Genomic DNA, 72,089 nt, shown 5'->3' with positions numbered 1-72,089 from the left:
GTGGGACTCCCCCATCTGACTCACTTCAGGCCAGTGCACGTTGTTTGTGTCTGTAACTAAAACATGATCATGTCTAAAATGTTTTCGGTGTATCATCAGTACTCTTTCATATAACTATATTACTATACAGTATACTAAAAATACAGAAGATTTGTTGGTTTGTGCGCTTACCTACTAGTGTTACAGGTGCATTCATAGAAGATATAGATCTAAACAGCCAAATGACTGCTGCATTAAAAGGACTTCGAAATGATTTTGTTGATTTCTGTTTCCATATATATTAGTAGATTCATGACTGACAGTATGAAAACATTTTGCCTTGATGTCTTACAACAAAAACCTTTGTTTCTTTTATAAATTTGTTGCAACAAAATGGCAGAACACCACCAGATTATCAGATAGATTTGAGCACATTCAGGATTATTTTGGTTGAATAATTATTTCCTAATTGTTTTTGGCAGTTAAAAAAAAAAAAGAAATTTGCAAACTAACAACATGATTTAAATATAGGACATTTTGAACTGATGTTGAAAGTATAGTTCTCAATAAGTAGATTCTAAACTAATCTGGGAAAATCCCTGCTTTTGCATTTTCAATTTGGCTTGGAATTGCATTTGTCACTTTGCACGCAGACGTGCGCGCGCGCGCACACTCTCTCTCTCTCTCTCTCTCTCTCTCTCTCTCTTTTGTATTAGGGACAATTTGAAGTAGCCAGTACAATAACTGGCAGAAGTTCACAGCTCGATCCTGAGCTCAGTCTATTGTCTGTTTGGAGTTTTACATATTCTCCTCGTGTTTGTGTGGGTTACCTTCAGGTTCTTTGATTTAATCCCACTATCCACAACATGCAACTAGGCAGATTGGCTACGGTAAATTGCCTGTGTTTGTGAATGAATGTGTACATGGTGTGATGCACTGGTGTCCCATCTGAGGTAGGATAGGCTCCATATCCACCTTGACCATGACCAAGATAAAGCGGTTAGTGAAAGTGAAATGTTTTTGAGAGATGGGAGGTAACTGGAGAACCTGGAGGAAGCCTACGTGGACATGGGGAGAACATGCAAATCTCCACATAGTCAGTAACCCAAGCGAAACACGAGCTGTGAGACAATGATCCCACTTGACTTGCTGCACCACCCAGGCTGGATAAAAATTATATACAAATCATATCACCTCCTTTAAACCATTTATTTTAGCCCCAGTGTTATGTCCACAAATTAGCTGACACCATGTTATGAATATAAAATATACTAAAAATATACTGAAATGACCAAAAAAACAAACAAACAACAGTAACATGCAGCTAATGGTGCTATGTTTGAAACAGGTCTGAATATGGCTAATATCATCTCATTTGTACAGTATGTACAATAATATAGCCAAAATAGATCAATCCAAACTGGTCATATAATAATGATATGGCCATCTAATAAGAATATACTGTATACATGGTTTGCATACCAGTTGCAGTGTCTTGCTAATATACTTGTGTTTAGCAGGTGTTGTGATGGAAGATCAAGGATCTGCTGATCATCTAGAACCCAACTTAATGGACTGAACCAAATTTATAATATCAATTATGATTTTTTTTCAAGACAGGATTGAATAATGCACACTGCAAAAATATATATCTTAGCAATGAAGTTATTTTGAATAAAAGACAAGTTATCTAGTATTTCGGATTATGAGATTATTATAGAACAAATATAAGACCATTAAGCCTATTTCTAGACATATTTACAAAATTTTCAGCTTTCTTTTTTATTTCAAGCTTAAATTGAGTAAAAACATTTAGAAATTACGACGAATAATCTTATATTTGTTAACAAACAAGATAATAAAGAGAAATATTACTTGAAGGTACCAATATTCAAGATGTTTCTCCCTGTTAAGATATCAATCTGTTCATTCCAAGTAGTGACATTTTACAAATATACTACGAGTTCACATTTCTGCTAATCCCAGCACTAAGCACACCTGAGCCAAGTTTTGAGTGCTGAATAATTCTGATTATCTGACTTAATTATGTTTCGTGCTGGAAAATCACAAAAAAAAAGTGTACTGACTCGACATTTGTTAGGATAAAACTGGAAATGCAGGGTGGCCATGACCAGCATAAAGTAAATACTGAAGATGAATGAATGAGTAAGGTCAGTGGGTTTCAGTGTACTGTTTCTGTCATTTGGGTCTGTCCCAGTCTATATATCTATAAAACAACACATATATTAAAACAACACATATCTGACATCATATTACAAGGTAGAATAGTTCGTGCTCGTGGGTCTAGCGGATTTCATTAGCATGACTGCCACCATGAGGATAGCAGTAAACAAGTAGCTCACCACAGCTCATCTCATCATCTCATAACTCTGCTGGTGAGAGTAGGACTTTTCAAAGAAGTTAGTAGCAGAAAATATCATTCAACATTCAAATGAATAGTTTTAAAAACAAACCCAGCACATCTCAATTGATATTAAAACCTACATGGCACTGCCATTTTCTCTCTCGCATACCTAAACACAAGAGGAACAATTCTGTAATGTTTAGTGAAAATAGAAGAGAAGCAAATATTCACTTAATAAAGGACACACCAAAGGACTTCTTCACAGTCAAGCATATGAGGTGCAAAACTTACCAGACATAAGCATGTGCATTTACTGGAGCTGAATCGTTGCTTTATTTCATATTATATTAACCCAATTTTTGTATAGTTCACAAACAGTGTTGGGTAAATTACTCAAAAAAGTAATCCACTACAGATTAATTTCAATAATTTCTCCATCTGGGGATTAATAAAGTATTATCTTATCTTATCTTATTACTAATTACTACTTTAAAATTGTAACCCGATTACATTACTGATCACTGCATGTAAAAAGTAATCAGATTGCTAATTAATTTACCTTCACATTACTTTCAAAACCTATCAAACCTACAAAAATGCACTACAAAGTGAAACTAATAGTTCTTTCAGTAATTTTAGTGTGTCAATGTCTTTAGAACCTGGTGTTTGGTTTATTTTATAATGTTAGAAACATGATAGCGCTAGTTACACGTGTAAATGTGGTTTCATCCCTCCTAACCACTAGGGGCAGGGCAAGTCACCTGGATAACCTATGTCACAATGTCCTGAGGAACTGACCCACCTTAGGACTCACTGGAAAGGTCTTCAGAGATGACTGCCACACTCATGACACTGAGAGGGGGTGATGTTAACCATGTAGAACCTTGGGAAGGCACATGTTGATGCCCAGATGACAGCAGTACAGAATACCTGGAGCAACATAAGTCAGGGGTGGGCAATCTTATCTGGAAAGGGCCGGTGTTGGTTTTTATTCCAACCAAGCAGAAGCCCCACCTAAATCTATTGAAAGCCAAGATCAACTGATTAAACAGGTGGAATCAGGTGTGGGTCATGCTTGGTTGGAATGAAAACCTGCACCCACACCGGCCCTTTCCGGATAAGATTGCCCACCCCTGCTTTAAGTAATACCTATGAAAAGGAGACACTCCTTATAGAATGGCATATCACAGTAAGCGCTCAGTGTTGTGACAAGCTTCTGAGTCCCCAGTGAGATACCATCCATGATACTGTGATGTGTTGCAAAGGCTGCCACATATAAACATTCTGCTAACACTCCTGATAAGAAGGCCAGTACTTTAGGAAACTAGACGTACACTGAATTACTATGACTCACAGAGTCCACACCATTCACAGAATAGTTTCCACCTGATAGTGTACAAAGCTCCTATAACCAGGGGCTATTGCATTCAAGAGCGTCAATTGAACTCCGAGGTTGCAATTCTATGTTGGCTTTTCACTCCTAGGGGCCAAATCCACAGGTGCAGGTAACATGACTAAGGTTAACAAATCATTCCTTCTATTTGTGGCCACTTTGGGGCCACAGACATGACTCTGTAGTCTGATCACTTAATTCTGTGCAAAGTGATAGAAGTGGGTATGCATACAGCAGAGAGTGAGGCCAGTCATGAACTAGTGTGTCACTAATCTCACATTAAGTCTCCACATTAAGGCTCCATTATGTATCTTAATCTCACATTAAGGCTCCACATGCCACTGTGATACCACACTGCCCAACAGACAGTGAGTCAGGTTCTCTCTTTAATGGGGTACAGCTATCAAGCTGACCCATTTTATGACTGAAGTTATGGTTTGCGCCCCCTCTACTGAGATGAGAATGTGTCTTGTATGTGGTATTTGGGGTTTACTCATAGGCTGATGAACCACTTCTGAAATTTCCTTAATTGAGACAGACCCAAGGAGACTACTTTTGCAATTGTGTTCAACAATTCTCAACAGGTGCTCGTACAACACATAATGACCTGCCTGAAATGGATTGATGAGTGTGGTAGTCTGCCATGCATTGGGGTGATAGGGTGCCTAGCATGCTAAATGAATCTGCATTCACTTCGATGGTTTGTACTAGGATGTTATTTATCGACTTCACCATGAGACCAAGTACCATAATGGACATTTCCCAAATGACCTTCTCCTTGGTGGTGGCACATAGGTTTCAGTCATCCAAACACATCAATATTCCTGTGCTTCTGGATGTTAGAGGTGAAATGGCTGCCTGCATGCACTGAAGCCTAAGGGCAGGACTATGAAGTGGAATGCCTGTCCTTGGATGTCAAACCTCAAGAAGCATTGGTGCTGAGGGAAAATGAGTATATGGAATCCCATCTTGTTTTGAGTCTGTGAGGACATTTTACCACTTGTTCTAGGAGCTTTCACAGTTATTCAAGTTTGTTTAAAGATTATGTAAATCACATCTGTGAGATCATAAGATTATCATGACAACAGTGTGTGAATTAGAATAAAGGCAAAGACAAACATGTCAGGACATATTAAAAACCCACCCCCACTACTCAGAGATGATTATTAAATTCATGTAGACAGCTTATTTTTCTCTTTTCAAATTGGTTGTCCTCTTTGTTCCTTTGTTCAATAGGTGTACATTGTTGTCCATAAAATAGTGTCCTTTGTCCTTCAAGTGGTATATAGTGGAGTCCTGACCTGGGGAGTTTATCATCCCATATTGGGACAGACACTGTATGTTTTGTTTTACTTGTGTGCAAATCTGTACATTTTTACACTTGACTGTCTGGATTAAGCCACTCCACTTTTGTTTAGATGTCTGAATAAGGTTGTGTCTTTAATTTGGATTTACAAATGATTACCTCTGAATAAAAATTGGAAAGATCTTTATTTTTATTTGATAAGGAGAGGACTGAACTTTTCTTAGGACCGTGTTTGAAAATTGTACAAAGAATTTGAAAGGAATATAATGCCTCAAGGACACAGGCCCAGCGATGCAGTATAAAGCTGAACGCTGTTGTATCTGTGCTTTCCTGAGCAGAAAATAAAGAACAAAATAGGCAATTGGAAATAGGCAATTAAGTGGAAATCATCACTACAGAGAAGTAATTGAAGTGCATTTCCACAGTTTCAAAGTGGCTTTTAATTATTTTCAATCAGCACCTCCTTCTGGCTATAAAAATAATATTTATCTGACTGTATAGTTACATTTTTTTAAATGACATTTTATGGTAAAATATATTGTGTGGGAACAACTTCATATTTGAACAATTAAATAAAAATAATAATTTACATTGTTTAATATTTTTTCCATTAAAATAAATAAATAAATAAATAAATAAATAAATAAAATTTTACAGTTTGCATTCCTAAGAGTAAAACGCTTTGTAAATCATTTTAAATCATAATTTGGCCTTAATGGGCTAGAACTTAATCTAGCAAAAAAATTTGCTTGGTTTGCTTACACAAACATTTACACACAACTTTATTAAATATTGATAAACAAGGTGATTGTTTCAAAATCTTACTCATTCAAAAGTGGAAAGATCCAGGCAAAAATGAGTACTAAAGTATTAAAAGTCAAAAGTAAATGTTTATAACTAGTGAGTTGTAACATATGTTACATGACATGTTTAAAAGGTCAAAAGTAACTTATTACTTATCTAAAACTGTTTGTTTTAAACTTTTATATTTTAAAGCAATGATGCTGTTTTGAGAAAAAAAAAACCCAAACATCATTCAATTTCTCTAAGTTTGCAGGTGCCAAGCACAGTTTGCATCATGTCACCGCAAACCAGCAACTCCATTTCCCAGAATGCCCCACGAACTACAAACATACAAACATAAGGGAAGTGGTAGCTCAGTGGCTAAGAAGTTGGACTTCTGATTGGAAGGTTGTGAGTTCAAATCCCAGCACTGCCAAGCTGCCACTGTTGGCCACCCTTGAGCAAGACCTTTAACCATCAACTGCTCAGTTGTATAAATGAGATAATGGTAAGTTGCTCAGGATAAGGTAATGCAACATGGCTGACAGCTACAACTCCCAATGGAACACAAGTCACCTTCTCCTGAGGACTAATCACACACACGTTTACCAAGCATTTACCTCATGTCGTTGCTCTGTTTTTTTTAATTTTGTTATTCCCTCAACTTTGATCCTCTGCCTTTCCTAGTTTGGATTGTTTTGCATAATCATTTGATCCTTGCCTGTCTATAGTTATTGATTTCTGCCTAACCCTGCGGATTTATCTGCCTATCTCTCATCTAATAAAGCTCCTATCTGCATTTACATCTGTCCTAACCTCCATTACGTGCATTATGTGACAGTTTGCTTTTTCTCCTATGAGGTTGTCATGCACAATATATATAACTTATGCTGTGTAGTTTGCTGATTACTTACCTCACTTTTTCTTCTAATTAGATGGAGTTTATGCCTTCTTTGTAGGTAAAGCAGATGCCTAATTTAATGAGTCTTTAATTACTCCAGCAAATGGAAACATTTTACAGAGGTAAGGTCATGGACGCTCATCCTCAAATTCCACACTGCAAATATGGCTTATCCATATTCAGATGTACACTGATAACTATAGCATTAATTGCATTGTGTATCATGAGAAGGTCACTGCAGATGACAAACTGGTATGATTCTTGATAGTTCTCCTCTATGTTGATGTACGAAGTATAGTTACTCAACTGTTTCCAGCCACGGCATTTACATTTAACAATTACATTCATATTTAATATTAAATATATCATTTTAATTAATATTTAACATTTACTTTTAACGTTTATAATAGAGGTAGATTATTTCATTACATATCACAATGACTATGTATGTCATTAGCTTTACTACCTCTACTGCCTATATATTGTCCAGCCAGGTAAAGTACTATGCTGAGATGTGCCTGCCCATGCATCATCTGCACGAAGGAATATATTGTTGAGGTCTTACGACAGTGCCTCATGCATGGCACATACTGCAGGTACTGGAGCAGTCACTCCAGTCTTCACCTATTGAACATTGTGATTAAACTGATTAAAAAAAAAGCACTTATGGCAGTAAGAGTCTTAGGCCAAGACACCAAGACACAGGCGCCTTAGAGAAAACTTGTGTCAGAAACTACAACAAAACCAAGCGGAGCAACCCAGGGGATATCCATAAATTGTCATGGCCTGGCTCATCCATTAGTCATCCGCACAGGCACTGTCAGCCATGGGCAAAACCAAGACAGTCAGGGCCACTCACTCAGAACTCCAGAATGCATCCCCATGCGTGAGTGACAAAGGCTGCTGGAGAAGCATCAAAAACTTGTCTCACTGGGCAGAAACTACATTGGACCAGTGGGTCAGAAGTCACAGGGGTAAAACGTTAAATTTTGCTGGTGACCCCAAGTCTTTTCAGAGCTCAGGGCCTCATCAATTTCTAACCCCACCAAGTTGGCTCCTCTGTATCAAGATGTTTGTTTGTTTGTTGCTCATGAACAGGGATGTGATTAAAAGTGTAGAACTGACCATCTAGAACAGGGGTGTCAGACGTACGGTCCGCTAGGGGGTTCAATCCGGCCCGCAGGATGAATTTTTAAATGAAAAATGCATAAAAGACACGAACTAGAAATTTTTAATAAAATGCTATTCCTAAATTTTCCGCTAGGGGCGCACTGTTTTAGTCAGAGTAGAAGACGCGACACAGCTCTGGGACTGAGACCAAACAGCAGATGGTAGCAATGCGCCTCTAGTCTGACCTATTTTCTACTAGCCCCCATACCCTCATTAGCCAAAATGTCTTTGTCAAAAAGGAGAAAAGTGGATACAGAGTGTAGAGTTTTCACAGAAAAATGGACCGCTTCCTATTTATTCACAGAGATGAATGGAAAACCTGTGTGCTTGGTATGTATGGTGTGTAAATTAACAGCCCTGGCCACAAAAATTTTGTGCATGTTTGGGACAACCTACCTTTGTGAACAAGTTTTCTCAGTAATGAACATCAAGAAAACAAAATTGTGCTCAAGGCTCACACACAAGCACTTAAATGAATTTCTGAGATTGGCTTCTACTCAGGACATGATGCCTGATATTGATGCACTTGTGTAGACCAAAAGATGCCAAGTTTCAGGAGCAAAAACAAAGTAGTTTAGACTTGACTAACACCTTTAAAATGTTGTTTCAGAAACTGATTGCACTTAAAGAATACAGTTCTGTGAAAATGAATCCTTGCTGTAGTAATAAAAAAAAATATGCAATTTAATGTTAGTCAACAGCTTCACTACAAAAGAGTTCGGTTTGGTGGAATCCTATTGTTCATGCAGTGCCATACATTTTAAAGTGCAATACTATATTTTTCAGTTCCAAATAAAAAATTTTCAGTTCCAAAAAAACCTGTGACTTAAAGTGTTTTGCATTTGTACAAGCACTGTGACCAGTTGTAATGCACACATGTAAATGATAATCAGAAGCAAATTGCACATGTTTGTCTTAAGAAATTTGAGGTTGTTCATGATATGTTCTGTAAAAGGACATTTCATTAAATATGAAGATTTTCCTAATATACTTCTACTTATTTGCATGAAAACAAAGGGAAAAACATGGACTTATTGTTATTCATAAGTAATTATGTTATGATTTTACTGGCCCGGCCCACTTGACACCTAATTAGGCTGTATGTGGCCCCTGAACTAAAATGACTTTGACACCACTGATCTAGAACAAATGGTTCTAGAACAAAGGACAGGATAAACTGGTCCTTAAAATCGCTTCCTTTTCATATGTTAAAGCTTTCAGATGTTCCTTCCGGCTTGCAGCCACAAGACTAGTTCATGTCTGCGGATCTGCACAATGCATATTTCGTGTCCCCATTGCTCCAGAACACAGATTTTTTGTTTGCCCTCCAAGGACAGGTGTTCCGATTAAATTTTCCACCCTTTGACCTCTTGCTAGTGTCGAGGGTGTTGCATCCAAGCAGCTCTGTCACCTCTGATGGCCAGAGGCATAAGGATGCTTACTATGCTTCTGCATACAGGATAATTGTCTGTCTAATAGCCTTTTTGCTATTGATTATCTCACCACAAAATGTGGGGGATCAGTATGTCTTGGTGGTAAATCCACCCTGCCACTCCAGGAAGTCTGTGCTGCATTTACCTGGGCATCACAATGCACTTTCTTCAAATTCTACAAAATCACACCACCACCCCTCAGTCAGGCTCCAGTCAATCCTAGGGTAACTCTGTTCCTTGTGACATTGTTTATCCAGGTGCTAAATACTACCCCTGGAGGTTAGAAGGGGTGAAATAGAATGCTAGTTATATACGTAACTGTGGTTTCTTGTCACTCTGAACCAGAACTGACCCGGAAGGAGTTTACTTTATATTTGATACAAACGAGAGAAAGACGACATCCTATACATTAATCAAGCTAGAGGAGTTTAGGGTCTAGCACACATTGAATGATGGTGCTGATAACTGAAACTTCTTGAAACTTCTTCACAAATGTTATAAAACCACAAATATAAATAACTTGAAAATGCTAGGCGGTGCTGAACTGAAACCACAGAGCAATACTACGAAAACAGCTTTTGCTGCAAATGAATTGTATCCAATGGTTTTTGCTTCAAAACAATGGATAGTTCCATTGATCTTGGGAGACCTTGTACATTTGTTTGTTTATTTTGCTATATTTTAGATGTGATGAGAATAAAGATGTTCAAAGGACATAGTAGTGAGTGCTAAAGATATAGAAATGCTTCCAATTATCAGCTGATAAGCAAGGATTAATGGATGTCATGGGAAGGGGGCACAGTGGCTTAGTGGTTAGCATGCTTTTTTTTTTTTGAATGCTCAGGGAGCCCTCAGGTACTCCAGTTTCCTCCCCAGTCCAAAAACATGACATTTCCAAATTGTTCGTAGTGTGTGAATGGGTGTGGGAATGTGTCCTGCGTTAGGTTGGCAGCCCATCCAGCATTGTGATCCAAGCCCCCTGGGGTAGGCTCCAGGCTTCACGTGACCCTGTGTAGGATAAGCAGTACAGAAAATGGATGGATGGAAGGAATGTCACTTGATGACATGTTAGCAATTGTCAAACATTTCAAATAGGGAGATTTTTTTTTATCAGCCTTATGACTGTTAGAATGTTACCACCAGGTGGCAGTGTTATAACACTTGGATACCTTCCTATACTTTCACATGTTGAGATATTTACCACAAAGTCATGTGATGACCATATGACCTATAGAATATCATAATGAATGGCCATCATTTCCTGAAACGTTTTCACCAACTTCCTACTGCTTCTGCATTGGTTCTGAGTGATGGGGAACCCTGATGATCACAGAACCATTGTTACATATGCTATATAGCCAAATGTTTATGGACAAACTTGTCCATCACACCCATATGTGCTTTTTGAACATTTCACCCCCCCTTTGTTATTACAATAACCTCCATTCTTCTGGGAAGGCTTTCCACTAGTTTTTGGAACATGGTTGTGGGGATTTGTGCTCATTCAGTTCATTCGAGTGAGGAGGCCTGGAGTGCAGTCAGTGTTCCAGTTCATCCCAAAGGTGTTCACCGTTCTGTTTTGTCACCTGGATAAACCACATAAGTATGTCAAGAGCAACCAGCTCACCTAAGACAGACTTCCATTTTAAAAAGTGGTACTTCCTTAAAAATTTTGATCAATGTATAGGCTGAATAATATAGGATTGTGGAGTCAAGGCATCAGTTAGACTTTTGGGATTCACCCCAAAGATATACAGGTGCTTCATATATGGAAGTCTTTAGGTGTTTTCTACTACATGTAGGCTTGGGGAGCTCAGTATTCACCTGTCTTAGTACAATTAATGCTAGTCAGATTTTTTTGTTCTGCTTGCATCAACACCACCAGCGCACCATAATAATTTAATGTGAGCAAATGGCTGCAGTTTTTAGAGCCAGGGGCTGCAGTTGGTCTCCAGCATACGGATAATACAGCTTTATACAGATAAAACCTTGGATAAAAGTCAATTGAAATGTATAAAACATTTTATGAGAAGTCAGGAGATTTTTGTATAGACTAAAACATCAATGTGTGAACTACATTTTTGTAAATTCTATAAGATACTTCCATTGCTGGGGTGCACAGTGGCTTAGTGGTCAGCACGTTTGCCTCACACCTCCAGGTTTGATTCCTGCTGCGGCCCTATGTGTGCAGAGCTTGCATGCTCTCCCCATGCTGCGGGCGTTTCCTCCGGGTACTCTGGTTTCCTCCCCCAGTCCAGAGACATGCATGGTAGGCTGATTGGCATGTCCAAAGAGTCCGTAGTGTATGAATGGGTGTGTGAATGTGTATGTGTTTGTGCCCTGCGATGGCTTGGCACCCCATCCTGGTGGTAACATTCTAACAGTCATAAGGCTGATAAAAAAAAATCTCCCTATTTGAAATGTTTGACAATTGCTAACATGTCATCAAGTGACATTCCTTCCATCCATCCATTTTCTGTACTGCTTATCCTACACAGGGTCACGTGAAGCCTGGAGCCTACCCCAGGGGGCTTGGATCACAATGCTGGATGGGCTGCCAACCTAACGCAGGACACATTCCCACACCCATTCACACACTACGAACAATTTGGAAATGTCATGTTTTTGGACTGGGGAGGAAACTGGAGTACCTGAGGGCTCCCTGAGCATTCAAAAAGAAAAAAGCATGCTAACCACTAAGCCACTGTGCCCCCTTCCCATGACATCCATTAATCCTTGCTTATCAGCTGATAATTGGAAGCATTTCTATATCTTTAGCACTCACTACTATGTCCTTTGAACATCTTTATTCTCATCACATCTAAAATATTGCAAAATAAACAAACAAATGTACAAGGTCTCCCAAGATCAATGGAACTATCCATTGTTTTGAAGCAAAAACCATTGGATACAATTCATTTGCAGCAAAAGCTGTTTTCGTAGTATTGCTCTGTGGTTTCAGTTCAGCACCGCCTAGCATTTTCAAGTTATTTATATTTGTGGTTTTATAACATTTGTGAAGAAGTTTCAAGAAGTTTCAGTTATCAGCACCATCATTCAATGTGTGCTAGACCCTAAACTCCTCTAGCTTGATTAATGTATAGGATGTCGTCTTTCTCTCGTTTGTATCAAATATAAAGTAAACTCCTTCCGGGTCAGTTCTGGTTCAGAGTGACAGGAAACCACAGTTACGTATATAACTAGCATTCTATTTCACCCCTTCTAACCTCCAGGGGTAGTATTTAGCACCTGGATAAACAATGTCACAAGGAACAGAGTTACCCTAGGATTGACTGGAGTGTTTGGACTATGTAGTGGACTATGTGTTTGTGCCCTGCGATGGATTGGCACCCCGTCCAGGGTGTACCCCGGAGGGGGTACCCCAGTGCTCCCTGGGATAGGCTCCAGGTTCCTTGCGACCCTGTAGGATAAGCGGTATAGAAAATCCATCTTCTATACCGCTTATCCTTCCTTCAGGGTCACGGGGAAACCTGGAGCCTATCCCAGGGAGCATCGGGCACAAGGCAGGGTACACCCTGGATGGGGTGCCAAGCCATCGCAGGGCACAAACACATACACATTCACACACCCATTCATACACTACGGACACTTTGGACATGCCAATCAGCCTACCATGCATGTCTCTGGACTGGGGGAGGAAACCAGAGTTCCCGGAGGAAACCCCCGCAGCACGGGGAGAACATGCAAACTCCGCACACACAGGGCACGGTGGGAATCGAAACCCCGACCCAGAAGGTGTGAGGTTAACATGCTAACCACTAAGCCACCGTGCGCCCAGATGGACTTCCATCGTGTTGTTATCCTAAGTTTTAATAAAATATTATATTGTATCAGGGGAAAGTAGCCTAGCTATCATAATAATGTAGCTATTAATTTTTTAGCTGGCCTGTATATATACATGCTGTATACAGTTGCAATCAAAATTATTCAAAGCCCCCTGCAAACCAAATTTTACAAAAATTTACAGACATTCAGCTGTTTGCAATGAACAATTCAAACAAAAGCAATTAAAATAGCTCAACCCAATGAATGCTTCAAGTGGTTTCCCCAAATTCAATTGAAAATACAACTTATAATGACTTCTCCAGTCTCAAAATTGTTCAACCCCCTGAAAAGAATCCCTCACAACACCACAAATATGTAAAACAGGTGTTGGCTCAAGCACACCTGATGTAACTAATCAAGGGCTTCATTAGTTGCACCAGGTGTGCTTGAGCTGGAATACATGAAATACCTGAACTGGCTAGGGGTAGATGGGGCAGATAGATGGGGCAGAAAAAGGAAGCTGTCAATGGCTATAACCAGATTTCTGAGAAGGCAGGTTATGAAAAACCTTGAGTGACCACAAAAGAGCTGCAGCAAGGCTTGGTGGCAACAGGCACTCAGGTTTCAGTGAGCACAGTAAGGCGCTTACTAAACACTGAAGGTTTTCATGCCAGAACTCCAAGCCATACACCACTACTGACCAAAAGCACAAGAAATGTTGGCTCAGAATCATATATATAAGCCAAAGAAGTTTTGGGATTCTGTTCTGTGGAGCAATGAAACAAAACTGGAACTTTTTGGCACGATGGATCAGCGGTATGTCTGGAGGAAGAAGAATGAAGAAGGAACACTCTGTCCACAGTCAAGCATGGTGGTGGCTCGGTGATGCTCTGAGTCTGCTTTGCATCCTCTGGCACTGGAAACCTGCAGTGTGTGGAAGGCAAGATGGATTCATTGATGTATCAGGAAATCCTAGGAGAAAACTTCATGCCGTCTGTAAGGAAGCTGAAGTTTGGGCATCACTGGACCTTCCAACAGGACAACTATTCCAAGCATACCTCAAATTCCACCAAGGCTTGGTGGAAGAAGAAGTCCTGGAAGATTCTAGAGGGCCATCACAGTCACCTGACTTGAACCCCATTGAAAATCTCTGGTGGGATTTGAAGAAGGCGGTTGCAGCACACAAACCCAAGAATATTACTGAACTGGAGGCCATTGTTCATGAGGAATGGGCTAAGTTTCCTCAGGAATCTGGTGAAGCTGCTGTTTGGCTACGCATCTCCTTTGCAGCAGGTCATTACAGCAAAAGGGTGCTCTACTAAGAACTAAAGATGCTTGCCGTGAAGGGGTTGAATAATTTTGAAACTGGAGAAGTCATTATAAGTTGCATTTTTAGTTGAATTTGGGGAAACCACTTGAAGAATTCATTGTGTTGAACTATTTCAATTGCTTTTGTTTGATTTATTAATTGCAAACAGCTGAAAGTCTGTAAATTTTGACAATAAACCTGATTTCCAGTGGGGGTTGAATAATTTTGATGTAACTGTATGTACGCTTGCATATACCGTTTATAGATAGAAATCCTGTCAATCCTGTTGGACTACTAGCAGGCAAATGCATACACACTATACTTACCTAGGTACCACTAAAAAAATTAAGACTGAGATTCAAACCATTCCCATTATAAATTGACCCTAAAAGGGGAACTGTGAGCAATCTTGAGCATTACATTTGGACTTAAGTTCTAAGTATAAGGAACAAGAATGTACAAAATGTATATATTATATTATATTATTATTATATATGTCCATGTATCTTGCAATGTGTTCTAGAGATCAGTTTTTATTCCAAGGAGCTAAGCTCATCGTGAGCTGAGATATTGAAGTTTCCATAAACAGCTGTGTAACCAAAATTTGTTGTGTGCCTTGAAACAAAGATGGCTGTTGTAGTTAAACCAAGTAAAAATAATAATAATAATAATAATAATAATAATAAAACTGGTGGTTTTGCAATGTCAATACATAGAGATACAATCTTTTTTTTAAGTAAGAAAATTAAAAACAGTCAAGCAACCAACTTTGCAATTATTGGACCACTTGAGATGTCCAGGCTGATTTTCATTGTATACACATGCGTGTTGCAAATGAATGCCAAGACTTGGTAACTTAAAGGGAGTAGTGTGATTACAAACAGGTGAGATTCATTATTAATCAAGTGACTGTGAGCAGGACAGGTGCATGACTGGAGTTGTGGGCTGAGGCTCATGAAACCTGTAGATTTGGGAGTTGCAAACACTGGTGTAACACAACCGATGTAACAGTAGCGAATCCGAAACCTTCTAACTAACATGGGGGTGTTTCAGCAATGCGAGACATAAAGCCATGAATCTAAATGTGCTAATGCTAAAGTGTGATATAAATGCACGTTTCAGCCTATAAATATATAGATTAGATCCAGTTGTTTTGCTTATAGTATGTTTTTAAACTGTACACCATATTACAGTATTTCTATTTCTACTATTTCTATGTATATTTATGAATTTGTATTTTCCATCATAAATAATTTTCAGGACTGGCTATACCTTTGCATAATAGTACAGTAAAACATTCCACATACACTGTATAACAGAAAAATTATAAATGCCAAACTACCAGGCAGTTTGAATGTTCATTAAGGATCAAAAATAGGGTTTACATACAAGGTTATGTAGCCTGTTGTATTGTTTTATTTGTTAAGGGATCAGTAATGCAGACAGCAAACTAAACAACATATCGACTACCCATGTAGGTAATCTCTAGAAATGAATTTGTTTTTTGGAGGTAAAACGTAAAAACCAGCAAGAATTTTGACCAACGTAAAAAATACACCACAAAACACAGCATAGTTAGGTTTAGTGTTTGTACATTTAAGGCGTTATCAGGGCACATGGTGGTTAGGGGTTTTTTGTGGCATATGTTCTGCATAACCATCTGTTCTGCGTGCCGTTCAACTCAAGCAGCTTTCTTTTTCTCTACGGACATATGTAAATTAAAAGACAGGCTCATTTATAAACAAGTTGCTGGTTATTGCATGATCAACCAAAAACACGACTGAATAGGGCAGATTTAAAGATAACCAAATTAGCACAAAAAAAACCCAAACATTTAAAGCACTAGAAATAGCATCTTAAATTTACTTTCTTGACCAGGCAAGAATGGGAAAGAGGATCAATGTGATGTAGCAGGGATTTTATAGGCTGCCCATGTGGGGTCATTGTCATAAGGTAACTACTTGACAATGGTACTTGGCAAGGAAATAAGCAAATGGTAATACACCAAGAGTTCCAAAGGGGAATGCTCTGGACGCCTGGAACAAAAGGAAGTAGAAACAGGACTTAAGTTAATATTATTTTACACTGACTTGCCAAACTGACCATGATATTTGAACCGTAAATGACCAAAGCATGTGTTCTATTTTCTATTTTGCCTAAGTGGCTATTGGAAAAGTCATTTGAATGCAAGTAAAAAATACTCTAACTGCTATTGATAGGACATTTTGATTCTATTTTTATTTTTACTGTGGGTAGGGGGTAAATTAATTCATGGAAGAGTGTAGGAGTAATTTTTTTACTCCTAAGGTTCCATTTGCTCTTGGTGTGTCAACCATATGTAGGCGATGTGTGGATGAACGAGCTAGAGCCATATATCTGCATATGGCCCAACATTTCTAATGACATACTTCTGGAAGAGATGTGGGTGTGTTGTGGTGTGGCTCTGGCTTTGCAGATATGAGCCATATAAAATTTTCTTTTTTTGCTGCCTCTTTGTAGAGATTTGTATCTTATGGTATTGCACTGACTGTACAGACATAGACCAAAAGGTAGGCATCTTATACACATGTACAAACTCAGTCCCATACTCTGCATTTTGCATTGTGTCTTACTTGTTCATTTAATAAATCACTAGTATAAATAAGGACTAAGGCATGTTTATGTTGGTGAATTCCTCATTTTGTAGCACATTTTTATTAATGTTTTTAACAGGTATGTCATGGTGGCGTTGTGAATAGCTACCTCACAGCTCCAGAGGCACAGGTTCGATACTGAGCTTGGATTACTGCCTTCTTTTGACATTCTTCCTATGTTTTTCCTAAGTTTCCTCTGGGTTCTCTGGTTTCCTCTCACTAGAATTGTTCAAGTTCAAGTTCAAGTGGCTTTATTGTCATTTCAACAATATATACAGCTGGTACAGTAGACAGTGAAACTAACCAACGTTCCTCCACGATCATGGTGCTACATAAAACAACACACTAACCACATGAGATGACACAGAACTTAATAAGATCTACACATTTCTACCTAAAGTGCACGTGCAAACATGTGCTAACAACATAGGATGGTACAATACTACTAAAACAGGACAATAGGCACAGTAAGTGACAGTGTAGCGCCAAACAGTGTCTGATATAACAGGCAGTGTAAAAGATAGGTGCCACAAGGTGTAACAATATAATTTAAAAAGGGTGTAAATGTAAACATAACATGCTATGACTTAGTCTTCAGAAGATTAGCTTATATCATATATGGACATAGCAGTTATTGCAGTAGCAGCCAGGTAAAGTGTATAATAGTAAAAATAAATTAAATATTATATTTTTTTTAATACAGTAGCAGCAAAAATGCAACAGAGTCAATGCAGGAATGTGCAAATATTGCAATGGGAGTGGGATGGTGTTCAGTTCAGTGTGCTCGTGTGTGTCAGTCCAGTCTTTGAGTATTGAGGAGTCTGATGGCTTGGGGGAAGAAGCTGTTACACAGTCTGGCCGTGAGGGCCCGAATGTTTCGGTACCTTTTTCCAGACGGCAGGAGGGTGAAGAGTGTTTGTGAGGGGTGTGTGGGGTCCTCCACAATGCTGCCGGCTTTGCGGATGCAGCGTGTGCTGTAAATGTCTATGATGGAGGGGAGAGAGTCCCCGATGATCTTCTCAGCTGTCTTCAATATCCGGTGCAAGGTCTTGTGATCCAATGAGGTGCAATTTCCGAACCAGACAGTCATGCAGCTGCTCAGGATGCACTCAATAATTCCTCTGTTGAACGTGGTGAGGATGAGTGGTGGGAGATGGGCTTTCTTCAGCCTTCCCAGAAAGTAGAGAGGCTGCTGGGCTTTCTTGGTTATGGAGCTGGTGTTGAGGGACCAGGTGATGTTCTCCATTAGGTGAACACCAAGGAATTTGGTGCTGTTGACGATCTCCATGGAGGAGCCGTCGATGTTCAGCGGAAAGTGGTCGCTCTGTGCTCTCCTGAAGTCAACAACCATTTCTTTCGTTTTGTCAACATTCAGAGACAGGTTGTTGGCTCTGCACCAGTCCGTTAATCACTGCACCTCATCTCTGTATGCTGATTTGTCGTTCTTGCTGATTACCACCAGGGTCATGTCATCAGTGAACTTGATGTGATTGGAGCTGTGCATCGCTGCACAGTCGTGAATGAGCAGAGTGAACATCAGTGGACTGAGCACACAGCCCTGAGGGCCCCCCATGCTCAGTGGTGCTGGAGATGCTGGTACCGATCCTGACTGATTGAGGTCTCCCATTCAGGAGGTCCAGGATCCAGTTGCAGATGGAGGTGTTCAGGCCCAGTAGGTTCAGCTTTCCAATCAGGTGCTGAGGAATGATTATGTTGAATGCTGAACTGAAGTCTACGAACAGCATTTGAATGTAGGTTTCCTTCTTGTCCAGGTGGGTGAGGGCCAGATGTAGGGTGGTGGCGATGGCATCATGTGTTGAGTGGTTAGTGCAATACACGAACTTCAGGAGGGTTTTGATGTGCCTCACGACGAGCCTCTCAAAGCACTTCATGAAGTTGGATGTGAGTGCAACAGGAAGGTAGTTAACAGTCAAAGTCATCGAGGAAGGAAATTGAAGACTTCTTCGGCACGGGTACAATGGTGGTAGCGTGGAAGCACATTGGGATGATGGCGCTGCTCAGGGAAATGCTGAAGATGTCAGTGAAAACATCTGCTAGCTGGTCTGCACATCTTCTGAGCACTCTGCCAGGAATGTTATCTGGTCCAGCAGCCTTCCGTGGGTTGACTCTGTGTAGAGTTTTCCTCACATCAGCCGTGATTAGACACAGCACCTGGTCGTTGGGAGGAGGGGTGGTCTTCCTCACGTTCACGTCATTCTGTGCCTCAAACCGAGCATAGAAGTTGTTCAGCGCATCTGGAAGGGAGGCATCACCTTCACAGGCGGGTGATGTTGTCCTGTAGTTGCTGATGGCCTGAATTCCCTGCCACATCCACAGAGTGTTGCTGCTATCGGTGAAGTGACTGTGTGTTTTCTGAGCGTGCGAATGGTTTGCCTCGCTGATGGCCCGGGACAGTTTGGTCTTCGCTGTTCTTAGGGCTGCCTTGTCACCTGCCCTGAAGATGGAGTCTCGGGTCCTCAGCAGTGGACGCACCTCTGCAATCATCCATGGCTTCTGGTTGGAGCATGTAGTGATGGTCTTGGAAACGGTGACATCATCAATGCACTTACTGATGTAGCTGGTCACTGATGTTTTGCTTCAAGTTGGTGGAGTTGCTGTCAGTTGCAGCCTCCCTGAAGATGTGCCAGTCAGTATGCTCAAAACAGTCATGAAGAGCAGAGATGGCTCCTGCCAGGTTTTCACCTGCTTCAAGACAGGTTTGCAGCATCTCACTAGCAGTCTCTATGGATCCCAGGATTAGCACAACAAAGATGTGGTCTGAGTAGCCAAGGTGGGGGAGAGGCTGTGGTCTGAGTAGCCGATGTGTGGGTGGGGCTGTGGTCTGAGTAGCCAAGGTGTGGGCGGGGCTTTGGTCTGAGTAGCCAAGGTGTGGGTGGGGCTGTGCCCAGTACGTGCCGAGGATGTTTGTGTAAAAGAGTTCCAGTGTGTTTGCCCCTCTCATTGCAAAGTCCACATTTTGGTGAAATTTAGGGAGCACTGACTTGATTCGCATGATTGAAGTCTCTGTGAAGCACTGTGTTTTTACCAGGTTCCAGAAATTGCATTTGAGCCAGCCAAACTTGTCTTCTCATTTACTTTAACAAACCTAGTAATTTACAGTAGTCCACTGGTCAAAGTTCAGTCTATAAGATGTGTAACATGCACATATGGACACAATGGCAATGTGACCGCCAATGTTGAAATACTTGCCTGCATACCTTAGAACCCGATCCAATTTGAAGTTCCACTAGTGTCTGTTAAACTGAAGACTCTAGAGTTTGTTTTTGGTTCAGAGTAGAGGCTTTTTCTTGAAACCCTTCCAAACAACTTGTGGTGATGTAGGTGACTTCAGATTGTAGTTTTGGAGACTTTCTGACCTCAAGATGGAACTAAATTCTGCAATTCTCCAGCTGTGATCCTTGGAGATGTTTTGGCCACTCGAACCATCCTCTTCACAGTGCCTTGAGACGATATAGACACACGTCCACTTCCAGGTTGATTCATAACATTTCCAGTTGACTGGAACTTCTGAATTATTTGTGAAGCTCAACAACCGTTTGCCGTACATCACAGTAATATTCCTTTAATGGCAAAGGGAATTTGACCTATGTGTTAAAAATGTTAAAAATCAATGGGAATATACTTCAAATATATTTTTCTTACATGAATTCATAGGGATGCAAATAATTGTTGCACACCTATTTTTAGCAAATATATTTTTAAAATAAACCTGTGTTGTGTTTGCAATTGTTTGATATCCATGAGAACAGAGAATTTTTATGAATTTTTGGAAAAAAGATCAAAAAGTTACACAATAAAGACAATTTTTCACAGCCTTCTTTTCTCATATTTACCAATGGTGCCAATATTAGTGGAGGGCACTGTAGTTCCAAAGAATACTTCCATGGCAGTACAGAGCATATGCTTTGAATATGTTACCAGAATGAGCTGTACATTTTATATCCAGTAGCTGTCTCTATACTTCTTGGGTACTAGGGCACCTGACCATGGCACCCATGCCATGAAAATCATCCTGTTACAATGCGTTTAATATCTGCATTATCTGATGTAGACACGTATGACAAATTGTGTTTTGCAGGAGAGACCTGTGCTTTTTCCAGAAACCGAGCATGTTCAAATTCTACTTGTAGGCATCATAATTTAACAGTGTTACTATCTGTTACTGCGATTGCTACTTTTGTCATGCATTAAAAAATAATAATAATAATAATTGGACTTTTTTTTATGTAATCAGCAGATCTGCATCTGATCAATGGGCAGAAATTTGCCATAAGCCTTTATTTTGGATGTAGTGATGCCAAATGCTTTGGGCATATTGCGTAAAACAATGTTTTGACTGAGTTTTTTTTCTCTTGATGGATAATAAACAGCTTTATGAACCCCAAAATGAGTCAAGAGAATATTTAATTAAAGTAATTAAAGGATGATCCATCCATTATTTGCAACCTGCTCATTTGGAACAAGTCATTTAACAGTAACTGATGATGACTCACATTTAGGGTTTGACATGGAAAAAGTTTGTAGTGGTCTTAACAGAATCTGCAATATGGGGGGAGTTGTGAAGATCGAGAGATTATAATGACTTTTCAAACGTCTTATGTTTCCTTTCTCTGGAGCTCTTCTAAACCACTTTGGCCTTTGAAGTAACAAAGTGATGCATGTGCAGTGCAACTTTAGCGAAAACCTCCAAGGGCACTGGCAGACTTTCGATGACTTTGCTTTTTTTTTTTTATACTGGAGCATGGTGTTCGTCCCACCAGAGATAAATTATAACATATATAGTATTTCATAGATTTGGGCATTTGTCTGAATAAAATAAAATAAGTACAATTATTTCTTCGATATATTTACTACTACCAATTTCACTTCCCATAACAATTTATTCATTGTGTTTTTCATAATCCATATTTCAATAAGATAGTGTTTTATTATTTTATATTTTATTTATTTATTTTTTAAGATCATTATTTTTTAACTGTATCAACCTACACGATCCCAAAACACAGAAATGAGTGCAGACTATCACTCCAGTGAACATTTCTAAATTTTTACATTTCACAGCTGCTGTAGCATTCTCTGTATACACAGCTGGAAAACAATTAAAACATTATACAGAAAAGTACTTAAATTACATACAACACAAAGCACATGATATAATAAAAATGGAAGATCCATCCATCCATCCATCCATCTTCTACCGCTTACTCCTTCTTCAGGGTCGCAGGGGAACCTGGAGCCAATCCCAGGGAGATTGTAAATGTTTTTACCTGCTTAATCTATTTATAGGAAATTCATTTAATTTGTTAATAATTACATTAATTACATCCAACACATGATATACTGTATCAAACCCTGTCCAACCAACCCATCTGCAGAATTTTGCCACAACACCAGCCACTGCAGGGTTGCATGAGCCAGTGCACTCTCAGTTCTGGTCTCAAGCCTGATAAAAGGGAAGTGTTGTGTTAGGAAGGGCATCTGACCTAAAACTTGCTAGAATTAAAATCTGCTGTGGCAACCCTGAACAGGAGCAGATGAAAGAGGTAAAAAAAAAAGTGCATGTAATAATAGATAAAATAATATGCCCCTTATTGTTGAAGTTGGTATAACAAGCTTTTGTTCAATACCTTACCTTTCTGGCACACCTCAATAATTTTAAATTATTTTTATGTAAAACAGTGTGACTCAGGAACATGCTTTAATGAGATTGCAGCCTCAATTCTGCATCTCTGACCCATAGCCTGTACCTGCCTGTGTTTTATGCCTGTTGACTTTGTGATTTTGGATATCCATCCATCTATCCATATATCCATCAATAACTCCATCCATCAATCCATCCATTCATCCATCCATAAATCCATTCATCCATCCATAAATCCATCCATCCATCCATAAATCCATCCATCCATCTATTCATAAATCCATAAATCCATTCATCCATCCATAAATCCATCCATCCATTCATCCATAAATCCATCCATCCATTCATCCATAAATCCATTCATCCATCCATAAATCCATCCATCCATCCATCCACAAATCCATCCATCCATCCATCCATAAATCCATTCATCCATCCATAAATCCATCCATCCATCCCTAAATTCATCCATTCATCCATCCATAAATCCATCCATTCATCCATCCATTTTCAGTACCTGCACTTCTGATGCTGATTATTATTTCTGTTTTGTTGTAGAGCTTTAGGATCCCTGATTTGATCCTGTGCTCAGTATACATTGTAACCATCATGGCTGCCATATTTTGCTGACTGGCAAATAGCATACTAATAAAGGTTTGGCATGTACTCTTTCCATTTTCAGTGCTGCTGCAAAGTTGGATACAAAGTTGGCTTCAGATGATATTTTAATGATAATTTGAAGTTTCAGTTTTTGCTTTCAATTTACAATTCTTACACCTTGAATTGTTTGAATGATCAGATTCTTCCCGTTCGACCAACCACAGGTGATAGCGGTGTCATGACAATATTTAAACAGGGAAGACACAAAAAGTATGTAATGTAGCTCTTCACCAGCTTGAGGTTTGAAAATACAGGCATAAATAAACACATCCTAAATAAAAGTGTCTCTCCGCACCAATCCTGGAGCCCCACTCTACACCTGAGCATTTTTATGTTTTGAGCCTGATTATACACAGATTCATATAGTATGAGATGGGAGGACATACCTGTTTAACACAGGACTATGTGTTTTTGCCTGATGGCATTATTATTCTGGATATTCATTCATTCATTCATCCTCAGTAACCACTTTATCATGGTCAGGGAGCAGACCCCAGAAACACTGGGTTTGAGGTGTGAATATACAATGGATGGGATTCAGTACAGATATTGCATACTTTATTATAAAATTTTGTATGCAGTTCTACATTGTGACTGAGCATTATGCATATTAACAAAAACTAGTCTCATGCGGCTAGACTAAAATAGACAAACTTTAATGTATGAGGTTTGGCATAATGGTAGCGCTTTAAGTAATGGCTTGATGTATGTATTCTACATGATGTATGTACTCTCATTTAATTTCTCTAATTATCCTGATTTTAAATGCATATCTCATGTTATGCATGTTATTAATTTAGATAGAATGGTATAAGAATGGTGTTTAAAAAGACATATTGATGACCTTATATGAGATTACAAAAACGTAAAACCCCTCATCCATTACCATGGGGGAAAAAACCAAAGAACGGTTTTAGAATTGCAAAGTTTAGTTAATTCTTGTGGGTGTCAAGTTTCAAAATCAACAGTTAAAGCTGTCAAACTGTCAGGATTTTTGACGCGTTGCAAGAATGGATCCTTTCCTGAAAGCATCTCACAAATCGCAGCTCCTGCACTGCACTAAACATCATTTGAAGTAAATTTTTTTGTGGTTAGAGGAGACCAAAATCAAATGCATATCATTATAATGTTTGCCAACATAATTTGACTGTATACAAGGAAAAGCACCTGATACTATACTGTATGCTCACATTATGCTCACATATTGAAATGGTTCTAGAAACACAAAGTAAGTATTTTGAAATGTCCATCTAAGTATCCAGATTTGATTTGATTACAAAATATTAATTGTAAAATTGTAAGATAATTTTGAAACAGGAAAAAGAAATGCTCTACTTAAAAAAAAGAGAACATTTTGTGTTTAAAAAAAATATGGTAAGAACACGTCTATGTAAAGCTATTCAACATCCCTGTCCAATGATCAGCTCTCATATGTCAAAAGATCACTTGTGTTGATCATTTTGAATTAATTATTCTAATCATATTTACTTCTCCCATCGGTCTGTTAAACTGCCTGAGGTCCAGTCAAAATATGTTTTCTGTTTTGTCTGCAACAGACATCTTAGAAATGTGGAATAAATTTATCTCCTTTTTTTTTTTTGGAATATTGCCTATGTTCCAAAACATACAGCCTACTCAATGACAACTATGCTAATTTTGGTGATTAACCATCTTTACACAGTTTACACATTTTTTCCCCACATTATATTGACACCAGTTGAATAATTTTTTTTTTTTTTTTAAATCTAGTCACTTTTCCAGTATGATTGTTGACTTTCTTATGGAACTTGTTCATTTTGAAATCTGATTTATCAACACCTCACAGTAAAATTGAAATTCAATCAAGAATTTTCGGAGTAATTCATAGCCTTTTTATCCTTGCAAGTGGTCTATGGTAAGATTTTGATATTGCATTTCTGAGAAAATTGTTATATCAGAGTGGTTGCTTTTGACATTTATATCCTGCATCACATATGTAATATTTAGATTTAATCCAGAATGCACAAAGACGTCTGACTACAAACTAGTAGTGATCTTTAAGTTCATACTTGGCCCATAATGGTCATTTCCTCTGGGGGTGTTTGCATCTGTGTGTGTGTGTGTGTGTGTGTTAGTGTGTGTTAGTGTGTGTGTGTGTGTGTGTGTGTGTGTGTGTGTGTGTGTGTGTGTGGTTTCCACTAGTGGAACACGAGAGGTATCTTGAGTCCCACCTATTGGAAAAAGAAAAATGTAGATTATGTTTGCTGCTATCTTCAGCCAGGCATAATGAAAGACATGCTGAATCTGTTTTGCACAGTCAATTATATATATATATATATATATATATATATATATATATATATATGTGTGTGTGTGTGTGTGTGTGTGTGTGTGTGTGTGTATAATTAAAAGTATTTTAGGGGAAAAAAGGAAAAAGAAAAAACTTACAATACCTGTTAAATAGCCGTTAACTAATACTTTGTTAAATTACCTTTTGGTTGTAATACAGAAGTTTGAATTAGAGTCTACCAACTTAGCACGATTGCCCAAGATATATAAAACTATTATCAAACAATCTATCAAATTGAGTTAATATCCTGTGCATAGCCATTTGGAAGTCATTCCACATTTTTTTATGATAGGATTTAGATCTGGGTTTTGACTGGACCATTCCAAAATTTTGAACTTCTTCTGAAGCCATTCCTTTATTGACTTGGATTTGTGCTTTGGGTGGTTATAGTGCTAGAAGATGATTTTTACTTCAATCTTCAGTGGTGTAACAGAGGCCTGCAGATTTTGGGCCAATATAAATCAGTATTTGGAGCTATCCATGATTCACTCTATCTTTACCAGATCCCCAGTTCCAGTTGTAAGACAAGCAGCCATAGAACATGATGCTGCCACCCTCATGCTTCACCATAGGTCTCATCAGACCATAACACAATTTGGCTAATGGTTAGGGGTGATTAAGGTGGGCTTGGATGTTTTTTTTTTTATGTGACAGGGCATCTGTCTAGCCACCCTACCCCCCAGCCCTACAAAATACAAGAGATTGTTGTCACATGCAGAGAGTAGTCAGTACTTGCCAGATATCCATGCAGTTCCTTTAATGTTGCTGTAGGTCTCTTGGCAGCCTCCCTGATAGGGTTTCATCTTGTCCTTTGTCCTGTTCTTGATGACGTCACTGTGGAGCCGCATTTTCTCTATTTGTTGATGATGGCCTTCACAGTGTTCCATGGTACCATCTAATGTTTTGGAATTTTTTTTTATACCACTCTGCTGATCAATAACTTTCAACAATGTGATCCCGTGCATGCTTTGTTAACTCTTTGTGGACCATCAGGAGTCAGATGAAATGAAGAAGATGTCAAGAAAATCCAACAGAAACAGCTGTTCTTTATTTATTGATGACAGCTGTATGATAATTGCGTTTAAAAATTATTTTGAGTGTGATTGGTTAATGCCGAGCACAGTCACATGACCCATTATAAAAAGGTGTGCACACTTATGCAACCAAGAAAGTTTTTTCTTTTTTTTTTTCTGAACTGTTTCTATTTATTTTTCACTTGAATGTTGCTGGTTGCTATATCACATTAAAGGTGGAAAACGATCTGACATGATTTATCTTTTTACATCACAAAAAACTGCAGTTTTATCAGGTATACTTTTTATATCCACTGTATATCTAATTTTATCCAGGTAGTTTCTCTTCCTTTGAAAGTTATTAATTGATTCTCCTCTAAATGAATATAAGTACATTTAAAGTCCACCCCTAGTTACTTAATACACTACATAATGCACTACAGTACTTTGCCTCGCACATTTCTGTGTTTGCCGCCACCGTATTGCCCAAGACTAATGCTCCTGAAGCACTAAAGGGTATTTGATAAAAGACATGAGTGCCAAATCAAATCTATTTTATGTGGTATAACAGATATTCACAGTACTTTACTTGCACTCCACTTTGCTACAGTAGTCTTAACAACATAAAATGTGTCACACAAAACTTATTGTCTTATTGGAAACCAAAAGGTGATTAATGCATATTGTGCTTTACAAATTTATGAAATTTCACAGACTCACAATTTACCTCCAGCCACTGAACCAGAATTATAGCACAGGAAGGAAACTGAAAAAAGACACAGTGTTCTGCATCAGAAGCAGAAATCAGTGTGTGTGTGTGTGTGTGTGTGTGTGTGTGTGTGTGTGTGTGTGTTATAGAAAACAAGATTACACATGTATCTGTGGCTTTGCTATGAAGCCAGCACGAGGGTCTTTGCAGAAATGATGAGGAATGAAACTGCAACACTGCAGAGGGCATTTAAAACCTCAGTATGCAACATTGAAGATGTTGCATCTCTTTGCTGAAAGTAGTAATGTTTCAAACATTTGATAATTAATTGAATTGGTTAAAAAAAACACAAAAACCAAGTTATGACTCATGCAACAAAATGTTAATTATATGGTCAGTATAGAAACAGACCTGGAAACTATGTTAATTGTAATGCTTAGCATATTTTCCTCTATTTCTCCCATTACCAGCCCACTGTTTCCCCTGCCATCATCATCAACAACTGTGTGACATAATCGTAACTGCATGCACTCTTTTTGGTTGGAGATTAAAATAGTAATTTCTTAATATTTTTCCAATGTATACACATTTATTTTTTTACATTTATTTATTTATTAAACAAATTCTGAAGAACAACAATAATTTATTTAATTAATACTAATTGATGAAAGCAAAATGTATATTATTAGACTCTTATGGTCAATATGACCATCATTTATATTCATATACAATTCAGACCATGCCCAGACATACATAATAAAAATTTCTGTAAATAAATAACACTACTGCGACTTCACTCCATGCAGGAGCATGTTAGTGTTCGGTAAACAATAAAAATGGCTGATATTTTATATATAGAGAGGACAGTCAAACATTCTTAGATGATTCTCTAAACTTCTTCCTACACAAAGGCCAATTTGGCCATTCACATCCACTTTTCCCATTTCCTCTGAATACTGGTATGCCAAACATATGAGGAACAGTTTATGGGAGTTTAAAAAGGCCAAAGTAGTTACTTTGGTGGTCAGAGCTGAGCCGGGTTGGCTGGGATACATTGACAAACACCCAATCATATTGCATGAGCTGATGCATGGAGCCAAGGTTACTGCCAACTGTCGACCATTCCTTGCTTCCGACTTGGCAGAAACCTTCTCGATGATCGATCATGAGTGTTAGCAGCCGTTCGCCTCTCTTTATGTACACTGTGTGGATCAGAGAGTCCCTTGGTTTGCAGTCTTTTAATTGGAACTCCACACGTGAGTAGACAAAGTAATGGCCCGTCTCATTCACTTGTAAGCCGCCGTCACGGTACAGAATGCCATCTGTGAAAGCACGGCCATGCCTTGATTCCCACTTCAGGGTCTTCAATCTATTGTCCTGCTTTTGTCCTGAATAGATAAAAGGAAAAGATAACATTATTGGTGGCTGTTAGACATGAAATCAAGTATGCTCTTGGATATCTACTGCCCTACAAGGTTTAGGTCCAGACCCGTGTAATATGGAATCTAATTGATATCTGTGTAAGTCAGTGAGATAGAATAGATTGGTTTGCTATTAATGTGAGGTTTTAACATTACATATTTAGTTTGGTGCAGATTTGGTTACTTGGATATGGTGCAATTGTTCAGGTTTGTACTGTACTGTATACTAGGATTCTCAAGATGAGGGAAAATCTGCTAAATGCCTCCTGGTAATTCAGCTCTTTTTTACCTATCAAATATGCAGATTGTGTTTTCTTGGTCTTTTTGATTACACTTTGGTATTTGGATAAGGTCTAATTATATAGAAGGCTCTACTGAATACATTAGGAGTCTCTCTTTACCTATCAGATGTGCAGCTGGTGTATGCTTGGGCTCCATAATGTCTTCTGCTTGGTGCCCTGCAAAAGTTATGAAATCCTGCATGTTAGCATATTTATCTTTGTAAGCATGGTGGTTTTTGTATATCATATAGATGAAGCGTGACAAGGTGGGAGACTAAAAGAAGACTGAACTTACCAACTAGCCTCTGTGGTGTACTGCCTTCAGATTGTGGGTGTATTTCCTGTCATAAAAATAAGAGAAATGTAATATACATCAGGGTCACATCATATATATATGCATGATATTTTTGACTGACATGTGCATGCATGCACAAACATACACTTGCACATAATTCTAATACATCAATATGGATAAATGTGAAGCTATCTTGCATGCTTGATGCTCACTCAGTTTGAGTTCATAGGAAAGCAAGACTGTCTGCTCGCTGGTTTGAGTAAAGGAAATCCTGTACTGCTGGACTGGTGACCACAATCTTAAGCAAATGCTCCAGTAAATGTCAAATTCTATATATGGAACTATGCAGCAGAAAAAAAGAAACTTTAAAGTTTAAACAAAGCAAATGTTAATATATATACATTTCAACCTTTGCTTTGTTTAAACTTAAAAGTTTCTTTCTTTCTGGTGCACAATTCTTTATATAGAATAGAAGAAGAAACTAATAATAAAATAACTTTTACATGTTCTATGTAATACATATATATATATATATATATATATATATATATATATATATATATATATATATATATATATATATATATATATATATATATATACACACACACATACATGTATATATATATATATATATATATATATATATATATATATATATATATATATTAATGACACACACATGTATATGTATATCTCTATCATCTACAGTTTTAAATATATACTAGTGGTTCAGCCACAGATGGCTTGACTTTTGTTGACCATTTTCTTACTTAATTATGTAATTATGTATCTGTTATAAGGACATATAGTTGGGTTTCTTACAAAAACTATTTTGCATAGAGTGATTGCATAGATTTTAGCTTATTGCTATTTATAGGCGAACAGTCTCTGGGAAAAAAACAGACAGGAAGACAAAGAGACAGACACGCTGAAGATAGGTCTCACCTGTTTCAGATGTAGCAGCTCTGTCTGCAGTTTCATGATCTGATAGGCTCCAAGTCCCAGCACAGCAAACACTATCAGAAGGACCATAATCAGGAGGCATACTGCAGAACTCATTCCTCCACAGCCCCTTGTCTTGGCCCGAACTCGGGCAGGAGGTAATGTCCAGCAGGGGACCAGGGGAGGCTCGATGCCTGCAGCCTGATGCTGAGGAGGAAAGCCTCCTGCAGCATCAACTGTGAACACTGGAGGGTACGTGTACCTGAGTTTACTGTGCATGCTTGCTTCTCTGTGTGTGTCTGAATGGTTAAAGAGCGAGTATGTGTCTGACACAATATAGCACCTCCTTTAAAAAAAAAAATTGCATGGTAGACACCTTTGAACACTTTCCTCCCACGTTCTTCTTCTTTTTCTTCTTCTTCTTCTCTCTTATTTGTCTTTGCAGAACTCATGCCCTGCCCTTAAGATTTTGCATGCTGAAGGTGGTGACATCATGGGAAGAAAAGCCCTCTTGTATTATCTCAAATTAGTCACCTCTCAGATCTGTCACATGAGAAGGTAGACATTTCATTAACAAGTTATGAATGAACTGTCACACATTTGATTTTCTTGTTTAATCAATGTAAAGTTTGGAATCTACAATGATGACAAAACAGTTCATTAGCCCAGCTGATACATCCTACAAAACACGTATATTATTGTCATCAGGAACTATTACTGTACATACAGAGCCAGTGACATGACATTATTGTTGATGATTTTTATTTAATGAGGTATTGCCATTAATTACTTTATTGAGGCCGCAAGACATCTAAAGATGTATTTGGTGGCCACAAAATACTTAAATTGTGGCAATTGTATTGTAAAATTATTGAGACACTGTAAGAAAATCTTATGAGATGTTTGTGAGCACAGAAACTTAACCATGGTGATTGACAATATTACATATTACTTCAATCTTGTAATGACACATAAAGACATAGTGAAGTTACTGGCATTGTCACATGGAAATACCATTAAATCACATCACATTAAGCAAATTCTCAAAGTGAATTTTTTGCCTGTTCCTGTCACAAATAATTCCCCCAAGGGCAAGAATTTATTACACAAAAAATTTATTTATTTATTTATTTTTCATAAGTAATAATGACTAATAGAAATTTGTGGCCATGAGTTACCTGATATATGGGCTTTGAAATATTATCTTATAGACTCAGTTTAGTAATTTGTTGCCACACCCTATTAAAAAATAAAAAGGGGGTTGGGGGGTTACATCATGGTTAGCAAAAAGTAGGTGACATCATGTTCTAGTGACCCCAATGTAAGTTTCAGTCATCTGCACCTCTGAAATGCTGCTATCAGTTGGCTGGTAAACTAATATGTTGGTGACAAACAAGATGGCTGACATATTTATACTGATGAAGAAAGGTAATGACTAGATGATGTTTCATTCAGTACTTTTACATGGACAACACTAATCCAATATTAACCTGATTAAGACAATACTCTGATTAAGAAACAAGCAAGTAAACATCGATTATTGATGACCTTAATCCAACTAAAGTCATACTCGAAGTAAACATAAATGGAATTAAGACATGTGGAGTATTCCTGTTTTAGTCGCATTATTGGAGTGCATTACAGACATGTACACACCTTAATCACACTATTAATGTCGTGTGGGAGTTTTCACCGCATTTTGCCACAGGACATGTACACACACGGCAGTGCTCAACTGTTTGACGGCAAATGAGAGCACGGCTGCGTCCGAAACTGCGTACTTGCCTACTACAGTATATAGTAGGTGAAATACACGTATCTCAGCTGCTATATAGTAGGCAAGTACGCGATTTCAGACGCAGCCCACGGCTTCAAGCAGTCATCTATTAGCACATATAGCATGACAAATAATCAACTGCACTTGAAGATTTCGTAATATAAAAAATAAAAACACCCAAAACTGTATACAGTTCCATAACGAAGACCAACTGTATGTTGATACGTGAAATTCTGGAGGGACGTCGGATGGCGTGGCGTGGGGACATAATGACGTGTGCCGTTAATCCATATATGTTCTATAACATGTAAAACAGGAACATGAAAGTAATATTCTAAAAGCAACTCATGTAAACACCTTAATCACAATATTGTCTTATTCAGAATAAGGTCAATAATTATTAGATTATTGCTGTCCATGAAAACATACTGAGTGTTGCAGTGACTCTCCCCTTAATAATAGGCACGATCATTTTATCATTGGAGAACTTATTCGTATCAATATATATACGTTAATGTTTTTTTTTTGTTACTACAATAGGTTAGCAAGTTCAGAAGAGAATAAGTTGGCTGTTGTGATTATGATTGGTTCGTTGATCTTTCACAATTAAAAAAACATGCACTTTCACATGATTACTGCATTTGTGATATTTTTCAACAAAACCTCACACTTTTCCCTCCTTTTCAGTATTTCTCCCTTCCATCCATATTATTGTTGATTAATACAGTATATACAGTTAGAAAATGCCCAAGTCAGTATTTTATTAGCTGTTGTTTCAGAACAGCCAGAACGGTTTCATTGGTCACTCAAATGTCATACTATTTTCGAATGACCTAGAAAGCAGTTTTCAGAAAATCCACATTGTGTGTACACCAAAGACCACCAGCATCCTGTCAGTCAGCATGTGCTGTATGAAAAGGGTAACAAGCTAACATACAACACGAAGTCTAGGTGAGCACTTGGTGAGGAGTTATTTTTATGAACCGAATACACATATTCTACAAACTTAAACGAACACTATGTGTTCTCATACAAACACAAATTTCGTGTCATTGATTATGTAAACAATGATGTAGCAGAATAAATATAGTTTCACAAACCCTACATACAACCACGAAGGAACAGAAGCTTCCACATGAAACACTCTGCGTGTATGTGTGTCTGCATGAGTTTGCAGTCTTGCATCCTTCATTCTCAGGGGTCTGCATGAGAACAGAGTGGGTGTTGGGGTGGAGATTCGTGGTGTGGTTTAAACCAGAAAGAAAGCGGCATCTCTTTAACCTGCGCCCTTTATGCTGCATATCCTCCAGACACAGATACATACACACACGTTCACAGTTTACTGGAACAGGCAGCTCGATTTCGTCACAGCAGATGAGGTCTGTCTGGCGGTTGAGTTTTCTTCATTTGTCTTTGCTAATTTTCAACACAAAATTATCGGAAGTTGAACAGTACCAAAGAGTTTTATATTTTTCCTGTCCTTCACTGCAACCCTCAACCCTGAATAAAGCAGTCATTACCACTCATTTTTTTGTCCTATCTTTTTCAGCCACTTCAAAAGCGTATTCTAAGAAATTGTTTCATACAAGCAAATTTTCTTCTCCTGTCAGCGTTTGAATGGTTGGAAACCTAAAGCTAAGACCACTTTTCACCAGTGTAATGGCAAAACCTTTGTGTCACCCTCAAAATTTAAATTTTAAACTAGCTAAACCACAATAGAAAAAAATGACAAAGAAGGTATGAATGCTCCTTTGTGAGATACTTGACACAGTTTGCATGATACTATATGAAGCAGCAGAAACAAACATTTGGTGTGATGAGCTACCCATCATATGTCACCCGAATGGAAGATTTTTTAACACAGCTGTTGATGCAGGCTGCGTAAATGACAGCCATTCCAGCAAGTTGGGGAATTACATCCAATTAGTTAGTTACAGTTCCATTTATATAGCACTTTTTTAGACACTCAAAGCGCTTTACATAGTATGGGGGGGGGGGGGGGGGGGATCTCCTCAACCACCACTAGTGTGTAGCATTCACCTGGATCATGTGACGGCAGCTGTAGTGCACCACAACGCCCACCACATTTCAGCTATTAGTGTAGAGTAGAGGAGAGTGATGTAGCCAATTCATTAGGGGACATGATAGAGAAGGGCCAATGGGGGAATTGCGCCAGGACACCGGCGATAACTCATACTCATTTACGATAAGTGTCCTGGGATTTTTAATGACCACAGAGAGCCAGGACCTCGGTGTAACATCTCATCTCAAAGACGGTGCTGTTTTTAGAGTATAGTGCCCCCATCACTATACTGGGGCATTAGGCATAGAGTACATGTATGTAATAACATGAGATCAGATGAGTAAACGCATGATGTAATATGAAGGAAACTTCACCAATAGATGCTGTATTATGCAGGTAGAGCTTCGCAAGTTTCATTTCTCCCCTTACAGGTAAGGGAAACCCTGTCCATGAGTGTACATGTCACTGAAGCCACATATGTCCTATTAAAGCCTCACTACTGAAAACGGCTTCATTTCCCCGAAGTGTTGCACACTAAGCAGTTCCCATTGCTGAAGAAAAAAGGAAGAATGGTTTTGGGGTTGGCGTGGGATGCCTTACAAGCGAACAGATTAGTGGAGCAAGTGTGTTCTTCATACAAACGCATCACCCGTCTCTCTCTCTCTGAGTCAGCATATCTCTGCTTACTGATAATCCAGTAAGATGCAAATGTGGTTGAACAGCTTTTGTGGTGGGGTCATTATGTAATGAGCTTCAATGTCTCAGTGTGAAACTGCTGAAATGAAGTTAAAAAAACACCCACTCAGGTAAAGCCAAATCACACAATTACATTAGTGATGTGTTCCAGAAGAGACATTGTACCAGTTATACCAGTTATACCAAAAAAACTCAGTAGATTCCGGGTCTGAGAAGAACAACGTGACTGAAATTGGCAAAATGAGAAAAACACAAAGACTCATTTTGGATTTTTCAAACTCTTAGTGATTGAAATGCTCAAAATGCTAAACGTTCATTACCAGTGAAATACATGTCAAGTCATTTATTAAAAATCTATTTATTTCAGCTACATACAATATCATATTTTTTTTAGAAAGCACAAAATGGAATAAGGAAACAACAAAATTTACAAACGTGCATATGAACAAAGCAGTGAGATCACCGAAATGTTTAAAACTTTAATTCTCTTCATCTGAGGAAGACGAGTAGCAGCCCAGTCCCAACATGTGCTCTGTCTTAGCCTCATTTTTTTCAGTGCAGAGGGAAGGTTTTGCCCCCTTTCTCTCTGGCAGTCCTGAAACTCGTGTTAAAGCTGAGCTGTGCAGGTTGGGGAGGCTGTTATGCAGGACATGTGCCAGGATGTTTGTTTCATTCTGCTGCCCTGAGGAAGCCCCCCGAGACCCAGCGACTGCTATTGACAGCCTTGAGTGGTCAAAGGAGAGTGGAAGATCCTGGTCTGGAAGATCAGAAGGGTGTGTAGGACCTGGCTGTGTTGAGTTATATAGATCCTGCTTATTTGAGGTAGCTGTTGCAGAACTTTCTTGATAACTGGCTTGATCACCAGGACCAGTGGCACAGAGTCTCTTAGCTGTAACAAAGTATAAGAACATTGTTATGTTTAGGAAGTCTAAAAGAACAGTTCACGCTGATCATGGCACACTGAGAAATTGCATTTAATGTAAACTAGAATTTGTGGGAAACTGTAGTTTATATATGTCATATGCATCAGTACAAATAGATCACATTGACGAACCAATGCACTGATCGCCTTTAGAGTCTGGCCTCCTCTTGGTGTACGCTCTGGGGCTCCATGGACGGTGTTTACAGCTGGGGTCTAAAAAGTGCAGTTTCTTAAGATAAGCCTTGTACTCTTTTTCCAGTTGCTCAATTTGGTGCTGGAACTCTGCTATCTTCCTCTCTGGATAGTGGGACAACTGGGACTGCTACAGGTACAACAGACAACGAGGTGAAGGAACAGAGAGGGCATGTGATCATTTAAGGTGACCCCCCCCCCCAAACAAAAACAAACAAACAAAAAACCTGTTTTCAGTATGTTTTTATTTTCACTGAAATGTTGTACTACTCAATGTTCAATGTGAGTAATCGCTTTGGTGAATTTGTAGGAACTTGCTCATTATGCTTGGCTAATACAGCACTTTTCAACACAGTATGCCTATGATTTATTTTATATGGAAATAAATTATTGGAGTATTAGTGTCTAAGGAATAACACAAAATTTCCAATAACAGGATGTCCTGAAGTACAATAGCCATTTTTATTTATTAATGAACCACCTTTTAACTGTTTATAGTTACATTTAATGTCATGGAACATCAGTAAGACAAGTTAGTTTTTGTTTCTGCCTACATTATAGTGGCTATAAACAGTATTTCCCTCATCAATCTCTTTTTATTTCTCTTGAAGTTAATAAGACAAAAAATGCAGTTGGTCAGACAAACCGAAAGTGTTTGTGTTGGAAAAAAACCCAAAAAACTTACTCTTACAAAGCTCTGATACCTGAGATTGTTTACATCTCCTTAAACAAAGCTTCACCATATCAGTGATTATACAGTTTTCATTGTTAAATCATTCTTAAAATCCCAAGGACATAGACTTTGTTTATCAATTGCTAAAATTTTTGGAGAGCCGCACCTCAGGAGCCCGAGGCCAACCTCAGTGTACTCTCCTGGGCTTGCCCTCTCGCCTCACCCATATCATAAACAAATGCTTGTGGACCAGTTCTCAGTAGCTACGACTACAAGTGTTACTTTGAAGTTGTTATAATGTATATAGTCACATAGAGCCATAAAATATGCATTTATAATTTTTACCTTGTGCACTGTCATCTGTCTATTTTATGTGTATATTGGTAAGTCCAACACGTAACAGACAACTGCTCAAGTGTGCTCTATCTATATTTTAACCTTATGGTCATGATGCATGCCCTGTGGAATAAATCAGTAAGAAAATGCAGTTCATGTTACAAATTTTTATCTATTTAAAATAATTGTGAGGTTGGACTAGGATCAAATGAACATTTTGAGGCAGATCCAGGACACACACTGGCCTCAGTAACACTGGCTCAGTGCCAAACATTCAGAATATATACACAGTGTAATAAAGAGGGGGATAAATTTGGACAAAACCTAGTCTATATTTCCTGTGTTGTACATACTGCCTGTGCTCATGAACAAAGCATTTAAGAAGGTCCACCAGGGAAAAGCTACATATTAAAAAATGTCTGTAATTAGCCACAAATGTTTCAGTGGCTCTTAAACTGCAGAACACCAAACCCCATCTATCCGTGCATCCATTTTCAGTACCGCATCATCCTACACAGGGTCACGGCAGAGCCTGAAGCCTATCCCACCCTCAGAAAGGATGTGTTAATATCGTACACACTGTTTGTGTTATTACTATTTCAACACATATTGTGTTAAATGATCCGATAAATGTTGTACAAAAAAGAAAAAAAAAATCACATGAGTGACCAGCACAACACGTGTTAAATTATTGTCCAATCACGTTGCGGACTGCGGAGTCGACATCATCATCCAACGCTTAACTTTCCTCAAAGTGAATGTTTGTTGCTTTGACCTTTTGATTGTGATAGCAGAGTCGGAGTCCTGAGGCGAGGAAATTAAATGACCAAGTTGGAGTTCATTACTATTTAGCGTTAATGCTGCTGAAAATGCCTGGCGGAGTTTGTGATATTTACGCAGAGAGCTCTCAAAAATTTATTCATTGGAAAATAGTAACTCAGAGAGTGATAATTAACTTTACCTATCACGATGGCTTCAGGAGTGAATATCATGTACTGCTTCCTCAGTGTTGGCACTACACTACTATTATGTTGGCTGTGAAATACGGACCATTTTACAAAATTGGGGAAATATTACGTTGTTATAAACAATGCATAGGCCCAGACCATCATAGCTGCTCACTATATTTCAATTGTATTTTCACTTTACCCCCCCCCCCACCTCAAATACGGCTTTAAACCCATTACATGCATTATAGCGTTCATAATGTGTGCATTATTGTGTTATTGCCCTCACGCTAACTTGACCACGCAATTCTCGTTGCTATGGTAACGTTGATCCTAACGCTCCCTCCACGCATGCGCATAAATTCGGCTCGAATATCATGTAACGTGCATATAAATAAAGATTGCCTACAGAGTGTCCAGTTTAGGAAACATGTAAACAGTTCATATTGAATCCGCAGTCGGTATGAATGAACTTGAAATCCTTCGCATATAAACACAAGCAATGATATGACCTCCTATAAGCAGACACACGTGCACTTCCTGTTTTTAAAACAGTGTGCACCACTTTAGTATGATGTGGTTTATACCTGCAGGTAATATTCAATTTCTTTCTTGATGCTTGGTATCCATTTTTTCACGGCTGCAACCGAATTTAACGTCGCCTAGAGGAACAATGGCAATATGAATTAGAAAAACATAACAGGAGCAATAGCTAATTGTTGTAGAAGTGTGCTTGGATGAATAACTCACAAGTTTTGGTCTTGAGCCGTGCACATCTTTAATGCGACCTTCTGGATTTAAAAACAGACAAATCAAAACAATTAAACGTACTGTAGCTACTGCTCACACAATCACAAGCACGTTTTAGCAATAAATAAAAGAAAAGAAAAAGAAAGAAACATTCCGACGCTCCAAACTGAAACCTCTAATCTGAATGGAAGGCAGGTTTTACCCTCTCTTTCTTTCTGAAGCCATAATCGATTTAATTTTCCAAGCTGTTTTTCTTCATTCCTGGACATTCCAGCTGTCGTGGGGTGGAAATGGGGAATCACGTGACACGCGCACAAAAACCGAAAGCAGTGACGTCAGTGAGCGTGTGTCACGCGCCGCATAGCTGAAGACGGGTGACCTCTTTGTTATCAGGGGATCACGAGCTCTGTAGCAGGGTCTGGATTCTGGTTGTTGTTGTTGTTGATGTTGTTGTTATTCCTCTTCTCTTTCTTCTTCTCCTTCCCTTCGTCTTCTTCTTCATTTATATGGTTGCATTAGCGCCCTCTTTGTGACAGTTACACCCCCCCCCCCCTATCAAAAGCAACGCAATGCAAAATAAATAATATAAATAATTACACAAATATCACATGTGCAAATGGCTTCCTGAGTAGTATAATAATAATAATAATAATAATAATAATAATTAGGGGTCACCAAAGAAACTAAATTCACAAAGCAGGTTCAAGAGTTGTTGTTTTTTTCTACTTTGCCTTTGCATTTTTTTTTAAGATAGTGAAGAACAAATACAATATGATTCTGAAAGGCTTTTTTAAAAAAAGAGGTGTTGCTTTTAGGAATTTGCATTTACAGTTGAGGACAACTAGGGTAAAGATATTCAATCTAAGTTTTTCATAACTCCTCATATTTAAAATGATCATATATTTCTTTTGGCAAGTTGACTGGGGTGTCTACTTTGCACATCTGTGGGATGTTCTGGACAAACAAGTCCGATCCATGGAGGCCCCACCTCGCAACTTACAGGACTTAAAGGATCTGCTGCTAACATCTGGATGCCAGATACCACAGAACACCTTCAGAGGTCTTGTGGAGTCAAGGAGGACCTACACAATATTAGGCAGTTTTAATGGTTTTAATGGCTAGTTGTTATGGCTGATCGGTGTGTGTGTGTGTGTGTGTGTGTGTGTGTGTGTGTGTGTGTGTGTGTGTGTGTATGTACGTACAGGGGCAGATTTAATGATTTGGGGGCCCTAGGCAAAATATAGGAATGGGGCAGATGGCAAATTCCTTTTTTTTGTGAAACACATGTCCAAAATATTCTTTAATATCTTATGATTTAATTTCTTCAGCATTAAAAAACAGAAAGTTCATGCTTGTCTGCCTTCAGTATTTAGACCATCTTATTGCTTATCCCAAGTTTCACTGTACAGTGGTGCTTGAAAGTTTGTGAACCCTTTAGAATGTTCTATATTTCTGCTTATATATGACCTAAAACTTAATCATATTTTCATAGAAGTCCTAAAAGTAGATAAAGAGAACACAATTAAAAAACAAGACAAAACTATTATACTTGGTCATTTATTTATTGAGGAAAATGATCCAGTATTACATATGTGAGTGGTAAAAGTATGTGAACCTCTAGGACTAGCGGTTAATTTGAAGGTGGAATTAGAGTCAGGTGTTTTCAATCAGTGGGATGACAATCAGGTGTGAGTGAGCATCCTGTTTTATGTAAAGAACAGGGATCTATCAGAGTCTGATAGTATGAACAAAGGGGATTTCTGAGGACCTCAGAAAAAGAGTTTTTCCACAGTCAGACAGATTGTGTACATATTAGGGATGCACCGATAACACTTTTTTACAGACCAAGTACAAGTACAAGTACTTACATTTGGGTACTTGCTGATACCAAGTACCGATATGAGTACTCCACACTTTTCGGAATGCCCCATGTCTGAAGCATGTCATCAAACAACTGACAACGGTTGGTTATCAAGAGCAATAAACTGGGTAAAAGCTTCTGTTATTTTTTACTGCCCGTGGGTTGTCTCTGGACATTTTCTGCAAAGTTGGTTGTTGCTGTTTCCCGCTGCTAGCATTAGCAAACTCTTTGCACTCGGCGTTATATTTGTTCTTTAGATGTTTAATCAATTTGCTTGTGTTAAATGAGCTATTTTTTACCCCTCCTCTTGACAGTTTAGCAGAGCATAGTTTGTAGTCTGCTCTACTTTTATCACCATCACTTATCTTAAAATATTTCCAAAGTGCTGACATTGCTCCTCTTCCAACTACCTGCTCAACTGATGAGAGGTTAGGCTATGTCACGTTGTCATAAAGTGGTATCGGTACAGTTTTATCGGGGTAGTTTTACGAGTACGACTACATGAGCACAGTATCGGCCTGACACCCGAGTACTGATATCGGTATCGGTGTATCCCTAGTACAAATGGAGGAAATTCAAGACCATTGTTACCCTCACCAGGAATGGTCGACCAACAAAGATCACTCCAAGAGCAAGACGTGTAATAGTCCATGAGGTCACAAAGGAACCCAGGGTAACTTCTAAGCAATTAAAAGCCTCTCTCACATTGGCTAATGTTAATGTTTATGAGTCCACCATCAGGAGAACACTGAACAACACTGGTGTGCATGGCAGGGTTGCAAGGAGAAAGCGACTGCTCTCGAAAAATAACATTGCTGTCGTCTGCAGTTTGCTAAAGATCACATGAACAAGCCAGAAGGCTACTGGAAAAATGATTTGTGGATGCATGAGACCAAAATAGAAATTTTAATTTAAATGAGAAGCATTATGTTTGGAGAAAGGAAAACATTGTATTCCAGCACAAGAACCTTATTCTATCTGTGAAACATGGTGGTGGTAGTATCATGGTTTGGGTCTGTTTTGCTGCATCTGGGCCAGGATGACTTGCCATCATTGATGGAACAATGAATTCTGAATGATATCAGTGAATTCTAAAGGAAAATGTCAGGATATCTGTCCATGAACTGAATCTCAAGAGAAAGTGGGTCATGCTGCAAGACAACGAGCCTAAACACACAAGTTGTTCTATCAAAGAATGGGTAAAGAAAAATAAAGTTAATGTTTATTACAAAATGGCCAAAGTCAAAGTCCTGACCGTAATCCAATAGAAATGTTGTGGAAGGACCTGAAGTAAGCAGTTCATGTGAGGAAACCCACCAACATCCCAGAGTTGAAGCTGTTCTGTACTGAGGAATGGGCTAAAATTCCTCCAAGCCGATCTGCAGGACTGATCAACAGTTACTGGAAATGTTTAGTTGCAGTTATTGCTGCACAAGGAGGTCACACCAGATACTGAAAGCAAAGAATCACATACTTTTGCCACTCACAGATATATAATATTGGATAATTCTCTCAATAAATAAATGACCAATTATAATATTTTCATATCATTTGTTTAATTGGGTTATCTTCATCTACTTTTAGGTCTTGTGTGAAGATCTGATGTTGTAATAAGTCATATTTATGCAGATATATAGAAAATTCTACACACTTTCAAGCACCACTGTAGATTCCAAACCGGGTACCTTTTGTACAGTGCCCATGTAGCTGTAAGTGGTAAGAATTTCTTTAAAAAGAATAAGCGACAATTACAGAGGAAGGATATATGAACACCCTGAACACACCTTAGTATCAGTTTCAATATGAATGACGTTACTTAAACAGGCAATCCACCCAAAAGGAAAACTCAGTGGGTATAGAGTACATTAGTCTGTAAGATTTACTAAGTAGAGTTTACTTAGTAAATTAATTCTTCTCCAATAATCACCACTATAAACCAGTATAGCATTTAATAGTAGTTTTGAAGCTTTACCTCTTTGCATTGGGCTGTATAAAAATGCAGCATTTGGCTGACACCTAGTGACCAGATGTTGATGTAGCATTTATTTAGATGAAAAAATTAGCATGCATTACATGTATCTCATTATATTACATTGCCTGGTTATAGTTCTGCAAATGTGCAATGTGATGAAACAGATTTCAACCAAAAAAAAAAGCTTTTAATCAACAGGATTTCTTTCATCAACACATTCTGACATGGGCTATTTTTTATTTTATGAGAAACATCTTCCTCTTCAGCAGCACAGCAATGTTCTGGTGGTTTAGGGTGCTCTCTGCCTCTGCTACCTGAAGGGGTGTTTTCATCACATTGTTAGTAGCCTTGAGGTTTACCTTCTCTCCAAGAGTCCAGTTCACCAGCTTTTGCACTGTACCCAGATGCCCTGTTCGACAGGCCCAGTGTAACGGCGTGTCTTTATTATTGTCAGTGGCATTGATCTTGGCTTGTCTTTCCAGCAGCAGACCGACCACAAGCTCCTTGCCATGTTCTGCAGCCAAATGTAGAGGTGTCCTCCTCCAAACGTTCCTCTCATTCACATTTTTATTCCTACCAGATGTGAGAAGTGCAGCAGCCACATGTACGTGCCCATTCCTGGCGGCATAATGCAGAGCTGTACAGCCATCCATGTCTTTGGCTGCAACGTTTGCCTTTGCAGAAAGCAGGGTTGAAATGGCCTGAGCATGTCCTGCCATCGCTGCCAGGTGTAATGGAGTCTTTTTGTCTTTCTCAACAGTGTGAGTGTTGGATCCAGCAAGAAGAAGCAGTTTTATGATGCCTGCGTCACCTTGAGCAGCTGCCCAGTGTAGCGCTGTCCTAGCCTGTCTGTCCTGTGCATGGACATCTGCCTTTCCTTCCAACAGCTGGGCCACAGCCTCCTTGTGTCCACTCTGACTAGCAAGATGGAGGGCAGTGAATCCATCCTGAGTTACTGAATTGATCTGAGCCCCATTGTGGAGCAACAGGGCCATCAGTGCAGGTTGGTTGTGTAAGGCACTAAGATGAAGAGGCATCTGCTCTTTGGGGCCAATTATGTTGGGCTTCATGCCCATATCTAGTAATATCTAGAAGAAATTTTTAGAAGTTATTTAAAGAAATAGTGGTGATACTTGATTAAATGCCTTATTTTAGGTTCTCAAAAGTTATTTGCTTTTATATTAATGTGAATAAACATGCAAATATTTTTTTCCCTCCATTTTTTCAATTTATTTACCAAGATCAGTGTCTCTGCACAGCATAAATATGCTTTAATATGGATTTGATACCAAAATTATTAATAAACATACCTCTGTTATTGGCATACTGCCACTTTGGATGGCCAGGTGAAGAGCAGACATCTGATTAGGTAGTCTCTTATCCAGCTGAGCTTTGTTTGAGACTAACACTTTAAAGACCTCCAAATTGCTCAGCTCTATGGCTAGGAGCAGTGGTGTGTAACCCAGGTCATTACACACATTAACATCAACTCCACTGTCAATAAGAGCAGCCACAATCATGTCCAAGTTCCTCTGTACTGCTTTGAACAGAATAGATTTTAATTCATTTTCAGACATTGCTGTCTTAATGTTCATCAGAAGCAGTGACAGCATAGGCTTCCTGTTTAGCTCGAATGCAGCCTCAATAATTCCAGAATCTACCTGAGCTCCAGCTTGAAGAAGCACGGCAGCTGTCTTCTCATTTCCTCGGCTAATGGCATGGAACAGTGCCGTCTTCCTTTGGCCATCTCTGGTGTCTACTGAGGCACCATTACTCAGTAAAATTTCTGCCAGCACAGAGTCATCATCTACTGCAGCCATGTGCAGGAATGTAGTCTGGTTCTTGAAGCTTCTTCTTTCCTCCACCACCAGCGTTCTGACTGTGTTTTCATGCCCATTTTGTGCTGCTAAATGTTGGGGGGTTTTTGAGGCTTGGTCTTTGGCATAGATGTCAGCTCCAGCCCTTACGAGAGCCACTACAGCCGCTGTGTGCCCCATCTCTGACGCCTTGTGGAGGGCAGTGTGACCTAAATGATCCCTTAAATCGAGTTTCACTCCTTGACAAAGCAAAAAGTTTATAACTGACACTTGACCGTGTTCTGCAGCAAGGTGTAGGATGGTACCAGACGATGCAGTTCTGTCATTGATATTTACACCTCTTATTAGTTCCTGTAATAGGGGCACGTCACCTGTACACACTGCTTTGAAAATTACAGTTGATGAGTCTTCGGGTTTTGCAGAGCTCTTCTTTAATTCGTTCAAGGAGGAAGCCAGCTCTGTCTTTTTTGATTTATGCAATGGTCCTTCATTCAAAGGGTTCCTAGAGGTATCCTGAATTTTTTTAACTGGCCATTGTCTATCTTTTTCTAGCAGATATCCAATCAGCTGCCTTCGTGTATCCTTAATGTTTTCATTCAGCTGGCCCACATAGGTTTTCATGTTCTGGTAGAGGTCAGGTTGAGCACACTTCAGGCATGGGTAGAAGAAGATCCGACATGCCCGTTCCCCTCGTGACACCAGGATGTTGAGCATTCTGGAGTTCTTTTCCTCTTGTGCTGCAATGCTGGATACAAGAACTCTGTTCTCAGGTAGAAGGACTCCATTAGAGACAAGAAGGTCCAGTAAGTCTTCTGTGTTGGAGATGCCACCAACTAGCTCTTTCCTTCTAGTCCGGATTACTTCAATAGCATATGGATTTGTAAACTTGGTTGAACCCATGGCACTTACTCTAAAACATCAGTCAATGGTTAGAGCTCCAGAAAGGTCTCCTATACCAAAAATCCTTTGAGAGGTCTGGACATACTGTAGGCGTGCCTACAATGGCTTGAGTTATCACCAAGCATTCAAATATCTCTTAGCAACCACATATCGGGAAAATGCAGGTGAATGTCCACTTCAGGAATCCATGTCTTAATAGTAGTTCTTGTTGTAGTTATTTGAAAAACTGTTTTATTTGTGCATACTACATATTTATGAAAATAATTTTACTTTTGATGTGTTTAAATCCTTAGCTTGTTTAAGGTGTCTACTCCTATGAAATCTGACACATGACTACTGTAACCATAACAATTAATTGTTGTTGTGTTTGTGTTCATGTATTATCGAGACAAATACATGAACACATAAATGAATATGCCTTAGACACACTTTAATATGTGCAAATCTTCTCAAATAAAGTCTTTGTGTAGCCTGTATTGTTGAAGGAATGTCACACTACTTGATCATATTAATTATGATGATTTTTTTTTTATTCTCAGGATAGAACCTTTTGAAATTAAGCTGGAATCTTTTTTTATTTCAAATTAATAATTATATGGTCACAGGATCAAAGTCTGTGAACAACAGTGTTTTATATATTCGTTTAATTATTTGAAACCATCATCCTTATATGACATACATTAAGTGTTTATCTAGGTAAACAGTATGTATTCTTGCGAAGGTGATATGAGAAATTTTACAGCATTTTATATTTTTACAGAAAAATATTTCGACAGTCTTTTAAGCTATAAAACTACAATTCTTGGGAAATAAAGAAAGTTCAATTCTTTAGCTAGATATATTTATTATAACAAAAGCAAAGAGTGACCAAGGACTGGAGCACGGAGCCCAGGCTGTATGAGGAGTTCCACTTCCCGGAAGACACGCCTACTGGCTGCTTAGATGACGTTGACTTCCGACCATTATCTCGCCTTATATAGTCATGTGGGGAACGGTTTTCCGGTATGATGTCACCCTTTTAACAAGCGTGGACCGTGAAAAGAGAGCATAAATATTGCATGGAATTGTTATAAATATTGCATTCAATATGACATCTGTTGAAATGAATTTGAAATGAGGAAGACTACACTTCTTTTGTCAGCTTGTAATACTACACAGAAATTATAAAATGGGATTTTACAGGCAGTTTTATTGTCCTTTTAACCAACGAATAATACACATATTAAAGTATAGTTCTGGACTGCACTTGTTGTTTTAGCCTTTATCAGTAACACAACAGTGCTTTACAACAGAGTAAACAAGGAATTTGACTCATTGTGATTATAGACGTAAAGTAACACACACACACACACACACACACAGTATCCACTCCTGTGCATAGGACATGTTGTTATAATGTCCATTGTCCATATAAAATAATAATAATAATAATAATAATAATAATTTTGTATAATTACATTTTATATACCGATTGTATCTTGAACACAAAACCCTAGCAATGCATCATGGACATCACTGACAATAGTCGTATTTTTGGAGGAATTAAGTAAGATTATCTAGCTGATCCGTTTTAACTTTAACTTAACCTCAGTGGATTGCTTGAAAATTTTTAAATAGGCTATGTTGCCCACATAACACTAACACGTTATTCTGTACTATAATAATAAAATTGTTGTTTAAGTTAATTTACCAGAACACATTAAATCACATTCCTGTAGACCATTTCGATGCATATAAATGTATTCGAATTGCACATTTTATTGTTTTTTTTTTCTGCTCTAAAACACCTGATCAGCTGATCATCAGGCCTCTACATGGTCGATGTGGTTGTTCTAGTGTAGCGAAAACACTCTTTATGGTAGATGTAGGGTACGTCTGGGATGGAAAAATCTTCCCTGAAGTCGACCTGCGCTGATTTAACACGGAGTGATCGCGCCCTCTAGCGGTACAAAGCCGCCATTGAAACCACCTGGTGCGAAAAAAAAATTATAGACCTGTGTCCAAGTTTTTTGATCGACTTTATAAAGCTGGCTTATTACCTGTTGTACGGTTACTAAATAAAACTAATCAATTATGAATTTAGAATATAAACTTAATCTGGATGTTAAATTAAGTGATAAATTTTATTGTTTTTACAGTGATATTCACTGAATGCATGTTTATTGTGTACAAACCATGACATCCTAGCACTCTTAATGGCTAAGTGTAAACGTGGACACGTCTAATATACTAATGCAGTGGCAGTAAAAGTACTTAATTTTAATATGCTAATAGCTTAGGGCACTGTTTTGCAAATAAAATCACTCAGTGAAGGATGTAAGTGTTCTAAAATGGCACAAATATTAAGTGGTGCACAATTACAGTCCAGCAGTTGGCTGATTTCTCTGTTCACAGACAATTAATTACCAGGTTTATTATGTATTAAAGTAGAGAAATTACTAACATATGGACTCCAGCCCTCCAAGACTGTAGTCAGGCTTTCCTGTATTAACACTTTATTAACAATAGTTACATTGTGAAACTGTAACTACATGTGAATAAAATAAAAATGCTACAGGTCAGACTAACAAGTAGTGCTGAAAGCTTTATTCACACCACATTAGATTAAGGGATTAATTGTGTAGATTTACTATACCTAAATGAATGAACAAAATTTACTTTGTGTTGATGTGTTGTGAGAGGAGAGATACATGCTTTCAGGCTGTGTATAGAATGTTCCTTGCACTAGCTGCTCTGAAATCATGGGTAAACATGTTTGTGTTGGCCCTAGCACACATATTTCCATAGAGACAAGAGACATTGTTTTCGTTTCGACATACTTTTATTACAGTTCATAAATATTGATTAGTTTCTGTTGAGGCCAGAAAACAAACATTAAAAAAAAATCATGTAGTACTTTTATTACAAATGGTAAACTTAAGTACTCATCTTTGTCTTTATTTACACATAATGAGTGAAACCTCATTAAAAAACTTTTTAGAAAAAGAAACTGCTGAAGCTCGACTAACTCAACATCAATTTGATTCAGTTTAAGAGCAGTAAAAGTACATTGCAACTCAGAAGTCAGGCAGCTTTTGTCAAAAAAAAAATGTTTTGTTTTTTTCAGACTTAAGTGGACGCAACTTCCTGCTTTTGGCTCGCCAGTACAAGCGACAATGTTTCCTATCACAGTTCTCTTTTTCTCTTCTAATACTGAGTGCTCCTGTAAAGCTTAGGTCCATGCACAACTTGGTCAAAAGTGAGCAAGGTTGAGTCTCTTTTTGTCATTAGGAAAAAAAGAAACAACATGTAACAGTGCGAGGCTCTCATGCTGTCCGGTGCTGCCCGGTTTGTCACCAGCGGACGCAGTCGGCGGAGTTTTCAACTCCAATCCGGACATCCTTTTACGCGCCAAAGCGTAAAGGCGCGCGGTCACACAGTTCCCGGTCCTGGTGGGCTATTGCCAGTAGAGATTACCGGCCTGCCACCTCTGGTTAGCGTGTCCTTTTCAGTCCGTTACGCGACAACTCCATATGTCCGCTCTCGCCCTCTTCAAAATGTCTGCAGCTGCTGCGTCAACATGAGCTGACAGCCGCTGTTGACGTGGTTCATGACTTTCTGTTTGAGCTGGGCGACCTGTTCGCGCAGCATATTGGCGGTGGATGCCAGCTCTGAGTTTTGCGACTTCAGCGTCTTGACCTTGTCCTCGAGGCGGGAGATTCTCTCCAGCTTCCTCTTGCGGCACTTGGAAGCGGCGATGCGGTTGCGCATGCGCTTGCGCTCGGCCTTGATGCGCTCCTGGCTCTCCATGTCGATGGGCGAGAGCGGCGGCGTTTCCCCAGGCATCTCGGGCACAGTTTGCGGCTCCTCTTTGAGCGCCTGCAGGCGCGGGTGTTGCACGGCCATGGTGTGCTGCTGCTGCTGCTGCTGTGGTGGCATAGACGTGGTCGTGTAGCTGCTCATGGCCGGATTGGCGCTGGTGAAGCTCGGTGCCGTGGTGATAGGCGGGTTAAACGTGCTCAGGTCGGCGTATACCGGTGGTTCCGAGCGCACGGTCGAGCTGTACACGGCTCCGCCCGCAATCGACGACACGGGCGCCATGGAGTTGTTGATGGTAGTTTGAGGGGTCGTAGTGACGCTGCTGGGCGGCATGTGCTGGTGGTGGAGCTCGGCCAGCGCGCGCACGAAGCCCTCGGCGAAACCCTCCTGCTCGTCCGTGACATTTTTAGGACACAGGAACTGGGTTGGAGTGGGAGTCGTGGTGATCAGACCGTTGCTGGACTGAATAATAAGGCGCTCGAGCTCGGGAGAGGCCAACTTGAGGAGGCCGACGTCCGGCGACGTGAGAATGTCATTTATTTTGGGGCGCAGGTGCGGCTTGAGCGTGCTGCTCGGGTCCGAAAGGTTCAGGGTCATGCTGTGCTTCAGCGTCTTGGCGTTGTATCCGAACGCGGCGCCGTCGTGCTGCGAGAACGCGCCGCTCAGAGAGTCGTCGTAGAAAGTAGTTTCCATCTTAGTAGACATAGAAAGACAAACCAAAAACTTTTGGCTCAAGCAGTTGTTTCACTCACACTCCCGATTCACCCTAGTCTTCTTTCAGCCTGCTTCTGATTTTTATAAAACAACAACGTGTACAATAGTGTCAGGGAGCCTACCAACAGCAGGCGGCTTCAGACTTCAGTCCTGTTTGATTACACTCCGCGTCCCGTAACAAACTTTACCGTGGAATAAATAATAAAAAAAAAGTTATCGAAACGAACTCAACCACTCGAAGACGAGATAATAAACCAGTATACCTGGCCCTGTTATGAGCTTTCGGATCGTCGGCTGTCGGAAAGCATATGGTTCTAAACTTTTATTTTTGATTTCAGCACCGCTCGTCTCTCGGTCGCTTCTCTGTGGCGAAGTCTGTATACTCTGAACTCTTCCAGCGTGGAGGCCAACCTTATCTGCTACCGCTGCCACACTAAAAATAGGCCTCCCAATGATGTCATGCCTGAAGTCTCTTATTGGCTGGAGGCGATTCGTGGGGCGTTCCACAGTGTTCAGATAAGGCGCGTTGCCTAGACTACCATACCACCAGAAGATTCTTCTCCGCGCAAAGCCTTATGGGATGAGGTAATGCTGCAAGTCGATGAACGGTGCATTATGGGATTACGTATTGTTTTTGAATATCTAGTTACGCGCTCTAGCTGTTTCAGACTGTAGTGGGATACAAAGTCTGTGAGATTGTTAGGGAGCGATGATATTGTGTTGCAATGTTTTTAGGCTACTGTTACCGCATACTGTTAGATATAAAGTTTTAACAGTGCTTTGGAATTTTTGTTACAAATACAAATACTTTGTGGGGGGAGAATGGGAGTATTATTTTGAAGGGAAAATCCGACATTAGAAGTAGTTGTTCCTTTTGTAGGTTTATTTAAAATTGAAATCTGACACGATACCCGGCGTGAAGAGAATAGACAAGCCTCATTTAGTGTAATTCTGGCAGAAAACGTAGGCTACATCTATTTAAAAACAAAACAAACACGTTTTTAACAGAAGTCACAGTGAGACTACTCCGTGCCGACGTGCGTTTACTCGTTGCCCTGTTCAGCCATTGGGAATAGGCGAGGAGGCGGGTCCTCGAGTGGACTGACAGCGTGTCACAGGACACGTCGGCTTTAGGGAGCGTCTCAAAATTACCTCTCTAATCCTTCAAGACAAACAACCCAAACGAAACATTTAATTGCGTAAACATAACAGGAAATACACAAAATTTCACATTAGTACGTGGATTTAGTATCTGTTCGGTATGTTCACGGGTTCATGTATGGTTTTGTAAACATTCTTTTTGTTTATGAATGAACACTTTTGACATTCACCCTAAAGCCACTGAAAAACCTGTGTGCCGTCTCTGGCACGTTTAGGTCTGTTGCGACAGTCAGTCCACTGGCCAAATACACACCAATGCAGCCATGACGTTGTAGCTTCGACTACACATGCTTATCAACTATGATCCTATGAACTATGACCTAAATCAGATTTTAGCCTACGTGTACATATATTAAAAGGAAATCATATTCTAAACTACACATTAATGTCCAATCAATTAAGTTAGTGACAGAAGTTTTTGTTCATAACGACTGAATATACATACGTTCACAACAAAACAGCTTTTGATTTCACCTTTTTTCCCCCTCAAATTTTTTATTTAACATATTCTTCATAACATGTATATGTTTTTTTTAAACTTCGGACCTCTCATCTTAAAGAGTTCACAGTTTATAATACTGCATTATAATATGATTAATCTCACATATAATCTGGCACGTATTCCTGAGTTGCCGTTCCTAAATACCTAGTTTACAGCTAAGCATCTGTTAGCACCCATAATTCCTTGCAGACTGAGCATGTGCATATATCTCCTTTTAGTGGATTTTCTGAATAAGGTGAATAATGCAACAAATTTCTAATGAAAACTGGCGTATTCCAGGGGTGGGAATCAAAATATTGTTTTAATCTGAATTGGGCAATTGGACTGCGGAGTTTATGTGCCTCAATACTAATTCGAATATTGCTATATTCTTGATGTGCATCTAAACATATTCACTGTAGCCTTCCTGCTAGTTTGGATATTCTCCTCTCTTCTCTCTCATCAACAAGGAGATTGAAAATCAGGAGACAAGCGGTTTCTGAAATACTTCAGCAACCATGCTACAGTCAGTCACTAAAATCCTTTTTACCCCTATTTTTATGTTTGATGTGAGAAGTTATAGACCTGTGTAACTGCACTGCTGCCAAAAAATTGGCTGGTTGGATAATTGAATGAAAGTACAGGTGTTCCTAATAAAGTAGATGGGGAATGTATAATTAGACTCTAAAACACAGACATTGCCATGCCATTCACCCCTAATCCTTCTCAGTGTGTCATCTGCAGTGTAGGGGATAATAATATTTAAATCCAAATTGGATCTGGACGTCTGTCTCTATCATGGATAATCACTGTTGAATAAAACTTCTTGGGCACCCACCAAGTGGTGCAGAGATAAAGAGACAACAAGAAAGTTAAAATTTGTATTCCCATTAGCAGTTGCAAAGATTGCGGATAAACAAAAAGAGGGAGAAATGTGGAGCATCTATATGCTGGGGCTGTTTACAGATTTTCAGATATCAGTCAATGGTAACAGTCACTGAGCTTCACATTGCTCAGCTTCCTGCCCTCAGGATTGAGACATACAAGACTCATTCAAGAGCACAGCATTTCAAAAACACATCTTGAGTGAATTCATTGATTATGAAGATTAGAACGTTATAAAGTTATGTATGTGTACACATTTATTGTGTTTGCTTAAGGATTCAGTCAAGTGAAAGCACAAAACCACAAACAATGCCATTTCTCTGTGTATATAATCGGCTGAGTAACATGCCATATTTTTTTTCCCCAGATTCATTTATCTTTGTTTAGCTTCATTTATCTTTTCATTTATCTTTGTTTTTTAGATGTGCTTCCTTTGGAAACACAATGGTCTAAGCTCACACAATGGTCTAATGAAGTTTATGTTCATGTGATCACAAAGGTAAAATATTAGCGCATTAATCTACTATCTTGCATCCTCATTCAGTGTATCACAATGTTTCCCATTTAACAGAAACTGGAATGTCCAGTACAGTCCAATTCAGCATGGGAACTGAGATTTCTGTCTTTTGTCTTGTCCAGCTCTCTCTAGACTATGGAGTAGGCTCTACTGGGTTACGATTGTGAGTAGTTTCCCTGCTACTCTATAGTTTTTGTTTGTTTGTTTGTTTGTTTGTTTGTTTCACTGTGTGCGAATGTAGATCCCCTTTATAAAGTGTAGAAAGTCATAGTGCAGTTGCAGGTGAATTAAATTTACCAAGTATAAACTGACTTATATAAAATAAAGGGTTTATGTAAAACATGTGGATTTTATATATCCTTAAAAATGCTGGGCATAATCCAGCCACAGATCATTCTTACCCTTATTTCTGGGTTGTTCTGCCTACTCAAGGTTATTTATGATATATATATATATATATATATATATATATATATATATATATATATATATATATATATATATTAAGCAGCATTCCGGATATGTACTTTTCATCTCTATAAAATATAGTTCTTTAGTATAATATATTTTGCACAGCTATGCTATTCATAATACAATTTAAATTATTTTACTTACAAACATCCATCCATTGATTTTTCATAGTGCTTATCCTACATAGGGTTATGAGCGAGCTTGGAGCCTATCCCAGGGGACACGGGGCACAAGGCAGGTGACACCCCGGAGGTGCGATGCAAACGTGCTAACCACTAAAACACATGCCCCCCTACTTACAAACATATTGCAACATTAAAATATATAATTGTCATCTAAACACCACACAATTAAATAAACCACTGAAAATGGCAAAGTGCATAAACTACTTCAGAACATGACAAAACACTAAATATTTTCAGTAAAAATTTCTCTCAGAGTCTTGGTGACCAGTCTTGTTAGTCAGTCATGAAGACATTTCACCACTGATCAGGGGCTTCCTCAGTTCTACCTAAAGATGGGACAATCGCAACCATTCTGTGACGCACCTGTGGCATCATGAGACCGACATGACACTGGAGTCCAGTGATGTGAATGAGAAGCAGGTGATGTCAGCACGATGTGGTAGTTCGATGATAGGTGCTGTTGGAGACCCTTGCCTTGCCTCTGTTCTGAGATGGTTATGGTCCATGGTTATGTTTTGAGCTGAGAGGAAGGCAAAAAAGAACCCACTCTTTACAACTGTGATGAGCAGAAAAGCATCAGAACACACAACACATCGAACCTTGGGGGGATGAGCTAGAAGAAGACCACATAGGGTCCTGCTCCTTTCAGCCAAGAACAGGGATCTGTGGCTACCGTGGGTAGTTCAGAGTTAGCTGGGTATATAATCAGTTTAATAATTAAATGATTGGCAAACAAACACAGCCAAGTCCATGAAGGTAAATCTCCATTATCAGTCTGGCAGGATAGAGTGTAACTGTGTTATGTATTTACGGTCACAGGTTGTATGTCACATGCCTGTGCTCTCCACTGCCTTAACCACTTCTCAGAAACTGTCCTCATGTTCATGGGAAAAGTAATTATTTATACATTTGTTTATATAGTCTAAGCCAGGGGTGTCCAATCTAATCCACAAAGGGCCAGTGTGGGTGCAGGTTTTCATTCCAATCAAGCAAGAGCCACACCTGATTCCACCTGTTTAATCAGTTGATCTTGGCTTCCAATAGACTCGGGTGTGGCTTCTGCTTGGTTGGAATGAAAATCTACACCTATGTGCCCTTTCCAGATATGATTGGACACCACTTGTCTAAGCTTTAATAGGACTGAAGTACTAATGCCGGGGATCGTGCTGTGTATTTGCTTTGATGTGTGGCCTGACATTAACAGAGGGATTCATTTAACATGTCAGTGGGGTTGTGTAAAAATGGTGCTTTGACTATTGTCAGAATAATCATGCAATTTTCTACATTGTGAAAACTGAACACTCATGAAGAGATTCATGCACATGCATACTCATGCAACTTGAAGGGATGTGTATAAGGCTAATTTAGGTGTTTTGTTGAAGGATAAGTCTGTCAGAAATATCTAAATTTTGGTAGACTGCAAAAATAAGCTATAAATGAAATCGTGTTGCCAAAAATATAAATACAAATTCTGTGATAATGTTCATGTTTTATCATGTTCAGCCCACTTTTTACACTGTGGATGCATTGACCTTTATTGTGTTCTCATAATTTCATAGGTTCTGTTACATACATATAGTATGATATCTATATTGGAAAAATTAAAAATCAGAAATAAAATCAAGATGTGAAAGAAAATATTGGGCGGCATGGTAGCACAGTGGGCAGCAGTGCCACCTTAGATCATGGGTTTAGTCCAGTTTCTGCCTGTGTGGAGTTTTGCATGTCCTCCCTCCCTCTCTCTCTCTCTCTCTCTCTCTCTCTCTCTCTCTCTCTGTGTATATGTGTGTGTGTGTGTGTGTGTGTGTGTGTGTGTGCGTGTGTCCACCTCGTGCCTGTGTTCCCAGGATAGTCTCCGAATCCACCATGACACTAATCATGATAAAGCGGGTATTAAATATGAATAAATGAATGAAAGAAAATATTTGATTTTTTCTTCTCTCTAGCCCTTATTCTTCTACAGCTGAACTGTACAGCAAAATTTCATTTCAGAGATATGCATCTAATATCATTATCATAAGATGTACGCATCTAATATGATTATCATCAGACATATGCATCTAATATTATTATCATCAGACATATACCTCTAATATCACTTAAGATAGCTGCCACCTACCATTTCTGTACAGCTCACCTATCATGTCTGTTTAAGTGTTTTAGCAGAACATTGGGGAACAATAATATCTAGCCATCTCAGTTGTTCTCTCTATCCTTTTGTCTGCCTTAAACCCTTATTAAAGCCTAATATAGTCCCAGCCATGTCTCAGTGTCTGTATCAATGGCATTGTAGTTCATTGCCCTTTAGCCTGTTATAAGAAATCACCTAGATTCTAATGGAGGAGCGGTCAAAGATCACAAAGTAATCCTGTCAATGTGTGTTCACTGCCTGGGTGTGGCAGCTATCTTAACAGCCATCTCCAGACTTACCTAGGAGTAAATCAGAACACTGGCGCTGTAGCTGGACAGAGAGACAGAGAAGAGAAAGAGAGGCAGAGAGTGTGTGTATATTTATATATATATATATATATGTGTCTCTGTGTGTGTGTGTGTGTGTGTGTGTGTGTGTGTAAGAGAGAGAGGGATGGAAGGCCTAAATGGGTGGTGAAGTGGGGGATAGGTGTGTAGGGGTGCTATATTATTGTTTCTTCTCAGCTATCTTCTCATAAAATCTTACAAAATTGATTAATGCACCAAACACAGAATATGATCTACCGTAGCTGTTGTATTCATAAAATAAGTGCAAGATTAGTCACCTAATTCTGAAGACAGTGGCACTCATTAAAAACAGCTTGAGCACAACTAGCATTAGAAAAGGCAACAGACACTTTAGTAGCTCAGAAAACCAATGAATCCAATGAATCCATCCAAGTTTGCAGTCCATCTCTGAATGCCTGAGGTCAGTGAGTGGTTTAGAGAGTCTGTTTAAAAAGTGTAATTTATAGCCCTGAGGTCAGACATATGGTGGCCAGAGGTTGGAAAGCCAGGGATGGATGTTGCAGGGAAGGTATTTGTTGTAGTTGTACTTTATCAGGGGCTGAGAAAATACAGACAGAATGAAAATACAGACAATATTGAACAGAGCTGCAGTCCGACGCTCCAAGTGCCTACCGCTAAACTGGCAGCCGCAGGAGTTAAGAGTTAGCTACGTTTTCTTATTTCAAGCTAAAATGGTAAAACACTTGTGCAGGAGAGACTGGCATTTCATTTATTGCATGTTGTTATTTTGTGGATTCGTGGCGGGTGAAGTGAAAAAAAAGGTCTGATTTTATGGAGCTGTGTCTCTCATTATTATCCAGATTTCAGCACTGTCATTTACTTTTAGTGCCTTGACTGAGAGACTAATGAATATTTACATAATGGGAAATGTGTTCATGCAGTTGAGGTATGTGGTTTTATATGAACAGTCATGTCAGCTGAAGTGGTTAAGTCTCAGAGTATTTGTGTTAACTTAGTCTCTTTTTTCCCCCTACTTCTTCTCCTGATTCCCCCCCCACCATTTTTCCACCAGTCCTTCAGCAACTCAGCAAAGCCAACATAAACGGGGGTGTGACCCATGCCATTGTGTTAGTGCTGCACATGGTCTCTTAAACTAAAGACCGAGATCACACACACACACACACACACACACACACACACACACACACAGTCTCTGTACGTCTGTCCTTACTACAAGTACTGGCAGGAAATCCGTTGCCTTGAAAACAAGTTTTTAGTGGGGCTCCATTGTGTTGTGTTCTTTCCAGAAGAGCTGAGAGCACACGTGAGAGGGGTCAACTTCCTGAGCTCTCTCACTGTTGCCACACATACAGTAATGAAACCACCCTCTGTTTACCTAACACAGACATTCACACCCTCACATACATACATACAGGCATACACACACCCAATGCATTCTGTACATGACTGGAATTCCTCTTAAGTAGTGTACACATTGAAAACAATCATACTGTACACGCCCATGTCTTCATATCTTTTGTAGTTTTTAAAACATCTTACTTTGAATTCAGACCATTACATGGCATTACAGGCAGATTACATTGTTGCTGCTCTAGTAGTGTGTGTAAGAGCGATAGCAGTGTGTGTATGCTGGGAGAGATTGGGACTTTCTGTAGTTCTGCCTAGTGTCCTTTTCCTTGGCTTGGTATCAACGAGATCACTAATTCCATAGAGGTTTTCCCCTCCAAGAACTGCTGTTGTTTCAGCTGTTGAGGAAGAAGAAGAAGACAAAAAGTCCTGTCCCTCAATGAGCTGTTTGCTCAGCCAGCTGTGTCCTCGTGGACAATATGCATATTTTTTCCTTTATAGCCGGTATCACTACCTCACTCATAATACCAGGAAGGTCGTAATGAAATTGCTGGATATTTGGGGGTGTTTTGAGCAAACTGATGCCACTTGTTTCAAGTAAACTCATTCATCGCATTTGTTCATTTGAATATCAAAATAAATAAATAATACTCCTGTCATGAGAAGAAATCGAACCTGTTGTCCTTTAGCATGTCCATTTTCTCTGCAGGTCTGTAGTTAAAGGCTTCATAAAGGACAGGTGTTCGCCATATGTAGTGTAGAGCTTTAGTGGGCAGGACTGTGACTATTAAATCCATCAAATCTCTATCAAGAGAAAAAAAATGGAAACCATGTGTGAGAGTAACATCTTTACATCTAATATCTAGCATGCAAGCTGAATTACTGATTATTCAGAATCTTGTTTTAGATTTCTCAGAATTGAAATGATCTATAACTGAATAAAGCATGAAACAAGCAGAAAAGGGGACAAGGACTATCATAAAGGCCAACAAATATTTTCCCATAAAATGTATCCTAATAGAATATTCTTCACATACGCAGTACTTTTTTTTTTCACCTTCTTTACCCTGAGTCTTGCTTTTGCCTTTTTTTCCTCTTTCAGCAATTCCTTTTTCTTTCAAACCATTGCTTTTCTCTTTGTCTGCTGAAGGTTGTGGAAGGCAAGAACATTCAATAAAAGACGGCCAAAATATTTCAGATTTATGGTTTGGTGTGGGAGGGGTTTTGGCAGATCAAGCAACTAAAGAAACTATGAAAAGCAACTAAAGAAAAGTATGTGGATTTTTTGCAAATCATTCTTTCTTAATGAGTGAATGTGTGGGTGAAATTAGTGAGTGAAAGAGTGAATGAGGATGTGAGTGAGTGAGTGAACATGTGAGTGAGTGAGTGAACATGTGAGCAAGTGAGTGAATGAACATGTGAGTGAGTGAATGAACATGTGAGTGAGTGAGTGAGTGAGTGTACATGTGAGTGAGTGAATGAACATGTGTATGAGTGAGTGAACATGTGAGTGAGTGAATGAACATGTGAGTGACTGAGTGAACATGTGAGTGAGTGAGTGAATGAACATGTGAGTGAATGAACATGAGTGAGTGAGTGAACATGTGAGTGAGTGAGTGAGTGAACATGTGAGTGAGTGAGTGAGTGAACATGTGAGTGAATGAGCATGTGAGTGAGTGAACTTGAGTGAAAGAGTGAATGAGCATGTGAGTGAAAGAAAGAGTGAACATGTGAGTGAAAGAATGAATGAGCATGTAAGTGAAAGAGTAAGTGAACGTGAGTGAGTGAGAGTGAACATGTGAGTGAAAGAGAGAGTGAATGTGAGTGAAAGAGGTAGTGAATGTGAGTGAAAGAGAGAGTGAACATGAGTGAAAGTGAGTGAGCACATGGGTGAGTGATTATGTGGGTGAGTGAGTGAGCATGTGGGTGAGTGAGTGAGCATGTGGGTGAGTGAGTGAGTGAGCATGTGGGTGAAAGAGTGAGTGATCATGTGGGTGAGTGAGTGAGCATGTGGGTGAGTGAGTGAGTGAGCATGTGGGTGATTGAGTGAGTGAACATGTGAGTGAAAGGGTGCCAGGTGAAATGGGCACTCCTGCAGGGCCATCATAGTGCTGCCATTGTGCTCGCGTGACTCGCACCAAATGTTCCATGTCACCCACGGAATCACCTGCCACCCTCAACTGTTTAAAACAAACCTCTAGGTGAAGCAACGCCATGACCCTGACCTGCTGACCATGACCCTGACCTGCTGACCATGACCCTGACCTGCTGACCATGACCCAGCTGCATAACTGAATATGGTGTGTGTCGCCTTATTTCTGTTACTTTGGTGTCAAAGGCATTCTCTGAAATGTTAGCTGTCTGCTAGTATTACGGTCTAATTTTGCAAATGTTTAAGAAATGTCTTTCTCTGTAATAACAGACCTACAATATGTAGTGGAATTCCAGGTTTTAGGATTGAGACAGAAGCAATTTTTCAAGTTTTAACCAAGGACAAGTCTTTATTGTCAGGATCCCCTTGTTTAGTCAAACCATATCGAGCTTAACCTGACCTGAATTCTAATGTTATCAAAAAGAATGAGATGAACCTAGTCGATGATGAGTACATTTCTTTTTTCACTTTATAGACCTTGCACTTGCACTGCCTGAAATATGAGCTAGCTTATTAATACGGATCTAATTCTAGACATACGGTGCGTATGCTATCGTAATTTTCGTCCTGATTAAAGCGAGATTATTAAGACCCCTCACTCAGTACTTTATGCACTTTTAATTTTCAGTGTCACTGCAAAATATGAAAGGCTAGAAATAAATGTCAGAGCAGCCTTTTACCTCCTGATTGATGGCATGGCAGTAAAGGGTTGAAATATCACGTCAAATCATTCAGCCATCGGTGTGCATGCATTTTTACAGCCTTTGCAGACTCAGGCCTGTCAGTTTTATGTCTTTTTATGGCTGCAGACAGTGAGATTACATTATCAATATTGTCTCCCTCTGTTTCAGCTGTTCATCCATCACCATAGTGCCCTTCACCTTAGCAGAGAGGAATGCCTCTCCGTGTTTGATGACACGTTAAGAGTTATCTCCTAGAGCTTCTTTAATTAATGTATATGTAAAGAAGAAGAAAAAAAAGAAAGCCCAGAGAGTGATTCCCAAAAAGTCTCCCAAGGGGAGGGAGGCAGAGCACGTTTCTGAGTTTATTGGCGCTGTTAATTAATCGCCATTGAAGCATGTTGATAAATTGCTGTTACATTGTAGTCTATGAAATTCAGGGACTCATTGATTGTGCTTATTGCCTGTGCACTATAACTCAGATTGAGAAGTATTTTATGACATCACTATGGAAACTGCAGGATTGGATAGTGTTTGCAGTTGACTGGTATTTAAATCTACAATTAAAGACAGTTAAAGTCATACACGTCAAACGTTTAAGGATGAGATGGACGTTGAATAAGTTGTATATTATAGTACACATTGCCACATAGCTGCACATATCTATGAAATAACACCAGTGGTTCACTGTATTACTTAAGGTGTAATATTTGGATTTGTTCTCCATGGCTTTAGAGGATAAGCAATCTGTTCGCAGTAGGGAGTGGATAATTTATGGCCTGGAGTGTGCATATGTATGTGTTCATATGTCTCTTCTCTTTCCAGCTAATTTACTTTATGAAATCAAATGTGTCCGTTAACATTTAAGTGAAATCACCCACGCCTGAATGTTGGCAGCATGTTGAGGTTATGCAGGTCTATTTAGAGGATTGTGTATACACACACACACACACACACACACACACACACACACACACACACACACACACTCACTCACTCACTCACTCACTCACTCACTCACAGAAACAGGTTCTTCTGGCCACACTGTGGTTGCTTTGTGAAGCTGCCAAGGTCTTTAATTGACCACCACTCCAACCTGTCTGCGCACAGGTGAACTAACTTTTCTAACTCTCTGGGTCGCAAACGTCCAGCCGTGAACCAGACGCATATTTGGGCCTAAATCTGACATGTGACAGACAGGGTAGCCCTTTCCTAACGGGATATAATTCAAGGGGCCTGTTTGATTTCTTTAAGCTGGCAGGCTGTGTCAAAAGCTTCAACAAAAACGTGTGTGTGTGTGCCTGGTTCAAGGGAATGATCAATAGTTATTACACAGCATCGTGTTGCTGAGCTCAGATGGACTGTGCTGTTTGCACAGGTGCCCAACAATGTGGTGCTCAGCGCTGAAGCTTTTCCAGCCCATAAACACCCAATGCAACCCCCCCGCCCCGAATGGTGTATGGCGGCAGTCATCTTCTGTAGCCCCTTGCTCAAACCAACACAAACACATGCACACACATACACACACACACACACACACACACACAGACATATATAAACAATGCTCTCAGTCTTTTTAATACATACTCCATCATGTTGTTCTCTCTCTTATACACAGACAGTTAAATAAGGAAAGGTGAAAATGTATTTGTGTTCCAGACACAGAGAGAGGTCACTGAGTGCATTGTATAATATGGTAATAGCTTTTACCATTTTGTCTCCATCTGGCAAATTAAAAATTAACATCCGGGGACACCCTGGATGGGGTGGGAACCCATCACAGGACACAAACGCACACCTATTCACACACTACGGACAATTTTAGAGATGCCAATCAGTCTACAGTGCATGTCTTTGGACTAGGGGAGGAAACTGGAGTACCTGGAGGAAACCCCTGAAGCACAGGGAGAACATGCGGAGGCAGGATTCGAGCCCCTGACCCCGGAGGTGCAAGACACCTTTATTTGGTCTTTAGTCACAGATAGCTGATAACATGAGCTGTTTTCTATGACACCATTACAAACTGCAAACAAAAAGCAAAAGTCTGTTTGTTTTAAACATTTGAAAACATATGCTTGAGATTATGCTTTTATATGCAAACTTTGTGGCGATAAGTAGCTTGATACTTACCCTGCCACTAAGTATTTAATGATTTCAGCAACGCATTGCCTCTGTAATGTACACAACCGTGTGTTGAGTTCGATCTGCTCAATTATTAATGAATTATTAATGCTGTAATTAGGCCAGATGGCATTATGTGCAAGGTTTGCACAAACATCTGCTATCAGTGATGGGTAAATTGACTAAGTACCTCTTAATTCGAGTTATATTGACCATAGATCGAAAACGCATGAATCATCGCTCTTGTCTTATGATTACTGCTGAGTAAAGCAAGGAATTGGATTTTTTTCTTTTTGTCATTAATTCTTTCTTTCTTTTTTTGTATATTAATAGAAACAGTCTTGGAGCGGGACATCTCTTGTTATGTAGGAAAATATACTATGAAATATTTAAAAAATTTTCTTGTTTTTTTTTTGTGCACTAAGTGCTACATATTCAACATTGTACAGTAGATCAGGAACCCAACTCCTTCTCTGTCACACGCTTGTGACTTTTGCAATGTAAGGAACTTCCACCATGGGGGAATGACATTCTAATTTGACTCTAAATACCATTTCCTTTTTTTCTGTTCACAAGACCTGAGGCTGTTCTAGACAATATTGCTGAAAATATTATGAAGTAGTCTCTGGTTCAGCGAGTAATTTCCCTAGTTAACCATGCTTTCTCTCATGATACTGATACTGCTGATACTTTCTCTTTTGGTGTTGTGCTCTTTTCCTTGAGATTCCCGAGGAAACCTCATAGGCCACTGACCTCAGACTGATGTGGACTCTTCCTTTTTCTAAAAAGCTGCACAACTGCTGCTCAAATCCTCTGTGGGCTTTAGAAATGTCAAGTTGTTATTAGAGGGCTGCAAGTTCCTGCCTGCTCTCTTCCACACTGGCTGTGCTTTTATGGGTACGTTTAGCCAGGAATCTCACGATTTCTAATCCAACTTGTATTAAAAGTTAGGATAAGTTGGTGCTAGTGGGTTAGCGATCAAAGCTTTTTCTATGAATTGGTTGAAATAGAACAAAATCATTTCGCTTATTGAAATCTCTATAGAGTCATTTTAATTGTACAGAATCAGTGCTTCCGGGTGTGAAGGCAGTCATATAGAGAAGATGACTGTGTGTTAATTTGTTAACTTTGTGAGTTTGATTGAAACAGTGTTGAGGTGTATATTAAAGTCTATACACTACACTGTGAAATTTCCATTATTTATGTGTGTGTGTGTGTGTGTGTGTGTGTGTTTCACATATGTGTGTGTGTAGCTTGTAAAAAGTGATGCTTGTCTGAGAACAGTAAAAAAAGAGTATCTTAACCTCAAGTGACATTTGTACACTTCTCTCAATAAGAGACCGAGTAACACGGCCTCCTCCCACTGCATCAGAGCTCTTGCTCTTCTCTTGTCCTCCCTCGTGAGCGGCGTATAATATTGATCTGTGATCACATTTCATAGCTGTTAGGTTCAATCTGATACACAATGGCTAGGAGCAGCCCTCATACCTACTCTCACACTCTCAAGTTCTCGCACTGTCTCTGGGGACCTGCGCTATCACAAGACCAGAGACCTCTTAAACACACGTTCACACACACACACACACACGCACACACGACCAAGCACACACACTCACGCACTGCCTGCCTGTTACTTTAGCCCAAAGAAGAGCACATTTCATGTTGCCTTACAGGATCGAATGTCTTGGGTAATGTAGTTTGTATTTAATATTGATCCTCCCAGATTTTAGATAGATAGGTTTAACTTTAATGTGATAACATTTTTAAATATCGCAACTTGATGTGATCAGAAAAAGTTCATGTTCACGCTTACTCAGAAAGGGCACGTTTATGATTATGTTCTGTTCCAGGAATTAATCTTCTTATCAAATCACACATCAAGGTTATTCAGCTCAAATGTGTATGTGTGGGTGTGCGTGCGTGTGTGATTATGTGTATGTACTTGTCTTGGAGTTCATAAATCTTAAAAAAAAAAAAAAAGGACGGGAAGATCTGTGAATATTTGAGCAATGGACATTTGTTGTGTTTACTACCTTCACCTCAGTGTGGTCAGTGTCAGCATGTCCGTGTGTCTTTATTACTGATTCACAGCACAAGTGCTATGAGAAAGAGAGAGAGAGAGAGAGAGAGAGAGAGAGAGCACGAGAGAGAGAGAGAGAGACAGCGAGAGAGAGAGAGAGAGAGAGAGAGAGAGAGAGAGAGAGAGAGATGTCAAACTGCTTGGCTCAGCATTGGTTGCCATGCCAACTGAAACAACAAATATTTAGAGCAATGTAACACTTTCTATTGAAATTCCAGTTCCAGGTTCCAATCATCTGGAAAGTTCTCTTGTTGTCAAACTCCTTCCTATTTTTTTTCTTCTTGTCACTAGAATGGTGTCTTTGTCCAGTAGAAGTGAACTTGAAAATATTGCCGAGGTGTGCAGTGTTTTCACTCAACACACACTCACATTCAAGTGGTTTCTCTCTCTCTCTCTCTCTCTCTCTCTCTCTCTCTCTCTCTCTCTCTCTCTCTCTCTGTCTCTTACAGTTTCTCTTTTACTGTTTCAACTAGGGCTCTGTGTGTGTGTGTGTAGTTTGGATGGGCAGTTTGATTAGAAAGGGCAGTTTGACTTGATTATAAAGTGCAGCTCTGTCTCAACACCATTGCAGTTGCACTGCTGACACACTCTCTCCTCACGTAGGAGCAATGATTTCTTATAGCTGCTGTCTCCATGGCAGTCTGTTCACACTTAGTCTGGCAGTGTGGTTCTGTGTTTTTGGTCAGTCTGTGTTCAGGTAAACTGCCATGGTGTATTGTTGATTTAGGGCCACTGCATGAAGTGATGAGATAGAGTGTATTAGTGAACTGAGGTTCAGGACCAGCTGGGTGAAGGGACTCTTATCTCTTAGGTAAAGGTACAAACATTCACTGATGCTCAAGAAGGCAACATGCTACTTTAAGAGCCAGGGGGGTGGAAACTTTGGAACAGGATGATCGGTGTAAATTGTTATTATTTTGTCTTCTGGGAAACATGTAACTATCTTATGTAGCTTCTGAAGGCAGTACTAATGAAAATAAAGATCTTTAAACAAAATAATTTATACCAATCATCCAGTTCAAAAGTTTACACGCCCTGGCTCTTAATGTATCATGTTGACTTATTGAGCATCAGAGAATGTTTGCACCTTTTGTAATAGTCGTGTACGAGTCCCCCGTTGTCCTCAGTGTGAAAAGATGAATCTCAGCATCATATAGTCGCTGTTGGAAAGGGAACAAATATGCAGAAAATGCTGGAAAAGTAAAGAATGTGCAGGACCTGGAGGATTTTTCTGAAGAACAGTGAGCAGTTTAACTGCTCAGGACAAACAAGGGACTCATGAACAACTATCACAACACATCAAAACATCATGTCGTTGATCATCCAGGTAACAACACACAGTATTAAGAATCGAGCGTGTGTAAACTTTTGAAGTGGTTCGTTTGTGTAAATTCAGTTATTGTGTCTTGTAGACTTTATGTAAGCATCTGTTATGTGAAATAGCGTATTCAGGGCAGGACTAAATAAAACACTAAACGCAATTTATATGATTATTTAATTATTTTTTAAAAATTATTAACATTTTGCAGATTTGTATGTAACCTTGCAAGGCGTATGTAACCTTATGACCTCAACTGTACATTCACAAACAGGTCTGTGTGGCATTGAGAGGATGATGTGCTAACATGATTGACAGCAGTGTTGGGAATTGGTCTAAATCTTGGCCTCAAAAATTAACAACTAAGTTGTAGTTGTTTACTCTTCCCATAGTACAGCACCTAGAGATGACCTGCTATGTGAACCGCCAGGTCTCCAGGACACATAGCCAGTGGATCAGGACCTTATTATTATTATTATTATTATTATTATTATTATTATTTTATGGTGTTATGGCGGTGATCACAAGTTATTATAGCTTATATACAGTTATTTTAGCTACTATAAACCTAATTTACTGGTCACTTAAGTGAATGCTTAATAACTGTCAACTCAAATGTAACTAATATAGGGAATGGTGCTGTTATGAGATCCAAAAATTTTCATATTTTAATGAGCTCCTGGTCTACATATATCTGTTTTGTTTAGGAAGGTTCTGATGAGGAAAACAGTTGATATAGAGATGGACTTTTCTAGTCCTTGGATCTTAGATGGGGTTCATGTTCAAGTACAGGGAGGGACTAGCACCAAGGGTTCTGTAGTTCTCTGAAGCACATTGAATAGTAAGTATTATATGTTCATTCGTATTCATTTACTTCATACCTTCATCAACAATGTAAAGTCTGCTTTGTGGTTCTGACTGTGTTCCAAATGTGATGGTAGCTGGCATGTGTATATGTATGTGTGATTACTATGGACAACTTTCAGCACAATCCTGTAGTGGATTAAAACCAGAAAACCAGCTTACTTTGTGCTCATTTGCACAGTTTATTTTTTCTTCATAGTTCTTTTTTAATAGGATTGTAAATATTACTTACAAAGTTTCACTTGACACATGAATGTAGAATTGTAAAAAAGAAAAAAAAAGGGTTGATGATGATGATGATGATGATTATTATTATTATTAGTAGTAGTAGTAGTAGTATATATATATATATATATATATATATATATATATATATATATATATATATATATATATATATTACCACTTGCACTGTCTGCTATTGAGTCACTGCTGTGATTTTTAGAATAATTTGTACAAGCCTGGCTCTGGTATAAATAAAAGACATTCTTTAATGGGAACATTTTTTTATTGTTGCCGAAATGTTCACTCCTGTTGTGTGCCATAAAGCTGTGGGTTGTAAAAATCAGAGGGCATAATGTTCTTTTCCTCCCCCGTTTTCTCTTTCTCTTTCTTTCTTTCTTTCTTTCTTTCTTTCTTTCTCTCTCTCTCTCTCTCTCTCTCTCTCTCTCTCTCTCTCTGTCTATTCACCGACATAGCTGACCTTGACAGATGCTATCTGAGGAGCTGCAGCACAGGGAGGTTGTGTGCTTGAGAAGATAGGATACTGTAAGTTCAGAAGTGTGTGTGTGCGTGTGTGTGTGTGTGTACATGATCTCTTATGAAGATTGTATGATGTGCAAACAATAAGGCAACAGAAATATTTCTGCAGTTGAATGCAAAAGGGGACAATCCCTTTTGCACGTGTGTGATTGCGTGTGAGAGAGGGAGAGAGAGGGAGAGAGAGGGGGAGAGAGAGAGAGAGAGAGAGAGAGAGAGAGAGAGCTTGTAAGGTATTTTTCCATTGGGAAATATCTTAGCTGGTAGGGTGGGTTAAAGTAAAGAAAACCACTAATTTCTCTCAAACCAGCAAAAAAGAGTCTCTATAGTAAATTAATTAAACGCTCTCTCTCGCTCTCTCTCTCACGCTCTCTCTCGCACTCTCTCTCTCTCTCTCTCTCTCTCTCTCTCTCTCTCTCTCTCTCAAGGATCAATATGTTCAATCTGAAATTCTTCAATGCTCTATGTATGTTATTAAAAATAACACCAGCTAGTTAAGCTGTACTATATAGAACTTGGTGCTACTGTAGCTTTGTTATGGTTACACTGTTACACCGAGTTGCTTTTTCCCTATCTGTCTGGAAGACCAGTTACAAGATGGTTATAAAGGGGTGAAACGTTTTTGGGGTGAACACTAATCAGAGTGGTCAGTATAGATGATGCAGTTATTCACTTATTAGACTCTGGTTTTCACTGACTGTTTGTATTCTCACCTAGACAAAACACCACAATTCTAGCTAAATCCATTCATCCATCCATTCATTCATTCATTAATTCATTTATCTTCAGTAACCACTTCATCCTCTTAAGGGTCACAGTGTTGCTAGCTAAATTTTATGCTAATAGTTAATTAGAATAAGTAATGATAATGTCAGCTATGGTGTATGGTGGTCTGTTTTTTGGTGTGAGTGATAACCTGCTGCAATGCTATGGCATCATGAAAGACCATAGCGTTAACAGTCAGCACATATTCTTTAACATTGGAGAACACATATCCAGGTGTTTTTTTTATCAGTGATTATCAGTGATTTTATCACTGCAAGTTGCCAGTCGCTGTAACATGAAGTTGCCAGTAGACGTTCCTACTACTGGTTGCCATAGTAACATTTATCAGTGGGTGGCACAACTAGTATACCACTTTTGACAACAAATAAGTTTTATTGCCACTAAAGCGAAACATGCTGGAGGGAGAGCGGTTGTGTATACAATTCCCCAGTGTATATATGTGTCATTTCCTACAAGATGAAGGAGAAGCAGCATGTGCTCTTTGCCGTTGTGGCCATCTATCTGTGGCGAAAGCGCAAGCACCGGACTGTCTGGGTCCACGAAACAATTTGGACTCACAGGCAGCATGGCGGATCATGCATCACGTGCACTCTACTGTCTTCACTCCCACTGGTACTCGCTGCACCAAGTCGCTCCAAATTTGCAGAAAGTTTGCATAAACTTTTCTCAACTTTGTTGTGTCACTGGACACGTCCACATCTAGTTGCCAACGCTCGCCGTCGCGCATGTCGCTGGAAGACACCGCCTCACCTGTAGTTTAGACTTATGCAAAAGTTCAGTGAAGCTCCAATAAGCATAAATGAGTAAAGCTGCCATGTTACACTTAGCCTTTATCAGGTGAGTACTTCTTTTAACTCGCCATAACCAAATCCACATAAATGTCATCCACAAGCAGTGAGCAGTGTATGAAGGAAAATAAAATGCACTAATGTCTATTCCGGTGTCAATCACTTCAGAGTGTCTATTTACAACATCAGTATGTACAATTGAGGAATAAAGAAACAATGATCTAAAGCAGTGGTGCAATGAAATATGTCAAGATAAATGAAATATGAAATGACATCCAAATGTTATATCAGAATGGCAGTATGCTCAAAGTTTCTGTAACAATGTATATCAACTGGGTAGGAAACAGTGCCCATGAAAAAAAGTCCATGAAAAGTGTAGGCCTACATAAAGTAACAATGAAAATTGTATATCTGAAGTTATCTCACGTAGCTGTACAGTAGATGACGGGTAGAGCTAGGTGCTTGATGTTCACAGTTAGAAGAAGGAAGGTATGTTTTATCTTCAGTGACGCACACAGAATAATACGTTTACAGCAATGTGGAGTACAGCAACAGTCTTAATGGAACTTGCCCATTTTCTAACTCCAGACCAGGAAGTGAGCATGACACTGAGAGGAATCTTGTTTCTCACCTTTTTGCTCTGTGTTTCTGCAAGGAACGGTGATGACAGAGTCCAGTCCCAAAGACCAGGCCCTTCAGATGATGTCAGCAAAATAAAATCAACCTCAACAATCAACAAGCGCTTACACTGAAATGAACCTGAACATAATATAAACTTTTATACAAGTAGCGACTGTGATTGTGTGGGCACGTGGACTTTTTCTGGAAACTTTGCTCAAGAAATCAGATGTCTTGCTTCGGTTTAACCTAAGCAATCACAAGTCAAAGGGGAGTGTTTACTACTAATACTAGCAAAAATAAAGGAATATAATTAAGTTAGAGAAAGACAAAAGTGGACTATTTTACAGGGACTGAAATGAATGAAAGCGGGAGCGTGGTGGTGATCTACAGTCACATACTGTATAATGCTGCCAAATCCATTTTCTCATAACCTTTGGCACATTTTATCTCTGTAATTTAGAGTATGATAGAGGTTGTGTGTTCTAATAGGTGTGTGCGTGTGTGTGTGTGTGTGTGTGTGTGTGTGTGTGCAGCATTTGCTATTAATGAATACATGTGAGGAATGTTCCCCTTAAGTTTATCATTAATCATTGTTAGCACAATGTCACAGAGGACAATTTCAGCATAAGCCAAATTGTGTATGTATATGTGTGTGTGTGTGTGTGTGTGTGTGTGTGTGTGTGTGTGTGTGTGTTCATACCACACAGGTTGGTATTTCACTCCATTCAGTCCAAGGTGAGTTTCGGGTGAATTTTTTTCCCCTCTTCTGTTTCTCCTTTCTGAACCAGTTGAACTACAGTCTCGCACAAATACACACTCGTTCAAACACACCATCTCTCTTGTGTCTACAGCTTTTATAAAGTTTATAGGAAGCATTTTTGTCATTGGAAAACAAACATATACTGACTGTGACTGTCAATGTAGGAAGCCATGTCTGATTTTTCAGATTATGAAATATAAGAGTGAAATATAGATCGAGAAACAGACAGAAGTTGAATTAATATTAATATTTGAAATGCATGTCATCATCAGGAATCAGGTGTGATGGGCAGGACATGTTGTGCACATGGGGGATACCAGAATACCAAAACAGGCCTTCTGTGGTGAGCTGAAGATTAGCAGTGACCCACAGCATGAGCTGAGGAAGCATATGTAATGATTACATCTAAAAAACAATCTGAAAGCTCAAAGTATTGATGTCAATAATTGGGAAGAACAAGCAAAAGGTTTGAGTAAGATGGTATGGGAAGACTGTGCGCGATTCAAGAAAGTACATACCCAGCATGCCGAGCTGAAAACATGTAAATATGTAAACATGAGAAAATTGATCTGATATCTGAAGATGAGATAGGGAATGATTGGCCTGTCAAACGTGTGGGTGAGTTCTCCTGTATATAGCTGGATTTGACAAGTCTCATGAGAGAGCATATGTGCACCTTATCTCATAAAATAACACGTGTGCTGTCTGTAGCAAAGTGTGCAAAGCCATCAGTTTACTGTATAAAAGGGATGGTTCATAGTTTGTAGAGAAAATCCCTATATGGAAATATATGGAAATATATGGATTTAGCTTGTACAACTCAGGTGTAATATGTAGTGATACGAAGATAATGGTATGTTGTAAATTTGTTCATTTGGGAACTTGTATGAGTTTGTCTGAAACATCTCTTGAGGTTTATATGAAAGTTCAGCTATGAAATTTCCACCTGAGACCACCATCTGGTTGAAAGGTGCTAGCCCTGTGTGTTACCATCTGTGACTTGTAAACAGCATTGTGGCGACAGTGTGCCCTTCAGTGTGTAGGGGGTTACAGTTTGGAATGCCCCAAAGCTATGCCCTTATTTTCATTTCCTGTTAGCAAGACCAAGGACGAAGATAATGGCCACTGAAAACAGTATGATTCTAGGAAAAGTGTCTGTGGGGTGTCTAGGTCATGCCTCAACGGCTAAAGTTTTAACAACAGGAACCGGAAGGTTGTTGGTTTGAATCCCAGCTGGAGTACTAGGGGATGTTGACTTAGTAGAAGAGGGTTGGACGTGCTAATTTTCCTGTTCTCTCCCTCTGATCCTTCATTTGTGGAAGATATTCTGTTTCCTCTCTCTGTTCCTGCCCTTGCCCTCTCCTGCAATTACACTCACTGGAAGGAAGAAGGGAAAACGGCTCAATAAATCAGTTAGAATAGATTTAATTCCTAAAAAAAAAGAAAAAAGAAATTTACTGTAAGTAACCAATCATGATGAAAGTCTTTTCTAGTCTAGTTCCACCTGTACTTTTTTTTTTTTTTTTGCAGTTACCTTCACGGTCTGTAGCTGACATCAGACAGATGTGAGGAAGTGAAACTGTTACAAAGAGTCATGGCTGTATGACTTTGTGTTTTAGTAAAATGCGGCACTGTTTACAGTCATGTTGATCTTATCATGGTGGTATGTGCTAGTAAAGTATGCCGTGTGCCATGTCTCAATGCATACATTTTCATCTCATCATATTTATAATGCAGCTGTGTGTACAGAAAAGAAGATACGATGTTTGGTTATCTTGCTCATTTCTTTGAATCATTCATAAAACCAGCTGTAGCTAAGAATGACTGTGGCTAGCTATAAAGCATGAATGTGCTAGCCAGTTAGCATCATGGGATCGAATATTGTTTGTAAATTGCTTAAGA

At 39.2% G+C, this 72,089-nt stretch overlaps 4 protein-coding genes and 1 long non-coding RNA gene across 8 annotated transcripts; 1 reads left to right on the top strand and 4 right to left on the bottom strand.

The window, feature by feature from the left end:
• Positions 1–27,975: 27,975 nt before the first annotated feature.
• Positions 27,976–30,815, bottom strand: faslg (Fas ligand (TNF superfamily, member 6)). Its single transcript, XM_053614329.1, has 4 exons — positions 30,377–30,815; positions 29,429–29,474; positions 29,254–29,310; positions 27,976–28,819 (listed from the first exon to the last, which is right to left on the bottom strand). Exons 1-4 carry the CDS (start codon positions 30,650–30,652, stop codon positions 28,416–28,418), a joined length of 783 nt encoding a protein of 260 aa, XP_053470304.1. The 5' UTR covers positions 30,653–30,815; the 3' UTR covers positions 27,976–28,415.
• A 4,393-nt stretch (positions 30,816–35,208) lies between these two features.
• si:dkey-86e18.1 (uncharacterized protein LOC557342 homolog) lies at positions 35,209–39,230 on the bottom strand. The gene is made up of 5 exons (XM_053614822.1): positions 38,892–39,230; positions 38,690–38,730; positions 38,527–38,601; positions 35,924–36,113; positions 35,209–35,758 (listed from the first exon to the last, which is right to left on the bottom strand). The coding sequence occupies exons 1-5, from the start codon at positions 38,956–38,958 to the stop codon at positions 35,349–35,351; spliced, it is 783 nt and encodes a 260-aa protein (XP_053470797.1). The 5' UTR covers positions 38,959–39,230; the 3' UTR covers positions 35,209–35,348.
• A 3,463-nt stretch (positions 39,231–42,693) lies between these two features.
• Positions 42,694–45,508, bottom strand: caiap (CARD- and ANK-containing Inflammasome Adaptor Protein). Its single transcript, XM_053614847.1, has 2 exons — positions 43,833–45,508; positions 42,694–43,610 (listed from the first exon to the last, which is right to left on the bottom strand). Exons 1-2 carry the CDS (start codon positions 45,237–45,239, stop codon positions 42,759–42,761), a joined length of 2,259 nt encoding a protein of 752 aa, XP_053470822.1. The 5' UTR covers positions 45,240–45,508; the 3' UTR covers positions 42,694–42,758.
• Positions 45,509–48,038: 2,530 nt separating this feature from the next.
• Positions 48,039–50,293, bottom strand: jun (Jun proto-oncogene, AP-1 transcription factor subunit). Its single transcript, XM_053614145.1, has 2 exons — positions 49,874–50,293; positions 48,039–49,730 (listed from the first exon to the last, which is right to left on the bottom strand). Exon 2 carries the CDS (start codon positions 49,728–49,730, stop codon positions 48,771–48,773), a length of 960 nt encoding a protein of 319 aa, XP_053470120.1. The 5' UTR covers positions 49,874–50,293; the 3' UTR covers positions 48,039–48,770.
• A 13,535-nt stretch (positions 50,294–63,828) lies between these two features.
• LOC128601162 (uncharacterized) lies at positions 63,829–70,271 on the top strand. Of its 4 annotated transcripts, XR_008384667.1 has the most exons (5): positions 63,829–65,102; positions 65,391–65,618; positions 65,884–66,450; positions 67,172–67,241; positions 68,475–69,015. It is a non-coding gene; the product is annotated as an uncharacterized LOC128601162 (long non-coding RNA). The 4 variants fall into 4 exon arrangements; XR_008384669.1 differs by lacking the exon at positions 68,475–69,015 and adding an exon at positions 69,462–70,271 and having other exon boundaries at positions 63,829–65,618; XR_008384668.1 differs by having other exon boundaries at positions 63,829–65,618; positions 66,317–66,450.
• Positions 70,272–72,089: the final 1,818 nt, after the last annotated feature.

The sequence above is a fragment of the Ictalurus furcatus genome, chromosome 25 (assembly GCF_023375685.1).
Source record: "Ictalurus furcatus strain D&B chromosome 25, Billie_1.0, whole genome shotgun sequence".
In the NCBI taxonomy this organism is placed as follows: Eukaryota; Metazoa; Chordata; class Actinopteri; order Siluriformes; family Ictaluridae; genus Ictalurus; species Ictalurus furcatus.
This window is presented reverse-complemented; position numbering and strand designations above follow the sequence as displayed.

What these genes read in the sequence shown, in the direction of transcription:
- faslg (XM_053614329.1), bottom strand. Translation starts at nt 30,652, where the DNA reads ATGCACAGTAAACTCAGGTACACGTACCCTCCAGTGTTCACAGTTGAT. An exon ending in AGCTGCTACATCTGAAACAG is followed by an intron (nt 29,475 to 30,376) that starts GTGAGACCTATC and finishes TTTTTATGACAG; the next exon opens with GAAATACACCCACAATCTGA. An exon ending in ACCAGCTGCACATCTGATAG is followed by an intron (nt 28,820 to 29,253) that starts GTAAAGAGAGAC and finishes TTATCTATTCAG; the next exon opens with GACAAAAGCAGGACAATAGA.
- si:dkey-86e18.1 (XM_053614822.1), bottom strand. Translation starts at nt 38,958, where the DNA reads ATGTCCAGGAATGAAGAAAAACAGCTTGGAAAATTAAATCGATTATGG. An exon ending in ACGGCTCAAGACCAAAACTT is followed by an intron (nt 38,602 to 38,689) that starts GTGAGTTATTCA and finishes TTGTTCCTCTAG; the next exon opens with GCGACGTTAAATTCGGTTGC. An exon ending in TAAAGGCGATCAGTGCATTG is followed by an intron (nt 35,759 to 35,923) that starts GTTCGTCAATGT and finishes ACTTTGTTACAG; the next exon opens with CTAAGAGACTCTGTGCCACT.
- caiap (XM_053614847.1), bottom strand. Translation starts at nt 45,239, where the DNA reads ATGGGTTCAACCAAGTTTACAAATCCATATGCTATTGAAGTAATCCGG. An exon ending in GCAGTATGCCAATAACAGAG is followed by an intron (nt 43,611 to 43,832) that starts GTATGTTTATTA and finishes AATTTCTTCTAG; the next exon opens with ATATTACTAGATATGGGCAT.
- jun (XM_053614145.1), bottom strand. Translation starts at nt 49,730, where the DNA reads ATGGAAACTACTTTCTACGACGACTCTCTGAGCGGCGCGTTCTCGCAG.